Source organism: Lolium rigidum, chromosome 4 (genome assembly GCF_022539505.1).
Source record: "Lolium rigidum isolate FL_2022 chromosome 4, APGP_CSIRO_Lrig_0.1, whole genome shotgun sequence".
Lineage (NCBI taxonomy): Eukaryota > Viridiplantae > Streptophyta > Magnoliopsida > Poales > Poaceae > Lolium > Lolium rigidum.
The window spans coordinates 261,309,645-261,381,733 of record NC_061511.1 but is presented as its reverse complement, the minus strand read 5'-3'; the positions used below and the strand labels follow the sequence as shown (position 1 = coordinate 261,381,733).

The window sequence follows — 72,089 nt, the reverse complement described above, 5'->3', positions numbered from 1 at the left end:
ACCGGTACAGCCCCGAGCCTCGATGGAGAACTACTCCCTCCTCATGGGAGACAGCAGCGTTGATGGAGATGGCGGTGGTGTAGATGGAGGAGCCTTCCGGGGCACTTCCCCGTCCCGGCGGCGTGCCGGAACAGAGACTCCCGTCCCCGGATCTTGGCTTCGCGATGGCGGCGGCTCTGGAAGGTTTCTCGTACTGTGGCTTTTCCGTATCGAAGTTTTAGGTCAGGGACCCTTATATAGGCGAAGAGGCGGCGTCAGAAGGTCAACGAGGCGACGACACAATAGGGGGGCGCGGCCCCCCCTCTGGCCGCGCCGGGCTATCGTCTGGGGGCCCAGTGGCCCCCCTCTGGCGACTCTCGGGTGTTCTGGAAGCTTCGTGGAAAAATAGGATGCTGGGCCTTGATTTCGTCCGATTCCGAGAATATTTCCTTACTAGGATTTCGGAACCAAAAACAGCAGAAAACGAGAACCGGCCCTTCGGCATCTCGTCAATAGGTTAGTTCCGGAAAACGCATAAATATGACATATAATGTGTATAAAACATGTAGATATCATCAATAATGTGGCATGGAACATAAGAAATTATCGATACGTCGGAGACGTATCAGCATCCCCAAGCTTAGTTCCTGCTCGTCCCGAGCAGGTAAACGATAACAAAGATAATTTCTGGAGTGACATGCCATCATAACCTTGATCATACTATTGTAAGCATATGCAATGAATGCAGCGACAAAACAATGGTAATGACATGAGTAAACAAATGAATCATAAAGCAAAGACTTTTCATGAATAGCACTTAAAGACAAGCATCAATAAGTCATGCATAAGAGTTAACTCATAAAGCAATAAATTAAAGTAAAGGTATTGAAGCAACACAAAGGAAGATTAAGTTTCAGCGGTTGCTTTCAACTTGTAACATGTATATCTCATGGATAATTGTCAACATAGAGTAATATAACAAGTGCAATATGCAAGTATGTAGGAATCAATGCACAGTTCACACAAGTGTTTGCTTCTTGAGGTGGAGAGAAATAGGTGAACTGACTCAACATAAAAGTAAAAGAAAGGTCCTTCAAAGAGGAAAGCATCGATTGCTATATTTGTGCTAGAGCTTTGGTTTTGAAAACATAAAGAGAGCATAAAAGTAAAATTTTGAGAGGTGTTTGTTGTTGTCAACGAATGGTAGTGGGCACTCTAACCCCCTTGCCAGACAAACCTTCAAAGAGCGGCTCCCATGAATTATTTTATTTTTGGGTGGCACTCCTTCCAACCTTTCTTTCACAAACCATGGCTAACCGAATCCTCGGGTGCCTGCCAAAAATCTCATACCATGAAGGAGTGCCTTTTTATTTTAGTTTTATTTAGATGACGATGACACTCCTCCCCACCTTTGCTTTCTCAAGCCATGGCTAACCGAATCCTTCGGGTGCCGTCCAACAATCACATACCATGGAGGAGTGTCTATTTAGGTTAATTAATTTGGGACTTGGAATCCCATTGCCGGCTCTTTTTGCAAAATTATTGGATAAGCGGATGAAGCCACTAGTCCATTGGTGAAAGTTGCCCAACAAGAATGAAAGATAAACACCACATACTTCCTCATGAGCTATAAAACATTGACACAAATCAGAGGTGATAAATTTTGAATTATTTAAAGGTAGCACTCAAGCAATTTACTTTGGAATGGCGGAGAAATACCATGTAGTAGGTAGGTATGGTGGACACAAATGACATAGTGGTTGGCTCAAGGATTTTGGATGCATGAGAAGTATTCCCTCTCGATACAAGATTTAGGCTAGCAAGGTTATTTGAAACAAACACAAGGATGAACCGGTGCAGCAAAACTCACATAAAAGACATATTGTAAACATTATAAGACTCTACACCGTCTTCCTTGTTGTTCAAACTCTTTACTAGAAATTATCTAGACCTTAGAGAGACCAATTATGCAAACCAAATTTTAGCAAGCTCTATGTATTTCTTCATTAATAGGTGCAAAGTATATGATGCAAGAGCTTAAACATGAGCACAACAATTGCCAAGTATCAAATTATCCAAGGCATTTTACCAATTACTACATGTAGCATTTTCCGTTTCCAACCATATAACAATGAACGAAGCAGTTTCAACCTTCGCCATGAACATTAAAAGCTAAGAACACATGTGTTCATATGAACCAGACGGAGCGTGTCTCTCTCCCACACAAGCATGTATTTATTCAGAGAATGAAAATAACAAAACAAAAATAAAAGCACACGGACGCTCCAAGTAAAGTACATAAGATGTGGCCGAATAAAAATATAGTTTCAAGAGAAGGAACCCGATAATTTGTCGATGAAGAAGGGGATGCCTTGGGCATCCCCAAGCTTAGATGCTTGAGTCTTCTTGAAATATGCAGGGATGAACCATGGGGGCATCCCCAAGCTTAGACTCTTCACTCTTCTTGATCATAGTATATCATCCTCCTCTCTTGACCCTTGAAAACTTCCTCCACACCAAACTCGAAACAAACTCATTAGAGGGTTAGTGCATAATCAAAAACTCACATGTTCAGAGGTGACACAATCATTCTTAACACTTCTGGACATTGCCCAAAGCTACTGGAAGGTAATGGAACAAACAAATCCATCCAACACAGCGAAAGAGGCAATGCGAAATAAAATGCAGAATCTGTCAAAACAGAACAGTCCGTAAAGACGAATTTTATTGAGGCACCAGACTTGCTCAGATGAAAATGCTCAAATTGAATGAAAGTTGCGTACATATCTGAGGATCACTCACGTAAATTGGCATAATTTTCTGAGTTACCTACAGAGAATTAGGCCCAGATTCGTGACAGACAGAAATCTGTTTCTGCGCAGTAATCGAAATCTAGTATCAACCTTACTATCAAAGACTTTACTTGGCACAACTATGCGATAAAAATAAGATAAGAAGAGGTTGCTACAGTAGTAACAACTTCCAAGACACAAATATAAAATAGAGGTACTGTAGCAAAATAAACACATGGGTTATCTCCCAAGAAGTTCTTTCTTTATAGCCATTAAGATGGGCTCAAGCAGCTTTAATGATGCACTCACAAGAAATAGTATTTGAAGCAAAAGAGAGCATCAAGAGGCAAATTCAAAACACATTTAAGTCTAACATGCTTCCTATGCATAGGAATCTTGTAAATAAACAAGTTCATGAAGAGCAAAGTGACAAGCATAGGAAGATAAAACAAGTGTAGCTTCAAAAATTTCAGCACATAGAGAGGCATTTTGGTAACATGAAAATTTCTACAACCATATTTTCCTCTCTCATAATAACTTTCAGTAGCAACATGAGCAAACTCAACAATATAACTATCACATAAAACATTCTTATCATGAGTCTCATGCATAAAATTATTACTACTCCCAACATAAGCATAGTCATTCTTATTAATTGTAGTGGAGGCAAATTCAACAAAGTAGCTATCATTATTATTCTCATCATCAAATATAGGAGGCATATTGTAATCATAATCAAATTTATCCTCCATAACAGGCGGTACTAAAAGACCAATATTATTATAATCATCATAAATAGGAGGCAAAGTATCATCAAAGTAAATTTTCTCCTCAATGCTTGGGGGACTAAAAATATCATGCTCATCAAAACCAGCTTCCCCAAGCTTAGAATTTTCCATATCATTAGCAACAATGGTATTCAAAGTATTCATGCTAATATGTTCCATGGGTTTTTTAATTTTCGCATCAAACCATCCATGTCTTAAATCAGGAAATAGAATAAGAAGCTCATTGTTGTCCATTATGCCAAACTAGTGTAAACAAGAAACAAAAAGATGCAATTGCAGGATCTAAAGGAAATAGCTTCGAGCACACACACAACGGCAACAGAAAAGTACTTTACCTGAGACCGGAGTATGAGTACCTTTTACCTTTCCTCCCCGGCAACGGCGCCAGAAAATAGCTTGATATCTACTGGAGCTTCTATTCTTGTAGACAGTGTTGGGCCTCCAAGAGCAGAGGTTTGTAGAACAGCAGCAAGTTTCCCTTAAGTGGATCACCCAAGGTTTATCGAACTCAGGGAGGAAGAGGTCAAAGATATCCCTCTCATGCAACCCTGCAACCACAAAGCAAGAAGTCTCTTGTGTCCCCAACACACCTAATAGGTGCACTAGTTCGGCGAAGAGATAGTGAAATACAGGTGGTATAAATAAGTATGAGCAGTGGCAACATCACCAGAAAAGTGCTTTGCCCGAGACGAGTAAACAAGCAGTAGTAACGCAGTAGTAGTAACGCGATAGAAACGAGTAAACAAGCAGCGATAGCAGTATTTAAGAACAAGGCCTAGGGATTAGACTTTCACTAGTGGACACTCTCAACTTTGATCACATAACAGAATAAATAGATAGATGCTAGACTCTACACCCTCTTGTTGGATGATGAACACCACTAATTGCGTAGGATTACACGAACCCTCAATGCCGAAGTTAACAAGCTCCACAATATTCAATGTTCATATTTAAATAACCTTAGAGTGCATGACAGATCAACACAACTAAACCAAGTACTAACATAGCATGCACACTGTCACCTTCACACTATGTAGGAGGAATAGATCACATCAATACCATCATAGCAATAGTTAACTTCATAATCTACAAGAGATCATAATCATAGCCTACACCAAGTACTAACACGGATGCACACACTGTCACCATTACACCGTGCAGGAGGAATAAACTACTTTAATAACATCACTAGAGTAGCACATGGATAAATTGTGATACAAAACATATTGCAATCATAAAGGGATATAAATAAGCACTTCACTATGCCATTCATAACAGCGAATAAGTATTCTGTGAAATATAGCCTAAGAGACCCACACGGTGCACACACTGTCACCTTTACACACGTGGGACAAGGAGTCTCCTGGAGATCACATAAGTAAAACCCACTTGACTAGCATAATGACATCTAGATTACAAGCATCATCATATGAATCTCAATCATGTAAGGCAGCTCATGAGATTATTGTATTGAAGGACATAGGAGAGAGATTAACCACATAGCTACCGGTACATGCCCCGAGCCTCGATGGAGAACTACTCCCTCCTCATGGGAGACAAGTAGCGTTGATGGAGATGGCGGTGGTGTCGATGGAGGAGCCTTCCGGGGCACTTCCCCGTCCGGCGGCGTGCCGGAACAGAGACTCCTGTCCCCCAGATCTTGGCTTCGCGATGGCGGCGGCTCTGGAAGGTTTCTCGTACCGTGGCTTTTCCGTATCGAAGTTTTAGGTCAGGGACCCTTATATAGGCGAAGAGGCGGCGTCAGAAGGTCAACGAGGCGACGACACAATAGGGGGGCGCGGCCCCCCCTCTGGCCGCGCCGGGCTATCGTCTGGGGGCCCAGTGGCCCCCCTCTGGCGACTCTCGGGTGTTCTGGAAGCTTCGCGGATAAATAGGATGCCGGGCCTTGATTTCGTCCGATTCCGAGAATATTTCCTTACTAGGATTTACGGAACCAAAAACGGCGAAACGAAACGGCCCTTCGGCATCTCGTCAATAGGTTAGTTCGGAAAACGCATAAATATGACATATAATGTGTATAAAACATGTAGATATCATCAATAATGTGGCATGGAACATAAGAAATTATCGATACGTCGGAGACGTATCAGACCTCACGAGATGGGCATGATGGCCAAAAGAGGCCTGGTGGCGCGCCCAAGCAGGAGCCAGCCCCTCTATTTCCCTCCTCGATCGTCTGATTCACATGATTCTTCGCACATGGATTTTATTTGACCTAAAAATACCTATGTATATGAATTCCCGATGCTTCCTCGAAGAGAGCGCAGCGGAAACGAAGAAACACCGAAATAGAGCCAGAACCAGCGAAGATTGGAGGTGAAAACTCCGTCGGAGCCGCCGCCGGAGGGACCTCCACCTTCTCCAACATCTCCACCGTCATCACCATGATGAAGATGGAGTAGTCCACCTCTGGACTATGGGTCGTTGGACCACTAGCGATGACTACAGACACTAGCACGAGCCAAAGGCTCTCCGCCGTCCTCGCCCCTCCATCTCCGGAGCCAGGTAAAGCTTGTCGTAGTAGAGCTTGTTGTAGTAGACAGACGGGAATTCGTCGTGCTAAGGCCCCAAAGGACTAGCGCACCAGATCAGCAACCATCGCCAATGATGAAAACCGTAGATCGGAAGAGACTAACCTGAAACCACAAAATCGAACACGAAAGACGATCGGATCACGTGGGATCCGCCGGACACACAACTCCATGCGTCCTCCGCTGGACACACAACTCCACGCGTCCTCCGCCAGTGCTAGATGCACCACCGGAGAGAGGATAGGATGGGAGGAACTTATTCTGACTTCAGGAAGTAGCCGCCGCCTCACCATCCTGAAGAAGACACCGAAAATAAACTAAACGAAAAACTGAAACCTTCCCGCCGGCGAGAGACCGCGGTTCGCCACACCTCCAAAGCCCCAAGGGCACCGGAGGCGGAGCCGACCGGCAGCGTCGCCGGCGAGAGGGACGAAACCCTAGATGGGTTTTAGAGCCGCCTTAAAATGCCTTGCTGTTTTCGTGTGTGTAAGATGTATTGATATATGCATATCATGTACCCCGTTCTTAAGTGTTTTTCTAATTCAACTTGTATGCAAGAAAATGTATGCGGAGAAGTGTGTTACATGGAGTAGCATGGTGGTGGAGATTGAATAGTGGCAACAAATTCATGATGTACTATGATATTTACCTTTCTTTTGCTACCTTGCTAGGGATAAAGTAAATACATGTGTTATGTTTATCATGTGATATAGTGATAATCTTGTTTGTTCAAGGTAGCATATTTGATATTCAAACATTATGTCATATTGCTTACGGCTATACTCTGTTGATTCTTAATTCAAGATTGATTGGAGTTTTCCAGTATAAGAAGGATGTGTTGCATCATCTCTATGTTAGGACATAATGCCCATATGAATCTTTATCAAACACATATTGAAGTTCCACCAACATTATGCCATTGATGAATTGTTAGTGTCCACAATAATTTAAAAATAGAGTAGAAAAGTAAACCCATGAACCCCTGTCCTTTTTAAATCACTAGAAACACCTTTCCAACACTTTTACCTTGCTTTATTTTCTACAATTATTTAGTCCGGAAAATACCAAAAATACTATCTCTACATACACACACACAAAACTCAAATACCCTTAGCCTTTACTTGTTTTTTATTTCGTTTACTCAAGTTGTTTACTTTACTTTATTTTATTTCTTACTTGTATTTCCTATTACTAATACGAAACCTTGTGCTCGGCAACCACATGGTGGAGTTGGAGACACAAGGCAAGAACTTTATTTTGCAGGTTGATAGAAGAGGAGGAGGAAGAATTCAGCTTCTAAGCCAATTCCTAGAGAGTTCGATATAAACCCTCGAGTCACCCTTATGGGAAAAATACGCCTGCTACAACACTCTGCACTTGGAGTCCCAACAATTTGGTACACACATATTGTTGCCATCAGCCGTGCAAGTCGAAGAAATACTCTCAAGATACAAACCTTAAAGGAGACTCTCATAATTTCAGAAGACCCCACCTCATGGATAAGCCCCATCATAAAAGACATTAGAGGAGAAATCGAAGGGGATATATCTTTAGAAGAAAATACTTGTCAATGCAGCTAGAATGCATGACGACTTGGATAACAAGCTTTACAAGAAAGGGGCAACAACATTATTGAAATGCCTTCCCAAGGAGGAGGGGGCAAATCTCCTGGAAGAAATTCATGCCAGAATGTGTGGCCATCACCAGGGGCGGAGCTGCATTGGCTGATCCTGATGCACATGCATCGGGGTAAAATGAAAATTTTGATACTATTTGTGAGCTTAATAAGGCAAGTGCATCAGGTTAGGCTGAAAAAAGTGCATCAGGGAGAAGAAAATTTCAACTGGCAAGGTTGCAAGCCTGTTCATGCATCAGGGAAAGTTTCCCTCCAGCTCCGCCCCTGGCCATCACCTTTCGCCAAGATCAACGGCCTCCAAGCGCTAATATAATTCTTTTACTGGCCCACTATGGTGACGGATGCAATTTAAATCCCCAGGAAGTGTGAAGCCTGCCAAAAAATGACCAATTCCGCCAATACGTCGGTCTCAATGCTCAAGAACATACCCATCACTTTCTAAGATAGACCTCATATCTGGGTACCATCAATATGTATACAAACCAACTTTCATAACCCTACTGAAATAACATGGGATAAAAGAAATCGATGGATCTGTCTTTGTCATGGCAGATGGTCTTTTGCCCGCTAGGGAATGGACCTGCTAGGACCCTTCCACATGGGGGGCATAAGTATGTGGTAGTAACAATGGGTCAAGTCCGAGCCCTTAACAACCATCACTTCATAATACATACAAAAGTTCTTCTTGAAGAACATCATCTGCCATTTCGGGGTACCAAGAGAGATAATTGTGGACAATGGATCCCAATTCAACACGTGGTCATTTAGAGAATTCTATGACTCCATGGGAACAAACATACACTTCGCCTCCATGGCCTACCCCAAGAGGAACATACTCGTCGAAAGGGCCAATGCGTTCATGCTCCAAGGATTGTGCCATAAAAATCATGTGGAAAGTGTCGCACATAAGGGAGTATGAGTGAATGAGTTAGTAAGCGTCCTATGGGGAATGCTCACCACCGGCATTGGAACACCGAATGCACTCACCACCACAAGCCGATCCATGGCGAGAACACCTTTCTCACTCATATACTGGGTTAAAGCAGCTGTGCTGCCAGCCGAAATTGAGCACCGCTCTTTCCGCGTCGAGACACTCAAGGAAGCCTCGCCCCTCGCCTATTGGAAAAAACATCGAACACCTTCAAGGTGATCTAGACCTCATCAAGATTGGTCGAGATCAAGCGCTTTGGTGAAACACACCATCTATGAGCAAGGCGTCGCTCGCTTATATAGCACTCAAGTATGGATGCGTTCTTATGCTCAAGGTGACCTCGTCTTCAAGAAAATCCTCGATCCAAAGCTGCAAGCGAAGCTCCATCCCAAGTGGGAGGGGCCGTATCAAATCTCCGATGTGCTAGGAGAACGGCCATACGTCCTAGCCCACATGAAAGAACAAGCGCTCAGCCACGCTTGGAACGGGGACAAGCTTCGCAAGTTCTACGCTTAGAAGCCCCCGACGAAAAACAAATTAACCCTCCAAAGCATGTAACCCGACACATGGCTATCCATGGAGATCGTCACCTTTTTGTGGTAATTCAGTCAAATGTTTGCCCCACAAAGGGTCTTGCTTTGCTTCAGTAACATCACTAGAACAAGTAAGGCATTACCACTAAACAACCAAAATCCCAAAGACTCATCTGAGTCAGTGGATGCCAGAAATATCGGATGCCCAAGCAAGAACACAATCCGACGAGAAAAGATCAGAACAGCCGCCGCCGCCGCATGAACCTTCTAACCGAGTCGCAAGAGCGACATCCTGTCTCACTAGCCTAATCGATCAACACGAGGACATGAGGGACTTCGCTGAATCATTGGGTTGCTCGTTCGTCGCTCGCTCCGTTCAGAAATAGCTGGGTCGCGAGGGCCTTTCTGCTTGTGACCTGAATTCCTGACGGGCTAAGACCTAGCAGAAAATTTGGGGCCCCAGAATTTTTGGGCCTTGTGCGGCCACACTCCCGTTGGCCCCATCTGAGGATCTACATGGAACTACAGGGTTGCACTGGAAAACATGTAGGAAAATTTCTTTGCGAAATTACAATTTTTCACCACTGGTGCATCCAAAAAAACATGGATTTTCTAATGTTTTGGCACCAGTAGGCAACCTGGTGCAGTATTCTCTAACTCCACCGCTGGTTCGCCGGGGCCTGTTCAAAACATCTTATAATGTTTTTTTGAAACGGAGGTAATATTTTTTTTTTTTGCCTCATCCATTAAACTAAGAAGTGAGTGTTCGATTTCAAACCCACACAAACAATATACCCACACAGACCACAATGCGATACTAACAAACACTCGAACACCACACTCCAATGTACCGAAAAAGACATGCCACAATATTGGGAGGCACCTGTCAACCAACTGCGGATCTAGGGTAGGCAACAACCAAGTGGCGAGAAAATCACAAACCTCTCTGGCGACGACAACTCTGGACACCGTTGGCAACAAAACAGACTTAGCAACCCCATCAACCAATAGGAACCACCTAGCTGCCAGACTGAGGCGAGAGAGAGATTGCAACGTCAACAACACCACATTTCTTAAAGCCAAGTGTCTGACACGGTGGAGAAGCCACATCCGAGAAATCGTGCGAGCTGGGGCCCACTTCCTTGATGGAAGGAGGTGTAAGCACACCACCACACAACTCTAAAAGCTCAAGCATGATTTGCATGGCCGGAGCCGTGATCGCCAAGCTCGTCCTAGCATGAGGAGAGAAACAACCATAAAGGCCCGTTCCGCTCGTGTTCACTTTGCCAATGTCAAGCAGAACCAAAGGATCCGCCGATGTTCGGGAGAGCCTACCCAACGTAACTTCTATGGACTCCAGAAAACCCCCAATTGCTAGCATCCAGTTTTGTAAGAAAACATCTTATCAGGCATCTCCAGCGGCGTGACGCAAACGGACGCTGAGCGACCGTTTTCGTCCGCCGTGACTGGAAATGCGTCTGGGCCCTCCTCCAGCGGGGCGACGCAAAGTGATCGGCCGTTCACGGCGACGCAAACCTGGCCCAAATATGCGTCTCGGATGCGTTTCTGCGGACGCTGCGCGGACGCCGAAAGTGTCCACTCGCGTCTGGCGGACGTTTCGTCGGGCCCGCCTGGCAGCGACCCTGCGTCGATGCGTCTTCTCAGGCGCGCCAGCGACTGGTGCCGCTGTGTCGCTTCGGCAGTCTGCGCCACGTTAATGGCGATGCCTCGGCTGCCAAGCGGCCGCCGCCCACCTCCGCCAACGAAGTTAATGGCGACGCCACGCGTCCCGCGGCCGTCTCCTGCCTCCGGCCTGTATAAAGAGGACGCGCCTTCTGCTTCCTCATCCACTCCACCAAACAAACCCTAGTCGCCACAAGCTCCGCTGTAGCGCCGCCTAGCTCTTCCTGCGACGCAACCAGGCCCGCGAGGAAGTCCATGGCCGGACCTGGTGGCCATCGAGGCGGTCGAGGCCGCGGCCCTGGGTGCCCCCGGGGCCGTGGTGGAGCAGCTACGACACCACGGTCGCCGTCGCCTGCGGCCTCCTCGTCTTCGCAGGAGGACCACTTCTTCGAGTTCCTCCTCCGCATCGACGATGATCCACTCTGCATCAAGCGGCTCCCGGACAAGTTCGCCGAGTTCGTCGATGGTGTCGAGCCAGCGCAGTTGCAGCTTCGGGAGGCCAGCTGCAACTTCTGCCGGTGGCCTGTCGAGGTCTTGTTCGACGGGCAGGGAAGATGTACCTGCACACCGGGTGGGACAAGTTCGCCCGCGACCTCGAGCTCGAGCGCGGCTGCCAGCTCACCTTCCTCTACGAGGGTGATGGCGAGATGATCGTCAAGGTGTTTGACGACATGGCGTGCCGTCGGCACTAACCACACCAGCGAATCCGGCTCGGACACCGATCGTTAGATCTTTAGAGTGTTCTTTCTTTGCAGCGAATATGGCTACGGGCCAGACGAAGCCAGTAGTCGAGGTTTCTGGATGTTCGTCCTCGAAAGAACCAACAGGGCCACCGACACCAGCTGGATTTTCCAGTTTGGGTGACTGGGTGTGCCCTCGAATGTTCTTTCTTGGCAGCGAACATACGGAAATCAACACAATTGGTTTCCTCATTTTGCAATGTTTTATTTGTCAACCATGGTTCAAACTATGTATTAGTTTGTGTAAACCATGTTCCAAACTATATATTAGCTTGTGTAAAATCATGTTCCAATATATAATATTTGGAACTATATTTAAATGGAGAAGAGAAAAAAATAAGAAAAATAAATGTATCGCCCCGCTGTAGCCACTCCAAACGTAAACGGACGCGCGGATAAAAACGGACATTTTAGCGTCCGCGACGCGACACAAACAAACGCTCGCGGACAATAAAATGCATCGCGCCCGGTGAAGATGCTCTAATTTGAAACGAAGAGAGTAATAGGTTAATCACATTATATGCACGCGCATGCCACTAGGCTAGATAGCTACTACGGTGCTACGGGTGGAATCTTGTCGCCGACATACGTCCGGGCAGGGGACGTCACCGCTACACTCGCATGTTGGCGAAGCAATCTAGCTAGCTCTTGGCCGGACACTTGCATGTCCTCAAGTTCCTTTGTCTGCTTGCCGCCGCGCACGCCGATCGATCCACCGGAGGTTGGCGCGGCGCAGCGTCGAGAATCGATCGCCTACTTGTGATCCACAACGGCGCATCAATCCTCCGAGGTGGATAGGATGAGATAGACGATGAGAGTATGAGATCGATCGATCTAACCCGTCAGCACATATCCCTGGTTGTGGTTCGGCAAACCGACGTCGTACGGCCGTGCGCGCATGCATATGCATGCATCTTCTCAATTCAAGTAGGTGAAAAGTCCATTCATTCGTCTCGATCTTACCCAGCAGAGATATTAACCTGCTCTTACCATGATTCCATTAGTACATTTGCCAAAACGACGATAGAGGGAGTAGTCGTGGCTAATCGATCAATTCCTGGTGTGGGCATATATTGGTGGAGATATTATGAGCAAGCTGCTGGAATTTGCCCAACCCATGTTTCAATACAAAATTTGAAATTCTCTTGGCTCATGTGGGTATGGCAAGAGGTGGGACTAAAGTTTAGAGCATCTCCACTCGTTGGCGCTCCCCACGGCGAAATCCGGAAGAAACAACCGCCGGATTGGATGAAATTAAGTCGTGGGGAGTACCGTATTTCCAGTCGTCCACCCGGAGTTCGGCGGACATAGTTTAAATTCAAACAAAGCGTCGTCCCGCGCTACAAGTACGGCCAGTTGATCGGCAAAAGGAGCAAAAGGATCAGCCACAGATCAGCGATCGGAGGGAAATTACACGGAAACAGACTCATCGGTAGTCCCGGCCGGCACGGCGGTGTCCGACGGACCAGTTTCCACACACGCCGTGGCCGAAGCGGCTGCGGCAGTCGATGACGAAGCAGCGGGAGTGGACGTCGAAGCAGCGGCAGTTGACGAGGTAGACGGTGAGGAAGCCGAGGTAGGAGCCGGCGGAGTGGCTCGGAGGATGTCGCTGCGGTGGCCCTGGTACCAATTCCTCGTCTCCTCGTCCATCAGTTCCATGTTGCCGCCGCCCATCAGGAACGCCAAGTCTGTGTTCCTCTTCTTCTTCGCCGCCGTCGTCTTCAGCAGGGCGATCCGGACGCCTTGGTTGGCGAGCATCTCCCGCCACCTGCCGTCGAATTTGTCGGTCCTCCCGTCGGCGTGCGACCTCAAGTCGGCCCAGCACTTGTCGATCGACGCCTGCATCCTGTCGGCGGGATTGCCCGTCTTTTTGAGCTCTTTGAGCTTCTTCTGGCCGAGTTCAGGGCGCCCTTCCGCCGCGCCAGCCGCCGGAGCGTCAGGGTTGTACTGCTCGGCCTTGCTCTTCGAGAGGGTCGTGCGGGTTTCCTTCCACTTCTCGCAGTTCTCGAGGCGGGCGTAGACGTTCAGGAACTTGAACTGCAAGCCGGTGTCATCCGTGTACATGCCCAAAGCACGGCGCAGCTGGGGAAAAAGAGTACGGCGATACGGGTCAGCTCACGACGATGTACCTCGGTGATGCAGGGTCGACGGAGCATACGTTTTGCTCCAAGTCGTGGCCGCTGATCGGCCGTTCTTCGACCTCCTCCTGTATGCCGTGCCATTTGCTGCACACCGTCTGCATGATCCCCCAATGGGTGGCCATTGCCTTGTCTCCCCGGTACACGTTCATGCTCGTCTTGTTGAAGTAGGGATCGACGAGTTTGCGTTCGTCGTACGCCTGCTTCACTCGAAGCCAATATGTGTCGAACGACTGATTGGCCCGGTTATGCCGTTCATGGACATGGTCATCCAAGCTTCGGCGAGGCACTCCTCTTCCTTCGGCGTCCATTTGATACGCGGTTCGGCAGGCGGCGAGTCCTTCTTCCTCTTCTTCTTCCCCTTCGACAGGTTGGCGGCGGCTTGAGTTGGCTCTTCTTCTTCTTCGTCTTCTTCTTCGACGGCTTGGCTTCCGTCGGCAACATCCTCCCCATGCTCGTTGCGCGCCGCCACAGCTGCCGTCGCCCTCGCATCCTCTTGCATGAAGAACCCCGGGCTCGCAGCGGCGGCGGCCATGAAGAACCCCGGGCTCGCAGCGGCGGCCATGGAGCCGGAGGTGATCATCTCGTGGATCTCCTCTTCGTTCGGCGCCGCCATCGCACCGAACGGGAGCGGCCCTCGTCGCATGGCCGGCGAGGTGCCCTCGAACTGGCCGCCGCTGCCGACGTCAAGCTCGGGCGGCGACGGCGTGAACCCGGACGGTTGGACGTAGGCGCCCTCTTGGAACATGGCAAGGCGGCGACGGCGAGTACATCGAAGGGGAGAAGGACGACGGGGAACCGCTAGGCCTTGCGCCGGCCATTGGCCGGGGAACATGGCGCCGCCGCCGCCGCTCATGGCCATGCTGATCTTCCTCGCTTGTTCGTCCTGGGCCGCCGCCGCCGACCTCTTGGCGGCGGCTTTTTTCACCTTCTCCGCCCTGCCGCTTGTTTCCACCTCGCGCCGTTTCTTGTCCGCCGCCCACTCTGCGTTCGTCATGCCCGGCGGCTGATGACCCACAAGTATAGGGGGTGTATCGTAGTATCTTCGATAAGTAAGAATGTCGATCCCAACGAGGAGCAGAAGGTGTTGACAAGCAGTTTCGATGAAGGATTCACTGTAAATGCTCACAGACAAGTATTCGTGGGGTTTTGATGTAACAGTATGAACAAAGTACAAGTAAGTAAAATGCGAGAGAAATAATTGCAGCGAGTGGCCCAATCCTTTTTAGCACAAAGGACAAGCCGGTTTGTTTACTTATAATGACCAAACGTTCTTGAGGACACACAGGATTTTAGTCTAGTGCTTTCGCTACATACAGCTGATTAATCTTCATTGTTTTGATAAGTGTTGTGTGGGTGAACCTATGCTAATGTATTTCCCTTCCTAGGACTAATACATACTTGTGATTATACCCCTTGCAAGCATCCGCAACTACAAGAAAGTAATTAAGATAAATCTAACCACAACCTTTAAACTCCGAGATCCTCGCGATCCCTCCCGCATCGATATACCAACGGGGTTTAGGTTTCGTCACTCCGGCAACCCCGCAATTGGCAAACGAGTACAAGATGCATTCCCCTAGGCCCATAAATGGTGAAGTATCGTGTAGTCGACGTTCACACGACACCACTAGAAGAATGACACCACAACTTAAATATCATAACATTGAATATTACTCAACCATAATTCACTACTAACATTTAGACTTCACCCATGTCCTCAAGAACTAAACGAACTACTCACGAGACATCATATGGAACATGATCAGAGGTGATATGATGATGAATAACAATCTGAACATAAACCTTGGTTCAATGGTTTCACTCAATAGCATCAATAACAAGTAGAAATCAATACCGGGAGAGTTTCCCCTATCAAACAATCAAGATCAAACCCAAATTGCTGCAGCGGTGACGATGTGCAGCGGTGGAGATGGCGGTGATGATGATGAAGATGATGGTGATGGCGATGGAGATGATGTCCAGCTCGATGGCGGTGACGATGGCGTCGATTTCCCCCTCCGGGAGGGAATTTCCCCGGCGGATTCCTGCCCGCCGGAGAGCTCTTTTCTCTCTGGTGTTCTCCGCCCCGCGAGGCGGCCGTGACTCTTCGCGACCTACCCTCTGGAGCTTAGGTTTTCGGGATGAAGGGTTTCACGAAGAAAAGGAGGCGATAGGGGCTGTGGGGCCCCACACCACAAGGTGGCGCGGCCAGGCCATGGGCCGCGCCGCCCTATGGTCTGGGCCCACCTTGGGTCCAGCTGGCTCCCCCTTCTGGCTTCCTTCGTCATCTGGAAAAATAGGATTTTTGGTGAAATTTCCTTCCACAGTTGATCTTCCGAAATATTGTATCCTGACGGTGCTTTTTCCAGCAGAATCCTGGCTCCGGTGCGCAATCTCCAAATAATCATGAAACATGCAAAATAGATGAAATAACATAAGTATTGTGTCCCAATATGAAATATATCAATGAATAACAGCAAATTATGATATAAAATAGTGATGCAAATTGGACGTATCAGCGGCCGCTCCTTCTTCGCCCGCGGCTTCCTCGTCGTCGCCTTCGGCGGCATTGTGGTGGACGAGAAGACGAGGAGGAGAGCGGTGGTGGACGAGAAGACGCCGCCGGAACTCGGAACTGGAAGACGAGGAGGAGAATGGACAAATTCGGCGGGAGAGAATGGGGATATGCAAGCAAATTGGAGGGAATGGGGATATGCAAGCAAATCGGAGGGAAAATCGACAGGATTTGGTTTTCCTGTCGCCGACTACGCGGGTCCACACGACGTTTCGCGCCAAAATCTTTCGTCCGGAGTCCCCGAGCGCGCCCCGGGGGACCGGGGATGGCGTGGGCTCGCCGGATGGATGAAAGGCCAAATCCGGACGAAAACGAGGAACCGGGGGCGCGATTGGGCCGATTTACGCCGTCCGGATGGAAAAAACGTCGCTCGGGGGCCTCGTCGGGGAGACGAGTGGAGATGCTCTTAAGCCCACATTGCTAGTTGAGAGAGAGCTGGAGTGATATATAAGGTGGGTTGTTCTAGTTCTAGTAAGTGAGTCAGAAGAGAGCCCTCGCGCACTCCTCCTCCTCCGCCGGCCACTCGCACATCACGCCGCGCCACGTTGTTCGGTTTGCTGTTCAGGAAATTAATCGTGTGGAGTCGTTTTGTTCCGGTTTTTCTGGATCATGGCTGTGCCGAGACTCGGACGTGGGCTGCGCCCCACGACCTTTCCGGACCGCACTATATAAACGCGCACGTGAACCCTACCATGTACGAGACAACATATGCGACCGCCTCTTTCTAGAATCTTGCGCCACCGCCTTCGTCTTCCTCATCCCGTCCTTCGGCGTGCACCGATCGGCGTCTTTCCAGAACCTCGCGTCACCGCCTTCGTCTTCCTCATCCCGTCCTTCGGCGTGCACCGACCGATCGGACAGTAGCCCTCCAGAACCCTGCCTCTCATAGACCTGTATGGGTGAGGGGCAATCAGGTTTTTAGGGAGCGCTTACGGGCGACTATCGGCAACACGACATCATCCGACGACGAGTTCCCAAACGATGACTTCTTTCTGGACATCGACAACCTCTTCGGCAACCTCAGAATGGCCGCGACATCGTGTTGCTACTGCCGCTGCCAACCCCGGTGCTGCTGCTGCCGCTGCCAACCTCGTTGTTGTTGCAGCCAACGCTGGACCGTATGTATTACTGTCTTTCCTTTTTCAATCTCTACTAGAATTTTTAGCTCTAGTTTCCGTGGCAGATGCAATCGGTTCGTCTTGTCTAGATGTGATTTGTTCATCTACTATGTTGATCTGCATGTTTATTTTACCTGCTGTTTTTGTAGTCATGATTTATTATTTATTTATTCAAATTAAATCATATGATAATTTTCTTATATATTTAACACAAGCCCTACCAAATATAGGTTTTTTCGAAAAGTTCACTGATCTATTTATAATCCTCAACAATAGTACAAGGAATCTCATAAGTGGACAAGGTGGTTACATTTGGTTCAATCAACCCACGAGTATTCAATTATTAACCCAACCGGGTGCTTTTACTTGTAAGCTAACAACATCGGGACAATTCTCGCCGGAATCAATATTCTCTTCCTCCAATAATATACGTGGAAATGAGAGTACCTCCGAAGAACAATATTTTCACATGGTTTATACACCGTTGAGTTGTTCTAACGAAAGATAATTTAGTAAAGAGGAATTGGCAGTAAATCAAGAAGTGTTGTTTCTGTGAAATGGACGAATCAATACACTATCTTTGTATTGCTTGCCCATTTTCTAAAATTATATGGTGTATTGTTCACATGGCATTTAATATATCGCCACGAACTAATATAACCAAAATATATTTGGTGCTTAGTTGAGTGGTGTCGCTAAGAAAAATAAATTACAAATTCTTGTAGGCGTGTGTGCTTTACTTTGGCAAATATGGCATGTTATCTCTTTGGGTACTCACTTGATCCGTACGTGGTCCTATCTTCGACCAGCGACAAGCCATGAATACCGGGTGCAAACCTCCCGGAAATGGTTGCACGAGATTTATTCAACCAATGTGACCAACGACATGCCAACATATTATCATGATGGTACATATGTGATTCATGTTTCTATTTTCAGATGGCTGATACATGTATAGACTGTGTGCGATCCATGAGTTATACTCTTTTTGTAAAAAAATTGAAATAATGCTATAGAAGAGTCGTATACATCAACCGATGAAGGGGTTCTTACCCTTTTTTGGAAAATGTACTCTCTCCATTCCATAATTTTTGTCGTGATTTTACTTCCATTTTAAACTGAAACCACACAAAAAAATGGAACCGGAGGCAGTACATATTAGTGTGATGAAATCTTTGTAGATCCGGCCAATTATAGGCGCCCATTTCCCTAGCATCGACCAGTACGTACGGTACGACTGTAGTACGTGTGCCCATTGTTCTTGTATGTCACAGGCCAATTATTTGTCTGCCCTCTCCGCAATGCAATTTCGGAGGCCAATCAATTTGCGCCATGTCACGCGTGAGCGATCGAGAAGCTACTTCCGGCCCGGATGAAAGTGCGGATTACCCTATCTCTAGGCCCCGTTTCGTGAACGCAGAATCTTCTCCCCCGTCTGGCTCGTTTCGCCTGTACAGCTGAACCCTACTTTGTGCAGTGACAATTTGCTTAAAATTCACAATTTTGCTCTCATATGTGGGTGCATATGGTGCATCCATGGTCTCTGCGCATTTCAACGTGTTCATTTCTCATTTCTGGACGTTATCCACGGACTGTTTCATGGTCAGCCTCAGTGCATTTAAAGCTTTTGTATCTGGTGCAATTAACACGACCCCGACGAGGACATGCATGCATGCCACTCCATGTCCACGTTGTTGCAAACTTGTAGTGCTAGATCGTTCAATAATCATTGATCCATCATGCATGGGACTTGCCTGGGAGCGAGCTTCTTGCTTTCTTTGTAACGATTTTTTTTAAAGTTTTGGCAGAGTACTATTTTTTTTATTTTGTTTCTTGGTTCTTTGGATTCGCTGCCTACGACATTTGGTCCTTTCCTCCATAGATCCCGGATCTGTTCCTGCGCAGCGGTTGGCTACATTTTGGTCAGGTGGGCCACCACGTGATCATATGGGACTTGATCGTTGGTCACTGAGCTGTGGACCATGTTATCAACATGCAGGAGATACTTTGGTACACTCCTGGACATAGCTGCTTCGGTTCTTCTGTGGCTTGGGAATGTGTGGTATTGTTCTGGTGTGCAGGCCCTGCCGGTGTGTGCAACCATGCGCGCAAAGATCCATAATCATGCATTGTTAGGAAAAAATATTGTGCCATCAAGCATCTATAGTGGAGTATAGGCTAGAGCAGGCCTTCAATAATTATGATCTGAGCACCATTTATCTTACTCCCCCGTCCTAGTTTATTAATCCTACCGGTATCCCTAGGTTATCAATTTAACCTACATAATCAAAATTATATAACACAAAAATTATACCATTAGAACAAATAGCCTGTAAAGTTTCTAATGATATTTTTGTTGTAATATATAACTCATATTAAGTTGATCAAATTGATGACCTAATTAAGGATAAGCGCGGAGCTAATAAACCACGACGAAGGTAGTATAACTTACTCCCTCGGATCCATAATAAGTGTTGTGATTTTAATTTTAATCAAAACCACGACGCTTATTATGGACCAGAGGGTGTATCAAATTATAGTTGTTTTCTCTCGCGAATTCAGAGAGGGCATATCATATTACTAAAAAGGTCCACTCTTCTCATAAAGACCTTGTTTCACACTCCCTTTGCACCAGTCTAGATGCATGGTTGTCATGTGGTAATGTGTTTACCATTCGGTGGTACTGGGTTCTAGCCTAATGTGTGTGTGGCATTAAGGTTCGTTTCTTGTGGCTTGCATGTGTGGCTTCTGGGCTTCGGTGCTATCATGTTTCCATTGTATATGTGTATCTGAGTGTGGGTGTGTCAATACTTGATGTTTAGGTGAGGTTATCAAACCATTGGTTCTAGCTGCTAGTGTTGAAATTGAACAATGGATGATTAGGGAGTGTTCGTTGTGCGATAGTTGACACAACAATATTTTTCGAGTAGCTTGGACCGCCTCATGGGATCCCATCTTAATCCTACTCTAAGAGAGCGCCGAGTGTGTTGAGCATGGACCCCGGGCCATGGATGACTTCCCGGGGGCAAAATTGAACTAACACACGTCGTCAGGGACTCCTTGGATCTGAAACTTGAGTCCAAGATGGAATTCTAGCCCTATCCCCTTCTTGTATTATGTATGATGTGCATGAATCCTCCACCACCTTGGGGGGTTTACATAGGAAAGGTATCCTTGACAAAAACCAAGAGGCTACCCTTCATATGGTGGTAGGTAGGGGAGGTACAATGGTAAAGCTTGATCCATACTGCATCAACGATGTGGATGGGAGAGGAGATGAACCATGATCCTTGGTGGAGTAGCCCAATTAGGCCTCCACCTAATGAGCATCTTGCTTTATGGGTTTCATATTTGACCTAGCGATTTCTGTGGCGTGTGTAATGTCGTGCGCTCAGGTCCGCTTGACTGGTTGTGCTTCTCACCCGCCAATGGGCGGCTTGGGAAGACATTCAGTTTTAGATTATGTGAGTTGGTGTATTGTCAGGGTAATGGTCCTGTTCATGATCACCTCCTTCATCGCTCTTGTAGGTATAGCGAGTTGTCGTTGAAAAGGTGGCTTCGAGTTGATATTTGTATCTCCCTTGTAAGACTTTGCGAATAATTTAATAAAGAAAAGGTGTGTGCATCTTTTGGATGCAGAGGCTGAGGCGATGCTCCCATTTCGAAAATAATCTTTAACCTTGTCTTTTGTCTATTGTATTGATCTTTGATGTGTTGACCATGCCATGATCGGGGGTACTGTCGTCCAATCTTGGCTTGACTTGTCCATGTAGGCGCCTAGTTGGCTCGGGGCCCCATTAGGAGGTTGTTACCCATGTCTAAAACAACCCCAATTTATTATACATTTACTTTTGGTATATGATTTTCCACAAATGTTTCCTTAATTGCTGATGAAATTTTATAGCTCCCGCTGGTTGATGAGAAAGAGGTAATCATAGTGATTACATTAAAACCGCCAGGTTCATATATAGATGATTAAGTATTTTCGGGTGATAAAACTTACATGTATGAACCTAATGAGCAATATCCATCTTTATCGAGCGACATGCTTGATAAGCAACCACAACCAAGAAAAACAGAGAGTAGTATCCCTCTCCTAAAATGCATATCGTCCCGAAAGTGTGCAGTCAAATTTTCTTGTCTTTGATAATTTCTTTAATTTAATTGTAAATAAATTATTTAGCATCGCACAATCATATTTGTTAGGAAAAATATTTTAATGGGTTTTTAATGGAGATCAGGAGGGAACCCCTTATCTCAAAAAAATGGAAACTATTTTAATTATATATTATAATTTGGGAATGGAATGAAATGGGTATGAGCAAAACTTGTCAAATTGGCCTCCTTCTCTCTTTGAATTATATTTAAGGCTTGCTAGAGTGCTAGAGACGATAAAATACACATAAACATGCTTCACACGATTTTGAGAAAATAGAAAGAAAGGGATACACTCATACACACACACGACACTGCAGTCTGCATACACACATGGTCATTTCTACATTGTCCTCTCACCACACCATTGCACCAGGTAGGCAGGTAGAGCAGCCCGCACTCGACGTCAGGTAAAAAAAGGATCATGGGCAGCAAGACGCCAGAGAGAAAACGGTGAAACCGCCAGGCAGGTGAGCTATAGCCGCCCGAGGCACTTCGATCGCCATTCGCCCACACTCTGCAGCCACAGAAGAGCAGGCGAGAGCGAGGCGCGGGCCCGGAAAAATCTGCCCGTCCACCTCTCCGCCAATGGGGAGGCGGCGCCCACGTGCCAACCCTTCCACGTCCCCCTCCCCCGCCTCCACTATTTCTATCCGATCGCCTGCCTTCGTTGCGCACACAGCTACCACTACCACTGCTTACACACTATCAGCATCTAGCTAAGCTTGTTCTTACTGAAGCTCATTCAGCATGGGCGACTCCTCGTCCTCGGCGTCCTATATCAGAATGGTATGTATATATGATCTCAATTTTGGTAACCACGCGTAGATCATGATGCTAGCTAGCTAGGTCGTAATTGGCTAGAATGTTTCAGGTGCACCATCTGATAGAGAAGTGCATTTGCTTCAACCTGAACAAGGAGGAGTGCATGGATGCCCTAGAGAAGCATGCCCGCGTCAACCCCGTCGTCACTTCAACGGGTATGCCGAGCTATCTTACCTATTGCATACACTCTACAAGCAAACATATGTATACTGGCTTAAATCTGAATGATGTAGCTTCAACTCATATTGAATCCATCAATTCTGTGCAGATTCTGTTAATTGAGTGTGTCCTGCACGATCCTATGTATGCCAGCTCTAGCTTAGATTTGCTTGTGTATGTCATTTCATGTGAGATGTGGGAGACCTAATTAATTTGATCTCATTGACAGTGTGGAAGGAGCTGGAGAAGGAGAACAAGGAGTTCTTTGAGACTTACAAGAAGGACCGCGAGGAGCGGAAGATTGAGGCGGAGACCATGCAGCGGATCCAGAAGATGCTCTCCGACGCGGCTGCCGCCAAGAGCTCCGACGAAGACGAGGGCTAGCTTAGCTAGCCTGTTATCTCGACCGGATCATGCGCACCGCCTCTAGCTAATTAATTGCTATCACCATGTCTTCGGTTAATTTGGATCCATATGATTAGAGGATCAATTTGCTGCACCTAGCTAGCATAACTACACCAGCTAGTTAGCTTAAAACCATGCATGTGGCACGAGAAGGGCTGGCAAGCAAGCATTTTAGTGTCTTTGTACATATGAATGCATGGAATATTCAAGAGGACCTACCTACGTGCGGCCCGGGTCTACAGCTGCTAGCTCTAATCTTATCACTGCTGATCCTTTCGTGACCACGTGGCAGTGACCAAGAGTATATTGCCAACGATGACGTGTACACTCGGTCATACACTACGGGAACGCGCCGAGGTGCCGACGGCCAGATCCTGTGCCGACGGCAAAATATCGGGGCCGTCGGCACATGACCCGTTCTGGCCAGGCCAGCAGGTTAGCCGTCGGCACAGGAAAACCGTCGGCACATGAAGGTCTGTGCCGACGGCAACCGTCGGCACGAGTTCGACCGTCGGCGACGGCCTCTCCATCGTAACGGTGAAGTAACAGCTGTCGAGACCGTGCCGACGGCTTTGCCGTCGGCACATATTTCAGCTCTCGTGCCGACGGCTTTGCCGTCGGCATAGCTATTTTCCATTTTACCACATTAATCTTTGAAAAATCATAACTAAATCATTATAATTCGAAAAATACAAATAATATATCAAAATTTTCAGAAAAATAAGATCTATCTTGGAAAAATATGAAACACGGAATATTGAAAATATCTCAAAAAATCTTCAAAAATGAGCTATCATGTCTGATGTTTTATGGATTTCACACAGAACAACCAATGTTATGGCTAGAATCGTCGCATAGTTTGTGATAATGTGCCCATATTGTGCACACATGTGCATCTTGGGATGTCTTACGATGTTGCAGGAGGAAGTTTTCCATTTCATCGCACAAAAAAACCATTTTCTATTTTTGAGGTGTCGAAAACGGGGTGTTTTGTGAAGCAACCACCAAATTAATGTTTCACATTGGTACCAACACATTTTTCAAAAATATTAAACCACATAATATGGACAATTTCTAAACCGGTGTATATGTAACCTTTCCGTCCACCCCTCATGAAAATGATAAATTCCTGCCGAATCGGTAGGAGGCCGACCAGATTTGAACTACAGGTACATGATATAATGTTCAAGAGTTGTAAAAATAATTTTTAGGTTCACAACATGCTATTTCATCAAAGATCTAGTGCAAGTTTGGCGAGCCTCAGCCCCGGGCAAAGGATCTTCTTGCCCGCCGTTTTGAATATAGTTTGAAACGGGCATAAAAAATTCGAAAACGATCCAAACAATGTGAAAACTTCGCGTGCTGTCATATTATATGTCATATTTGCAAGGAAAAATATTAAAGTTGGAAAATTGCGAACATCACAAAAAATCCTTCACAAAATGAGCTATCATGTTCGAGGTTTCATGACATTTAGGTCAAACAACCAATGTTATGGATAGAATCGTGGCATAGTTTGTGATAATGTGCCCATATTGTGCACACATGTGCATCTTGGGATGTCTTACGATGTTGCAGGAGGAAGTTTTCCATTTCATCGCACGAAAAAATCATTTTCCATTTTTGAGGTGTCGAAAACGGGGTGTTTTGTGAAGCAACCACCAAATTAAAGTTTCACATTGGTACCAACACATTTTAAAAAAATACTAGACCAACTAAGATGGAAAATTTCTTAACCGGTGTATCTGGAACCTTTCCATCCATCCCTCATGAAAATGACAAATTCCTGCCGAATCGGTAGGAGGCCCGTCAGATTTGAACTACTGGTACATGATCTAATGCTCATGAATTTTTGGAAAAATTATTTTTAGATTCAAAATATGATATAGTGTCATATTTGGATTCCTCTCATTTTTCTAATCGATTTAGACATATTATTTGTCAAATTTTGATTTACAGATTTAAAAATATTAATTATTCCATATTAAATAAAAAAGAAAAAATAAATCATTTTATTGTCCATTTGAATTCAAGATTAATATACTTATTCTTATAGTTTATGTAGGTAATTGTTTGGAATTCAAAAATTAATGATGCACGACATCAAGTAATAAGGGTTAATAGTATTGATATGGTATTATTGTCAACAAGGTGTCATTTCTTTCATGGAATCTAGTCTAAATGGAACCGAGAAGTTAAGCGTGCTAGGGGTGGAGTAGTGTGAGGATGGATGACTGACTGGGAAGTCTGATCATGAGTGTAATTTGACCTAATCTTTCTATTCTTAATAAGTGATCCCATTTTCCTGCACATGCAAGGTATCCACCTCATCAAACATCACTGAGCAATCCTAGGCTGCCACGTTTCTTCAAATCTACCACATCAGCCATCAGTTATTAGTTGTATGCCCACGTCACCAGCCCATTTATTCAATCAGTTTTCGAAGCCATGGCAGTCCACGGGACAAATGAAAGACACTATTGATTTTTCATGCCCCCAATTAAATCACGTCTTTAGAGGTCTAATAGAATTTAGTGAGACCTTCACCTTCATTGCTTCCTCTTCTCATTTCTGTGTGTTAGCCCCGTTTGTTTTATCCCTTGGCCTGGCCGTTGGGCTCATGGAAGAACAATGCCTCTAAAATAAAATAAAAGCAGTCATCAAGCTCTATTACCCAATAAAGGCAAAGAAACTGACGGGAGTCATTGATCCGCCACCGTGCCACCGCACTAGCTTTTGAAGACCCATTTCGACTGCCATCGCCATTCGCCGTGTTTATTCCTGCATCGCCAACCAGGGCGCCAGTTTCCAGGCTTCCCTATCTTTTCCTATGCCTGAGCTCTATGTCTTGATTTTTCTGATTCCATGGAGGCTCCATGATTCTACGGTAAAGATTACCACAAGCTCCCATCTAAACGTCTCAGGTTCTACAACAAAGTATGCCTTTGTTCTGTATTTTGCGTCTCCCATGTTTACTTTTGCAGCTCTGCTCACGAACGGTCAAAAGGGCATGCTAATGTTTACTCATTGAGCTGCTTTTTCAGCTGAGAGAAAAAGATCCTGAATAGAGCTAACCGGCAGATGCTACAGTATTTAACATGAATGCCTATCAACTGTTATGGTAAAAAATGTCTAATCAGATTGCTTTGCATTCTCTCATTGGTTTGGACAGTGGTTTTGTTCAGTATATTGCGAGTTGCGATTACTGCATTCGTCGAATTTACTTCTATCAAGGTGACTGCAGCTTTCCTTTAGTAATTGTAATATGCTTATTTTTTACAAACTGTATTTTCGTTTTCAATATTTGTTGCAACCTGTCTAGCAGATGTATTAGTTTCTGCAGCTTCACCGCTTGAGTTGGTCCATTGGTTCGACTGAATGCTAATAGACGTATAGGTTACTGACATACTGTTTGCGTTTCATACCCTATGAAATATGTGTCTGTCTTTCTGAATTCTTCTACAGGATTAACTTATATATTGTGAGTCTTTCTGAGTACATAAGTTGTGATACCACTCTGTTTGCTTCAGAGTGCTATTTAAATTTTGTTCTCTTACCTTTTTCATCTCCATATTCGAGTTGTTTGACAATAGAGTGTACTGAATATCTGAATTTGAAGATGTAAGTAAACCTTTGCTCAGGCCTCAGGGCATGTTCTTGGTACCAATTAAGTTGCAATTTCAAAGAATACCATATAATCCCTTCATGCACTCAGCTCACTGCAAGCATCATGAATCTGCATAATTTTCATTGCGTTGGAATTTATACGCTCTATTCTTTTTCATAGTAGAAGTGTGAGATTTCAACTATATGTTATCCTTTGACTATTTTCGTGTTCACTTTACACCCCTTCATTATTCTAATGTGATATACATACGTGGATATAGCAATATACATGCCATTGTGTTTACGTGCATATGGCACAAAGATGAATTCATCTAATCTCGGGTTATATATTTCATGTCGAAAGACATATAATGTAGTAGTTTTTCTTCACTTTGGTATTGTTAAAAAAACAAATCTTAGCTCATGGCCAGAGAGCCAATAAAGATATCGGGGAAAAAGAGTTGTACGGATTTGACACAATTATTTATAAATATAATTGATGTTAGGAAGAATAAGAAATAGTTGCAAGTATTTGACCCAATTATTTCTACAAATAAGCATTTCTTAACCAAGTGATTTTCTATCATGTAAATGAGAAGTGCACGTCAAGTCAAATATACCCAGAAACGAACCATAGAATACATACATGCATGCTTTTTTACTGTCAAATCATGTTTCAAACATTTGCATACATTTCCTATTAATTGGTACTCATGTTTCAAATTAAAATACTTCTCCCTCTATTCCAAAATAGACACTATTTTGGAAAGCTAAAACAAAACATCTTCTAATTTGGAACATAGGTGTTATCATATATAGATCTGTTTTGAACTCACTTACATGCCCACTTTTGTTGCAAGATAAGTCCCGCAGCAAAGCGCGGGGTATCATCTAGTATTAAGTGTAGTTAGAGTTAAAATGGTGCATGTGAGAGATTAAAAAAATTGGGATAAAAAAAATTTAAAAAAAATTTGAAAAAAAAAATTCAAAAATTTCAAGCCAAAATTGCCAAACGGCGTTATTTCTATGCCGACGGCTTTGCCGTCGGCACAGGATGCTGTGCCGACGGCCAGCCTGTGCCGACGGTAACTTTGTCTGTGCCGAGGCCATGTTGTGCCGACGGCAAGGTGCCGACGGTTGCCGTCGGCACAGACGTGGGCCGACGGCGAGGCAGGCTGTGCCGACTGCCGCCGGCCGTCGGCAGCTTGGCGGGTTCCCGTAGTGATAACATGTGGCCAGCCCAGAATTCTAAGAATGGGTATTCAAAATTGCAAGAGTTTAATAGGAATATGGGCTCTGATCATATACATATTTTTTTTTGAAAAATAAGAAAAAATGCAACCATGGTGTTTAATTGAACCCTGAAGGCCTGAACCAACATATTTAGCAATTTGTTATATATATATATATATAACAATATTCAAATATAAGCATTTTATAACAAATAATTTTATATTTAGCTAAATACCCATGACTTGAGGTGGGCCCGCCCCTGGCCATGGCCTGCAGAAAGCGCAGAGCTACCCTTTGTGTCATTTATAGTAAGAAATTAGGACAGGTGTTGTGATTGATAGCACGATATTTTTTTTATATATTCCACGTAATCTAGAGAGGCAAAAACAATAGAGCCAATCAGGATCGTCCTTTTAGTTATCTCTAGCAATTATTTTTTGAATGCTCCTAAAATAGTTAGGTTGTCAAAAAATATTAAACCAAAAAACCAAGTAAGTAAGAGGAGTCATCTTGGACAATGGAGAAAATGTCATATCTTACCTTATTAAGTGTTCACATCTTAGCTATCAATAGGCAAACCTCCTTTTCTTCCTATTTTCCAACTCAACAATCATCCCATATGGCACTACTAAGATAGCATCGTTGTGCATGCCCTTCAAAGGATATTGTGCATACATACTAGATTTGTCTCTTAATTGAATTGTCTTTTCTTAGTTGTTATTTGTTAGTCAAGTTGTTTTTAACAGAAGAACCAACACTAAAAATGCATGAGTGTAAACACAAATATTTCCATTGCTAATTAAGTTTGCTTTACTAGAAGAACCAACACTAATAATATGAGAGTCTAAACACAAATATCTTCTCTCTTCTAGAAAAACAATGATCATATAACACAACACGATAAAGAGTAGTTGGTGTTGCTAATCACAACCTTTTCTACATATCACTTTCTAATGTAAAATAGATTAGACATCTACTTGGAGATTTCTATTATATTAAAAAAAATCATAGCCAATAGCTATGAATTATCTACATAATTAATCTAGAAATAAAAATTCTATACAATTTTAATTATGCATGCCTTGGATTTCATACTATTGTGTACATCATGTTCTTTAAGAAAAGTATGTATTCGATCCATCAACTATTACCCTATTCTAAGTTTGACCCTCAACTACAGCACGAGACATTATGCTTCTCTCGGTATCAAAATTGTCCAAATTTAGTTGTTTGGTCCTCGCTAAGATGTTGACATGGTAAAGATTTCGCAAATGTGGTAGTTTTATAAAGTAATGAAAAAAACTGGGGTGGACAACTAGATAGAAAATTCTGAACACTTAACAATAGACAAAATATATTTGCAAAATTATAAAGATTTTAAGAATTACGAAAACTTATAGAATAAGAAATCCTCTACACAATCATGATATGTGATAAAGCTAAAAAGTTTTTATTTATTCCCAAAATTTTCATAAATAATAGCACATTCCTTGCGTTTCTCGCAAATTTTAAGGTTAAAAATGTTTTTACATTTATTTTGTATTTTATTCATCTCCGTGTTTCTTATATTAGTAGAGGGTTTTTGGTTCCCAGCCACAGTTTGCCAAGCGAAAGTTTGGTAAATTGGTATGTATTTGGTTGTTGACACACTTTACATTCGTACGGACTACCTTTCATAGAGTGAAATCTTTTCCAGCTTTTACCACACTTTGTGGCTTCTAATTTCTTAAGACACACTTTTGTGGCTGCCACTTTGCCAAACTTCAACTTGGTAAAGTGTGGCTACGAACCAAAACGTGCCCGAAATTAGATCTTAAAATAACCCCCTTTCCTTGATTTTCCACCCATTTTTCTAGTATTTTGTGTTAATTGAACTATCACATGTGCAAACGATCGCCAACATGTCATCATTAAGATAATTATTGTTTTAGAAAAGACCAAATCTAGCATTTTATGGACCAAAAAGTTGAGGTATTGGAGTTCAGAGGTAAGAATTAACTTTGACAAATAATAGCTGAGAAATATATTTCCTTGTTAAGCTATGTAAACATTTATTCCATGGGCAGAACAATGTGCATGGCTTCAAATTGATTTATTATCTTTAGGTCTCCATCATCAGAATACATGCATTTCCATTCGGATAGAACAATGTGCACATGTATCAATTAGTTTTTCTCTTTATGTCCCCATCATCAAAAGAGGAGAAGAAAAGTCTTTGCATATTCCTAGATATCCACATTTGATTTGTTTACATTATTACATGTCTATTTTTGTTTTGTTTATTTCATATGTTCCTCGAACATAAGAACCTTTGACATCATAAGGTTCAGAGGTGCATCATAAGATCTTTACTTATATCACTTATCCAAGGTACAAAATTGTATTTACAAAATCCTAAAAATATGAAGCAATTGATTTTGTGTCTGAAATTGTTATGTAAAGTGCACAAATATCCAAAATAATATTGATTTTCTAACAGTATTTGGTGACTTTTTTATGTGGCTCGCATCATGGTTTCAAAAATGGTCCGTTGTTTGTTGATTTTTTTTTCCTTGTAGAACATATCTTATTTCTATAGTATTTCTTTAATACGTACCAATATCCAAAATCGGGTATATTTCTTTACCATTATACACTAAGGAGTTCACAACAAAAATCTGATAAAGAAACATCCGGCCTAAAGAACTTTTACTCGCAAGTTATTATTTATTTATGTGCTTCTTAAAATTGTTTGTAAGCCCAAGGAAGCGTGCAGGATTGGCAAAGACAATGTGGATAGATACTTGTGCCTTCTTTCTTGTCTCGTTCCAGCAGTGGTTTACTTTCTCTCACGAGCCGAGCCGTGATCGGTCTTTGTAGGGTTTCGTCGCTCTGTATTGTTGAGCTGGACGTCTACGGCCGTATGTACATTTCCAGGTATCGAGGCGTGCAGCAATTTGGACGGCTGACGTGTACGAAGATTCTCGTGAGAGCGACGCCACTGGTCTCGTTCCAGCTACAGTGGGTACAAGCCGGTGCCTTAGCCCTTAATGGTAACGCAGGCATCAAGACTCCAAGAAGGGGTTTACACAGGCCCCAGTAGCAGTAGCTCTCGGTCTCACGACTGACCAGTCGTGACAGGGAAATTGTAAGCTTTTATGTGAGTGAGATATGATCAAAACAGCAAATAGTGCACTACAAAAGGGCAGAGGAGTGAGACACTTCATGTACTTACACGTTCAGAGATTTATAAAAAGGTTCATGCTGGCATAAGCCCGCCGTAGCCAAGGCAAGAAAAAAAAAGACACTTCATCATATACATGTATTGTAAGTTTGTAACAGGTTAAGAATCGTAATTCATGCAGTGCCTGGGCCCCATTATCCAGTAGCCAACCACAGAAAGACAGAAGCACAGCAGGCAACATCCAGATTTCTGAATCTGGGCTTACTTCGATACCTTCAGCAGTTCCGCACAGGCACTCTCTTAAGCTCCACGAACAGCACCAGGGCCTTCAGGCTATATTATGTGTCGTAGGACCGAGCGTGCTCGGGCTGGTGGGTGAACTCGTAGTCGAGGTGGACAAAGGCGCGCTCGATTTCGGGCAGGCTCTCCAGCTTCTCCTGCAGGGCCTCGCCGATGTCATGCGCCTCCTGCAGGGGCATGTCGCACGGCAGAACAATGTCCACCTCCACGAAGTAGTGGGAGCCGAACGTGTACGCCCGCACCGTGTCGATGTGCCTCACAGCCTTGTGATGGTTCCAGCACAGGTAGGTGAGCTTCTGGAGAAACTCCGGTGAGGCCGACTGGCCGACCAGTGAATGGACGTTCTCTAGCACCGTCATAGACCATGTCCTGATCGTGTAGATCGCTAGCTGCAAAGCAGAAAACAGAGGATATCTTTCAAGACGTGTATTGCAGTATGCAGAACAAGGCATCATCCATGTCTTCTTGAGCTAAACTGATAGCAAGCTCAAATACTATGACATTTTTATATTTCTGCTACACAAGAAAAACAGAAATGGCATTTTTCTACTTACGATGATAGCTCCAACTGGGTCAATCCAGCCTTCAAAATAGTTAGCAAGAAGTGCGGCCACAAGGCCAATAATGTTGGTGATAACATCAAAAAAGTGATCCTGTGCGTATGCCTTCACAATTTCATTGGTGAATGAGCGGCAATATATAACCAGCAGAAGCTTCACCAATGTCACCGCGAGCATGATATCAACAACCCACATAACCTGTTCTTTTGTCAAGCGGAATTCACCTCCCTGGAACAAGCACAATCAAAAATAAGGTAACTATCTTGTTTGTGAGTTGCTTTTAGATAGTTGGGCATTTGGTTAGCCGCCTTTTTGGTAACATCTGCAGATCAATTTATTTTTGTGTTCTTGATCAGATGCAATGACAGGGGACACCATAATTTATCTAATTTTAATCTACCAAAAAGAACTAGCAAATTTAGACCCTTTTTTTATGGCAGCTTATAATAAATCTATGTTGGGTCTTAGGAAATTCAGAACTTATCATAGAAGATTCAAAACAAACCATTTCAATTTCAATATTGATTATTCATGCCCATCAAATATTCAGATGATTAGTGGATTTACTGTGAAAATTGTGTTATTAATTCCAACTTTCGAAGGAAGGGTGTGATTCTACAGTACAAAACTTAACAGAATAAACAACTAATGCAAATGCTGGTAGCCAGTTATGCTCAACAACCAGTTAAATGCAGAGCAAAAGTGCACACCTGCATGGACATGAAACACAAGAAGAGAAGGACTTACATCAGATATCAATGAGCGTGTAGATTCTAGGATAATTTGAAGACCGAGTGTTGCCATAACAGAAGCAAAAACAAGTATTCCCTGCATAACAGATTGTGGCAAACTTGTCAACAAGAGGAACAGAGAAATAGATAACAAAAATAGCCAATCACTCTGTATAGTTACAAACTTACAATACAAATTAGTCATTCTGACATGATATATTTATAATGCTACCAGAGATTGTTCTGTGTGCAGTTATAAGTATTAGGGATAAGGAAAACTTTGCTAGGGGTACCAATTTTTGGCATTGTAATGCAATCGCTGTTTGAAATTGCTTGGTTCACATGACAGGATACATGAGTATGATTGAGCCCCAATTTACAGTCCTTCAGTAACAAAGAGATCACAATCCTTAAGTCTAGTACTTGCTTCTGTTCATTTTGCACTCAGTTGAGTAATTCTCCTCTTTTTTAGGGTACTAATTTACCCTTTTAGTTGAATTAATATCGGCTTATGCACTTCTTTTGTGAAACTACGGAAGAAGGAACATTGAAGAAAAGCAAGAGCGAAAGGAAATTTATCGATCATACAAAAATCAAATCAATCCATAAAAGCATGAACAAACAGGCTGAATGAGAACTCACCAAAGGTTGCATGCGCCTTTTACCAATTGGGTACCTGTATGGGTTTGGTGTTTGCATTGAGAACGCAGTAAACCATAAAATAAACCCGGATAGCAAGTCAAGTAGAGAATCCAGTGTTGAAGCAATAATAGCTAGGGAGCCACTCCTTAGCGAGGCATAAACTTTTGCAGCAAAAAGAACCATATTTGCTATGTTAGATAATCGGATGGCTAATGTTTCACTGCGAGCAATCTTCTCACGTTCTTCCTGCAAGTAGGATGAGATGAAGAATCAGCTTATTCATAAGCATTTTTCTTTATCGTGTTACAAACCTTGGATAGTCCAGGAAGGCAGCCACGGTCTGTGAGTGTATCCATTTCACTGAAACCTTCCAGCATCTCCAATTGTTGGTTGTAGTATTCAGCCAGAACGTCTCCAGGGCGTTGAGCTGTAATTTAATTACAGAAATTACAGATTGCACTATCAAATTACAACAATAAGGTGCAAACAGTTAAGCCATACTCAATTAAGAAGAACTACACAACGGATGTATGATTGTGGAGCAAATAAATAGACAGCAACGAATTCAGAGGACCCAATTTGGTCACGCCACTTGCATATATGTATTGACGCCTATACATATCCTAAGTTCCTAAAAATAATGATTCAGAACAAATTTGACATTTACGTGAAGAATGAAAACTCTGAACTCCATGATGGTGATTCGCACCTCCATATGCATAGAAGATTTGATATGAAGAAAAATCTCGAGACAGAACTCGATTACCCCAGTAGTAATTTACTTTTGAATAACCACTCTTACACCACATACAGAAGCAGACCCCAGAATGATAGATTTAAAATCATTTCAAACAGATAGATGATGCCACATCATATATCCATACAAGTACAGACAATCATACATCGTCCCCCTATTTTAGTGTTAATTCTCTGGCTCGGAGAATGCATTAGTCTAGTGTCCCCACCCAAATACCCAATCTAACTAGTCTCAGGCCAATTTGTTAACAATGATACAATTTTGGGGGATAGGACAAACTCGCTAAGTACAGAACAATTCCGTCAAAAAGTTGAACAAGTCCAGATCAAACCATCCAAAACAGGGAGGCACCTAAGCTAACTTTTAGCCATTAGTAGAAAGAGGAGGGGGCTGTGTTGATAGACAGGCAAAACGAGGCAGACCTAGCATGCCGAGGCAGTCATGGAGGCTGCGCGACGGCCTCTGCTGCTCCGCCTCCTGGCGTCGGAGGCCGTCGAAGTTGAGCCGCCAGGACCGCTCACCCACGCACAGCCCGCCCCCTTCCTCGATGGTGCGGACGAGGAGCTCCTCGCCCTCTCCCGCTCCGGCCGCCGCCGCCGCCATGCCCTCCGCCCTCCAGAACCTTAGCAGCCAAACCACACAGCCCTCCCGGCCTCAAGTATACGCAAAGTGAGAGTGCAATCCAAGCCGCGGGCGCAGCGGAGGTGGGGTCGGAGACGAGAAGAATAGCAGCTCAGACAGTGGTTGCGGCTTGCGAGGAAGAAACGCGGAGCGGCTTCCGTCTCCGCTTGCCTCCCGCCGCCGGCGCCGCCGTGATACGCGAGGAAAGCGTGGCGGAGTGGAGAGAGCACGTGCGACGGCTGTGATGGTGCGTGGTGTTCGATCCTGCGGAGGATGGCACGCCAGCAAGGCCCACGAGTCAAGGTGGCGGAGCCTCGGTGTATGGACAATGCCTTTCCTCCTTTTTTTCTGAAAAGTTATTCGGGCACATGAGAGCATCTCGACTCGGGCCTACTCATTCGGGCGTCCGGCAAAACCCTGTTGCTGGCCGGAGGGGGCGTACGTCGGCGAGGAGGATTGTATGGGGGAGAAGTGTAAGAAATTAAGACTATGAACGCCATATATAGATCATATTTGTGTAGTTTTACTTGTTAGTTGTTATCGTGTCTAAAATCTTTGTAGATAGAATCACTATTATAATCTCTGAAGCACTTTGCATGGAAAGTTCTTATTGCAGCCGTGGCCATGGGCGGATCCAGGCACAAGCCCAGGGGGGCGAATATCCCCACTCGATTTTCTGGCCTCCTTATACCTGCCCCATAGTATAGGGATTTGCCCCCACTCAGCCCAATACATTTGCCCCCACTACTCAGTTTTTCTGGCCTGTTTTCAAACCCCGTGTATGGAAAAGCATAACCCAGCTCATCTTTTTTTTTTTGCCCCTATTCGTTTTTTATCCTGGCTCCGCCCATGGCCGTGGCCCAAAGTGGAGGGCAAAGGAGGGCGAATACATCGCCGAAGGAGGAGAAGACCGACGTGAGGTGGGAGGCTGAAAGATCGAGATGTCGCCTAGAGGGGGGGTGAATAGGCAATTACAAACTCTTGCAGATTTGTCTTGTAATAATGCGGAATTAAACTATCGTTTAGTTTACAAGCACAAACCCTAAATATGCTAAGCTCAACTAAGTGTAACAATAGCAACTAGAGCTAAGCAAGATAGGCACAAGATATATGTAGCACAAGTGATAGCAAGATATATGTACTTCAAGCACGATGGCTATCACAAGGAAAGAGAGCTCGGGTATAGAAATAACCGAGGCACGCGGAGACGAGGATGTATTCCCGTGTTCCCTTGCTTTGCAACAAGGTACATCACGTTTGGAGGAGTGGAGGTCCCACGAAGGATTCCCCGCGCCACGAAGGCTCACCCTATTCTCCTAACCACACCCACGAAGGATAATGGCCCTTTCCTTATGGTTAGCTTTTCCTCCGCTCCGGAGATGGCAAGCTCCACAACCACTTCACAAGCTCCACGAAGGAGAAGCCCGGGCCCCTTCACAATCTTCCACGAAGAGATCACCGGGACACCAACCAATCCAACTAGGAGGTCACCCTCCAAGAGTAACAAGCTCACGGTCTCTCACTCGAACAAATCGTGGTGGAAAGCTCAACACTATGCAATGATGCAAAGCAAGAACACCGGAGGTGTTCAAGTCCCTCACACTCAAATCCCACCAAAACAACGAATGCTAGGATGAGATTGGAGAGGAAGAACAAGGGGTAAAGTCAACCAAAGACTCCAAGATCTAGATCCCAAGAGATTCCCTCACTTAGAGAAGAAATGGTTTGGTGGAAGTATAGATCTAGATCTCCTCTCTCAAATCCTCAAGAATGAGCAAGAATGGTTGGAGGAATCAAAGGGGAGAGCAAGTTCTTCAAGATGCAACAATGGAGGAGAGAGAATAGGAAGAACTACTTGCTCAAGGTGGAAGAAGGGTTATTTATAGCATGGGAGCAAATAAAACCGTTGGGGAAAAAGATAAGTGAAAAAGGCATAAAAAAACGGCCCAAAAACGCTCCCAGCCGGCCGACCGGGGCTGGAGCCGGACAAGCCGGTCAGCAGCCCGGTCGGACCGGACTGGAGGCCAAACACAGCGGATGGGCCGCGTGGGGAGAGAGAAGGCCCAGCTGGGGCGGGCGAGCGGCGAGGCAGGTCGCGTGGGCGACGGAACGCCCAGAGGCGCGCGGGGGCGGCAGGCCAAGGGTGGGCCTGTGGGCGCTGACGGCCCAGCCGGGCGAGGAGGCGGCCCGTAGCGCCTGGGAAAGCAGGCCGGCGAGGCCCCCGGTCGGGCCGGGGCCTGTGCCGGGCAGGCTGGTCACGGACCGGGCCTGCGACCGGACTTGGGCCAAAAGGCCACTGGAGGCGGCCCGGATGGCACCAGCGCCGGACCCGGTCGCGGACCGGGTGGGCCGGTGGCTGGGCCGGTCGGCCGGCCGGCTCCCTCCCCTTTTTCTCTTTTTCTTTTTTTATTCTTTTCTCCTCTTTCCTTTTTCTTTAATAACTATTGCTCCCGAACTCCGATTCGCATGAAACCAATTTTGTTGGAAAGATAACGACGAATAGAACCCCAACAAAAACTGGAAATATGGAGACTCCTCACATAACATTTTTAGATGATTTTAGAGAGGGAGTCTCCCACCGTCAAGAAACGGTAAAGACGTCCAAACTCGAAAACGCAATAGAAGATGCATGCGGATTCCGTTTTCGATGAACTTGGGCTTGTTGTAAAGCTAGCAACAAGCTCAAGAACCTCACGCAGAGAAACATCAAGAAGCAATAAGGATATGCAAAGTATGCAAAGGATTGAGCTCCCTAAGACGATGTGATCAAGTTACCCAACCGAAAGCCCCTCTTGATAGTGCGGCTATCTATCCTATAATCCGGTCTCCCATCAACCACCTCGAGACCGGTAAAAGGAAAACCTATCAAGGTCATACCTTTGCCTTGCGCATCCCATCACTTGATCATTGTCGCTTCGTGAAGACTCACAAATGCTCCCCCATACACCATGATGGGAAAGCTCTATTGATGCACATCTTCACATGCCCATTATCACCAAATGGACGGCAAGCTTCAAGCATGTGATCACTTGAGATGCTCATCTTGAACTTGCCCGACTTAACCTTGTACCTTCTCATACTCTCATAAGATAGAGCATGGCTAATATTGAGTTCCACATAAGAACTCCATCTTCATTTCTTCTTCTTGATCATATCACATATATGTCTTCAAATCGATGATCTTGATGCCAACACACAAGATGTATCTTTATTTACATGGCATCCATACTTGAATCCAACACATGGAATACAAGTAGAACCTATGGTATATTCCTACATATAAACTCAATGAAAACATTAGTCCATAGGGGTTGTCATTAATTACCAAAACCACACATAGGGGCAATGTACCCTTACAGAGGCGCTGAAGGAGAAGCAAGAGGTGAATATCTATCTGCTGAAGACCAATGTCGCGACGAAGAAGCGGGAGAAGGACTTGGCGCTTCTGATGGCCGACACAACCCCCATGGACGACGAAACGCGGGCGTGGTAGGAGGAGCAACGCGCCATGAGCTAAAGATATCCGCAACACCAAATTATGGTCAATGTAAGCTCAAAGTTCGAGAATCAGTTACACACTTTCTTTTAAATGATGCTTCTTTAGCCTTTAGGTGTATTAATTTGAGCAATCTTGAAATAATGGCTCGGGCTAGTTGACATACAACCGGACAAATCAACAATATGTCGGTGATGCACTCCATAAAAGAGTGGTGGGGGGAGGTAATCCAAAGAAGAAGAAAAAAAAGGTGCAAACAAGAAGGCATTGGCCTCTCTTACGATGTTAGTCTGGTCAAAGATTTGAGAAAAGCGGAACATCCACGTTTTTAAGAATCAACTATCAACCACTAATATGCTCATCTTGAAGATCAAACAGGGGGTGGCTATGTGAAGCCTCGCCGGAGCTAAAGTGCCTTTTACTATTATTATATTACGAGAGTAGACTTTTGTTTTGGGATTGTCTTTTTTGCCAAGGCATGACTTGCAAAACCTCTAAAATGCCTTAATCAATGAAAGTGGCCTATTTTTTGCTTTATTGCAAAAAAATAGTTTCATGTACTTCGTAAGTTAAATTAACTCCAAGCACATAATGCATTGCACTTTTCTCTCGAGGAAAGCACTGAGTTTTGCTTCGCCCGAAGAGAACCTGCGCGTGTCGCCGCAGTAGAGCGATAAGGTCGCCTTTTTTTTTTTTGACGTGATAAGGTCGCCTCTGATGATTAACGAAAGCGAGACGGGTCGATTCGTATGGGTTGCAAACCATACCAATGTCGAGTGACACATACCTTAATCCAAAGCCGGGCCGTCAAATCGGGATCGCCGCCGCACGATCCGTCATGTGTACATGTTCCCCATCGAGTTCGATCCAAAGCCAATCATGCAGAGGAGATCAATGCCCGAGAAAAGCACGCAATCATCGTGCACAAATATTGGAAGCGTAGTACCCTGGAGTACAGGGTGGTACAACTACGTACGTACAGATCCTGATCTGTGGGAGCGCATTATTGCGATGTATATACTCTTTTTCAGGATATTATTGCAGTATACATTGCTGTATAAGGAGGGGAGAACATGCTGCTGCTTTGCGTGGCTGGATTGTTCGATACACACAGCCCACTTGGGTTGGAGGAATGGGAGGAAAGTGGGCTGAACATGCTCGTGTTTCGTGTATCAGGGACAGAGCATCAGCTGTTTCACTTTCTGTTTTCGTGTTGTTTGGAGTGTAGTAATTTTGCGAGAGTGAGGTGAGGACATGCTTGGTTGACGGACGGGGTACGTGTCGTCTCTAGCCTTGCAATGCCAAAACTTTTGTCATCAAATGCTGCCCACTCTTACCCTAAATATTTGCTTGGAGAGAAGTAATTTTGCGACAGTGAGGAGGACACATGCTTGGTCGACGCACGATACGTCTCGCCAAGCCTTACAATGACATATCTTTTGTAATCGTGGTTTTAGTATGGATCAGAGGAAGTATTTTTTTAGAACAGTCTCGACACCGTCCATCCCGTTTTATAGGTTCTATACATACCCCTAGAGTATCAATTTAATCAATACACTATAAATTCATATAACATAAATTTATCTTTTACAATATAGCATCTTAAGTTTTTAATGATATATTACTTTGTATTAGGTTGATTAAATTAACGATTTAGAAATACACGCAAGACATATCAAAGATATCAACGGCAACGCAGAAACACCGTCAGATAAGTACACGATTTGAAGTTTGAAGTGGTTTGAACTCGCAAATAACATCACGTCTCCTTACATGCATGTCTTGAGCAAAGGTAAAAGGGGAAAACACGCAAGAGACCTTAGCTAGGCTTGGTCGCTTGACCAGCACAAACAAACCAGAACCAAGCAGCACGCGCCACACACGGCCCTGGGCACAAGCTAGCTGCGGCAAAGCTTGGCCGCTCGCGCGAGGCTCAACCGAGAGCGCCGCCGAGCACGCACGTGGCCGGTGTATGCCGGCCGTGCGCGCCGCGTGGCAGGAGTACTAGCTAATTCAGGCGCCGATCTTGTTGTAGTTGTTGTAGCCGCCTCCGTCCTCCTTGATCATCTCGAGGTCCCTGGAGGAGTTGACGGCCATGGACATGGCCCGCCGGTGGCGCCCCGCCGCGGGCCGGCCCCCCTGCTGCTGCTCGCCCGCGCCGCCGTCCGCCGACGCCTTCCGGTGCTCGTCGGACGCCGGCACGTCGTCCAGGGCGGCGAAGTTCTCCGGGAGCGCGAACACGCTCTGCGACGCCCTCCGCTGGTGACGCCCCATCCGCTGCGACGACATGCTGGATCGAAAGCTTAGGTGCTCGAGGTGGGTCGATTCGGGTGTATGCAATGGTGTGTTGTGGTGTGGGAAGAGAGCAGAGGAGGCCGAGGCTTTATATAAGACGAGGGTATGCTCAGCTTGGACGGTACGTGTACACAGGTTCGTTAAAAAACGGCGAGAAAGAGAAAAGTCAAGAGTTCATTCACGTTTTCGTTTTTTCTTCGTGGCGGAAGATCTTTGGCTAACTAACTATTTTGGCCTCACCTTGAAAAGAGATATTTTCACTGTGCACACCTTCACAATCAATTCCCACGAGACACCAGGAAAATATAGCATAAACATGGGTATTGTACATTGGGAAATAGGTATAAACTCAGAAACAAAATCCACCTTAGCACAGACTTTCATTTTCAGGATCTATTTTTTTCAAGGATGCATCTTTGAATATTGAGGATTTGTAGTGAGAATAACTGGAATATGGCGCGACAGCGAGAATGTCGACAGAACGGCTTGAATAGAATGACCTACTTCAAAGGTGGTGTTTTGGCTTATGGAAATAGATATTACGAAAAACGTATTTGAGAATGCTAATTTTTTTAATAATAAATGTATGTTTTCCCTTGAGAATGTATATACATATATTTCTTATATTTATCCTTAATTTCTTTTGAAGAATAAGCCTTCTTAATATTAAAGTTAAATCTCGTGAGAAGTTCTTTTGTAAACATTGAAAATTTTCTTTTTTATACAGGTCGTAAAATGTCATTTTTCATTGAACTTTATATGAGCGTCTAAAATATATAGATGTACACCTGAAAAACAAACGCTTTTTACCGAAACTTCACATAGATATACAAACACACGTACATATTCATGATTTTTTTTAAACTCCAAACTACCTATTTCATTTTCTTTCAAAAACCGAGATCCAGTGAGCTCGAGCGCCACATATCCTAACTCTGTGCAGCCGAGTTTTTTTTCTTCAGATTTTTAATATTTTGAAATGCGAGTATATGGCAGCACGGACTGGATTGGGTCGGAGAGCGCCTGCAGCCGCGCATGCATGCACTGACAGCGCTGTACAGTGGAGACGAGGCATGTCGCCAAGCGACAAGGGTTCAATAAAGATTTTGGATCTCTGCGAATCGTTCATGCATCTACGCAGATGCAAGCGAGATCAGTCCTTATCCTCTCCGTCGAATAAAACATCGGAAATTCCCTGAAAAAAGAACAGCTGAAAATGCTGATGGGAAGCCTTGTCCTCCATGCCAACTTCTTTACAGCATTTCGCCATACCGCAAAACGGCATGCAAAAGTGGTTTGCCGCGGTTTGAGTTTTTCTCAGAAGCTGCAAATGTGAACTGCATATTTTAAAATAAAACCATTGGTGCTAGATTTCACATATAGCTAGTTCATGCATAGTTCCACAAAAGAACATAATCAAACATGCTAATGGGCCAAACTAGCATTATATAGCTAGATCTAGATCCATAACCCTAACCCTGACGCTCACGGGATAGCTCATCGGGGCTTCTACCTACGGCGGCGATGTTGCCATCACTTAGAGTCGGCGATGTCATCGACAAATGCAGCCCTGATGCCACTGCTGAGCGGCGCCACGCCTTGGCGATCTTCGCCTCTCCTTCCCCGCCACGTCTGCGCTTGGCATGGTCGCAGTCGTAGACCACCATGGTGGTGAGTGAGTGATGTCGAGCGAGCTACAGGTCGCGGTGCTCCTTGCTCTTTGGTGAGGGCCTCGTCGGGTTCCTCGGAGGCGGAGGCAGATTCACCGAAGGAGGGCCGGACGCCAGCTGCATGCGATGGTGCGGAAGATGCAACGCGCGTGGTGGCCCTCGAGCTTCCCGCCTCGCAGTCGCGAGCGCCTGGAAACCCTACCCACGCGGGCGACAGAACATGGCACCAGTAGAGGGCGTCGCGGCGACGCCCAACTTCAGACGTGTGAGCTCGAAGCTGAGGGGTAGGAGTGCGCGGAGCGGCCCACTGTCAAGGAACCGTCGCGGGAGGACGAATTGAACAGCCACATTTCGGTGGACAGTAGATCGGGGCTCAGATGTCTCGAACTAGGCAGAACTTTACCGGTGTCAGCCATAGTTGGATGGAATTGAGAGCGGTGGTGGCGGAAACGAAGGCGGAGGGGGTGAAATGTGGATGGGCTTACCACATTTCACCCCTCAGAATCCATAGATATAGTAGTCACCGTGCGGTGTGTGCTCTGGTCACCTTTTTTAGCCCGCTTCTTTTTTTCACATATCACGCCAGTTTGCAGTGTCGGCAGGGGCGGATCTGCTTGGCCCAACCCTGATGCACATGCATCAGGGTAAAAGAAAAAATTTCTGCTACATATGAGCTCAATGAGGGGCAGTGCATCAGGTTAGGTGGACAGATGTGCATCAGGGAGGCAAAAATTTAACTAGCAAAAGCTCCAAGCTTGGCCATGCATCAGGGAAGTATTCTCTCCAGCTCCGCCCCTGAGTGTCGGTTAGAGGTGCTTTTATTATGTACTACCTCTCTATTTCGCAATATAAGGATTTTAGAAAGCTAATTTAGATTTTTGAAAGACTTATATTTTGAGACGGATGTAGTATAATTTCCTCGGCGATGGATAAATGTGAGATGGGAAGCTCTATGGAGGCTTTTCTTGACTTTGATGGATCCCATTCTTTTTCCCGGCACAAAAAGGAGTCTTGCGTGTGGTGTAGGTTATTTTCCTGCGGTGTTTGTGTACTCCAGATTCGCGAAGTTTCCTGAATCCACGAACAGAGAAGATATTATGGCATGGCCTCATGCGAACCGGCCGAGCTAACCCGATGAATCAGGGCATCACGCACCGCGTGTCAATCGTTCGATCGCAGGCAAAGTAGACAGCTCGTCGATCTCAAGCGTGCAGCCACTGGACGCCGTGGCATCGACGGCGTCGCGAGGACAGGCGGTGCGCACGCACACAGGCGATGGAGTTGATGCGGCAGGAGGAGGAGGAGGGAACATCTACACGTTGATCGGGTTCCCGCCCTCACATGCGCACACATGGGTCGGCCGTTACGACGACCCCGCCAGCGCCATTCATTCTGCTTCTTCTTCGGTTGGTGGTGTGGTGGCGGCCGCGCGTCGCGGATTCATTTGCTCGCTGCCGGTCACCTACTGAGCGCCCGGGCGTACGTGTGCGGCTCGGCGTGGCCGGGCGGCGTGGAGCTCGGATCGCGCGGGGGCGCCGGCGCGCCCACCGTACGTACATGCCGTGCTTCATTGCTTCTTCTTATTCTAGGTCCCCACGTGTTTGTGCGATATGGAGATATTTTCTCCCAACGGACTGATCGCTCACACGGCCACAGTACGCGTGCTAACAAACGAGTCTAAGAGCAAGAACAATAGCGTAGCCCGCAGACTGCTATAACAATTTGTCATATCATCTATAGTCAATTTATAGCTAGTATGTATAATAGTGAGCTATAAAGTGTAGTACTTTATAATACATGGTCCACCTTTTAGTCTTACAAGTCTTTAGGAAGCACGTCATAGAAATTCATTATTAGATAAGAAAGACACTTCCCTTCTCTCTCCTAATCTCTCTCCTCCAACTAAGCAATCTTATAATGTTTTATTTTTATAGCCAGCTGATTGTACCTCATTGTACTTGTTCTAACAAAATACTGGAGCAGGCTGAATAATATGTGGCGTGACACTTTTATAAGTTACAACTAAACGCCTGCCAGACAATTAACACTACCTCCGTGCCAAAAAATGCAGTGTGTATTGGTTTTAGTTAAATAAACTTTGTAATATACCAAGGGCCTCATTGATTCGCATGAACCAAAAAAACTGTAGGAGTAGGAAGATATACGGATATGATAGGAATATATGTGCAAACTTAGGATTGTGAAAACACGGGAATTTATCAAACTGGGTGTTAATCATGGTTAAAATAAATGTAAAGGGAAGTGTCGAGGGTACTCCTCGCCAATGCCCTCCGATAGGGGTTTAGGGTTGACGGAATCCTGTAAGCTGACACGAGACATCGGTTCACAGACAAGCGGGGAGAGCGATTTACCCAGGTTCGGGGCCCTCGATGAGGTAAAACCCTTACGTACTGCCTGTCTGTTCTTGATTATGATGATAATGAGTTACAATGGGGTGCCGAATAGTTCGCTGAGATCTCGTCGAGATGGCTGTTGTTAAGATGCCCTAGCTCTAAGCTTTCTCTGGCTAAGATGGCTAAGATTGATCGTGTCCCTCGGCAGCCCCTCTCCTGGTCTTTATATAGGAGGCTAGGTCTCAAGAGGTCTCACCGAGTACGACTAGGTTTACAGTAGTTTTAGATCCGATCTTTCCTTGTTCGATCGGTTCCTTGTCTTGCCCGTCAAGGAACCTTCTGGTGCGTCGTCCCGGTGGCCCATCTCGCCTTCGAGTGTCTTCATGGGCCTCCAATTAGTCAATACAGGATAGGGTAATGTGGGTTACCCGAAGGGTAGTGCCCACGTCAGTAGCCCCCGAGTGTCTAGCTGAAGATAGTTCGGGTAGAGACTAAAGCATGTCTTCTCCTGATGTTCTTCTCCTTCATTGTCTTTGTTCATCTTGAATCTGCTCTGTCTCCATTTTATCGGGTGCGCGTCAGCGCTCCCGATGAGAGTAGCCCCCGAGTCTAGGTACGGATGCTCGCAGTCCGTGCGTAGACTCAAGTTGTACCACTCGAATATTCTCCTCTCGCCGATGTTTTCCACAGGTCTTCATAGGTCATCCGATATATTTTTGTTTATGCAAAGGATAATGAGTAACGTGCCCAACTCGTTGTTTGGTTAACTCGCCGATGGCAAAACAACGTTACCCTACACGTAATCAAGTCCCCGCGCATGATCCTGGAGTGCAAAAAACTTCTATCGGGTGCACGCCGCGCTCCCGATGGGAGTAGCCCCCGAGTCTGGGTGCAAGTGCTTGTAACTGAATGCAGACTCAAACCTTCTTCCTTCGACTGTTCATTCTGTCGAGTCTTCATTTTATCGGGTGCGCGTCAGCGCTCCCGATGGGAGTAGCCCCCGAGTCTAGGTGCGGATGTCTGCAGCCGGGCGTAGACTCAAGTCCTTCATCCGACAACTTTTCATTTTTCCTTCGAATGCTTCCAAATTATGACGTCATAGTTGTGGGCCAATTGACGGGATTTGACTTGACGTGTAACTGCTGTGGGCCAATTGATGGGACTTGGCTCGACGGGCCCACCCTAGTTCTGCGCGGCGCTTTTAGGTCTTAACTAGTGCACGCGCGGCGATCGAGGCATCTCCTCATTTTTCGCGCGTCGTGGGAATAATGGGCCGCCGGTTCCACTCTTGCCACGTGTACGCCGGATCCGCTCCTCTCCCCACGATGCTTTGTGGAGTTATGGCCACGTCTGTGCTCAAATTCTTTTGAGATAAATAGGGAGCCTCCTTTCTTTTTACCTTTTACCCCGTTCACTGCTCATCTTCTCCTTCAAGCCTCCTGCTCTTCTGCCTTCTCATCAAAAGCTTCGTTCATCATGGGCAAAAAGAAGAGTGGAAGCACATCGGAGGCGGCCAAAGTTAGCCGCAACTGGAGCGCTTCTGCCATTACCAACCGTGACATCAACAAACTTCGCGCCCTCGGCTTCATCTCCGCATCTGAGGATGACGTTCGTCTCCCGTGTCGGTTTCTCGCCCGAGTCCCCCAAAGGGCTTCACCGTCATGTTCGTCGCTTTCTCGTTCCGTGGCCTCTCTCTTCCGGCGCACGAGTTCCTTCGCTCCCTTCTTTTCTTCTATGGGATTCAGCTCCGGCAGCTAACCCCAAATTCCATCCTCCACCTTTCCATTTTTGTCACCGTTTGTGAAGCTTTCCTCGGCATTGAGCCTCACTGGGGCCTTTGGAGGAAGATTTTCTATGTGAAGCGTCACAATGATAGCAATGGCCCCCCGTTGTTGGTGGCGTCGGCTTTGTTGTCGTGAAGGAGGTCGATTACTTCGACTATTCGATGAAGGAATCCGTCCAGTGGCCGGCGCAACAAATGGTTCTACCTTCGGGACCCTGTCGTTTCTGGGCGGCGTTCAAATCTCCCTCCTTTTGACGATGTCTTGGTGGCTCACAAGAAGAAGTTTTGGAACAACGCCCTTTCTCCCGAAGAAAAGGCGATAGCCGACGAACTTTTCAAGCAAATTGTCACTTTGAAGAATTCAGGAGGCATGACGATGTGTGGTACTGAAGTAGTTTCAGTTTTTCCTACAACGTCGAGTGCAGCCGCCGATGTCTCGCCCTCACCGGCTTGTGGCTTTTCACCGGCAAAAACGACAAGTCAAGGGTCAACTCCGCCGACTCGTCGGCAAATGAGCTCCGAACGAAGTTCGTCGCCCGACATGCCTCGACACCAAGGACACCATTGTCCCGACATCGGCGCGCCCTCCTTATGATTTCAAGCATCTTCCGTCCGAGGTAACCTTATCGTTCTTCATTTACTCGTCATTACCTCCTTTTTTTATGCCTTTCATGTTTTCTATTCTTCCGCGAGTCCCCGCCGTCGCCCAATGCTATCCTCCCTCACCCGAGAGTGGAGTGGTATTAGAAGACGATGATGACGATTCCGAGGGAACCGAGGATGCTCGAGCATGCTCTTGAGGACAGCGGTGTCCGAGAGGAGGAAACCGCCGAAGATGACGCCTTCTTCGAGAGCAAACGTCGCAAGCAGGTACATGATGATCTTATCGCTTCGGCTGAATCAAGTTCTTCGGAAGGAGATAATGATGCCGACGAAGCCGCTTCGCCTCCTCCCCGCTAAGAAGGGTTCAACAAGTTTCTTCGTGGACGAAGATGATCCGGACCTCGTGAGCATTTATACTCTTTGTTACTTTTATTTCTTGTCACCTTGTATACTAACTGCTCGCCATACTTGAACAGCTCTGCCGATGACGATGACGATGTTCCTCTTGCAAAGAGGGCTAAACTAGCCTCTAAAAGAGTAGCATCGGCTAAGGAATCGAACCCTTCTCCTGCCAAGTCGACACCTCCATCCCGAACGGGTGTAGAGAAGGTCCCAGTGTCGAGAGTTATTCCTTCCGATGATGCTCCCACCCCGCCGGCTGGCCGTGATCACGTAAGTATTTTAATCGTCAAGCTTTGCTGAATTTCCATCACCGACTCCTCTTGACTTTTTCCCGGCTGCAGCCAATTTATGCTACGATCGATGCCGTAGCGGACTTTGCGGAACAATTTACTCGCCTTGAAGCCGAAAACTCCCAACTTCGGAAGGCCGTCAAATCTTCGGCCGATCGGGTGGTCGAAGCCAACCGGCTTGCCGCCGATGCCAAAAGTGAGAATGCCTTGTTGAAGGAAGAAGTGAATCGGCCGAAGCGTCAAATGAAGGATGACCAAGATGCCAGGCGTGCAGCGGCGGCTGCGATTGATGAGAAGGAGGGTGTCCTCCGTGAATCCATCAAGGATTTATTGGGTAGAAATCCTTGCGGTGCTCCGTCCCTTTCTTGATGCTTTCTCCATTGATTACTGATGGCGTGTATTTCACACGTTCGTTGGGCAACCCCAAGAGGAAGGTATGATGCGCACAGCAGCAAGTTTTCCCTCAGAAAGAAACCAAGGTTTATCGAACCAGGAGGAGCCAAGAAGCACGTTGAAGGTTGATGGCGGCGGGATGTAGTGCGGCGCAACACCGGAGATTCCGGCGCCAACGTGGAACCCGCACAACACAACCAAAGTACTTTGCCCCAACGAAACAAGTGAGGTTGTCAATCTCACCGGCTTGTCTGTAACAAAGGATTAACCGTATTGTGTGGAAGATGATTGTTTGCGAGAGAAAATAGTAAAAACAAGTATTGCAGCAGATTTGTATTTTAGTATTAAAGAATGGACCGGGGTCCACAGTTCACTAGAGGTGTCTCTCCCATAAGATAAAAGCATGTTGGGTGAACAAATTACAGTCGGGCAATTGACAAATAGAGAGGGCATAACAATGCACATACATGACATGATAAGTATAGTGAGATTTAATTGGGCATTACGACAAAGTACATAGACCGCCATCCAACTACATCTATGCCTAAAAAGTCCACCTTCAGGTTATCATCCGAACCCCTCCAGTATTAAGTTGCAAACAACAGTACAATTGCATTAAGTATGGTGCGTAATGTAATCAACAACTACATCCTCGGACATAGCGCCAATGTTTTATCCCTAGTGGCAACAAGCACAACACAACCTTAGGGGTTTCGTCACTCCCCTGAGTGTCAATGCGAGCATGAACCCACTATCGAGCATAAATACTCCCTCTTGGAGTTAAAAGTAAAAACTTGGCCGCAGCCTCTACTAGAAACGGAGAGCATGCAAGATCATAAACAACACATATGTAATAACTTGATAATTAACATGACATGGTATTCTCTATCCATCGGATCCCGACAAACACAACATATAGAATTACGGATAGATGATCTTGATCATGTTAGGCAGCTCACAAGATCCAACAATGAAGCACAATGAGGAGAAGACAACCATCTAGCTACCGCTATGGACCCATAGTCCAGGGGTGAACTACTCACTCATCACTCCGGAGGCGACCATGGCGGTGTAGAGTCCTCCGGGAGATGAATCCCCTCTCCGGCAGGGTGCCGGAGGAGATCTCCGGAATCCCCGAGATGGGATCGGCGGCGGCGGCGTCTCGCAAGGTTTTCCGTATCGTGGTTTTTCGCATCAGGGGTTTCGCGACGGAGGCTTTAAGTAGGCGGAAGGGCAGAGTCGGGGGCCGGATGATGTCTACGGGAGCTTCTATTCTTGTAGACAGTGTTGGGCCTCCAAGAGCAGAGGTTTGTAGAACAGCAGCATGTTTCCCTTAAGTGGATACCCAAGGTTTATCGAACTCAGGGAGGAAGAGGTCAAAGATATCCCTCTCATGCAACCCTCGCAACCACAAAGCAAGAAGTCTCTTGTGTCCCCAACACACCTAATAGGTGCACTAGTTCGGCGAAGAGATAGTGAAATACAGGTGGTATGAATAAGTAGTAGCAACGGCACCGGAACGGTGCTTTGCCCAGGACGAGAAACAAGCGGTAGTAACGCAGCAGTAGGTAACGCAATGAAACAAGTAAACAAGCAGCGATAGCGATATTTAGGAACAAGGCCTAGGGATTACACTTTCACTAGTGGACACTCTCAACATTGATCACATAACGAGAATAGATAAATGCATACTCTACACTTTTGTTGGATGATGAACACATTGCGTAGGATTACACGAACCCTCAATGCCGGAGTTAACAAGCTCCACAATAATGCTCATGTTTTAGTAACCTTTAGTGTAAGATAGATCAACGTGACTAAACCAAGTACTAGCATAGCATGCACACCGTAACCTTCATGCATATGTAGGAGGAATAGATCACATCAATATTATCATAGCAATAGTTAACTTCGCAATCTACAAGAGATCATGATCGTAGCATAAACCAAGTACTAACACGGTGCACACACTGTCGCCTTTACACACGTGCAGGAGGAATAGAACTACTTTAATAACATCACTAGAGTAGCACATAGATGAATTGTGATACAAAACTCATATGAATCTCAATCATGTAAAGCAGCTCATGAGATCATTGTATTGAAGTACATGGAAGAGAGATGAACCACATAGCTACCGGTACAGCCCCGAGCCTCGATGGAGAACTACTCCTCCTCATGGGAGCAGCAGCGGTGATGAAGATGGCGGTGGAGATGGCAGCGGTGTCGATGGAGAAGCCTTCCGGGGGCACTTCCCCACTCCGGCAGGGTGCCGGAACAGAGTTCTGTCCCCCGAATTGGAGTTTCGCGACGGTGGCGGCGCCCCTGGAGTCTTTCTGGAGTTTCGTCAATTGGTGTAGGCTTTTCTGATCCAGGGGCTTCTTATAGGCGAAGAGGCGGCGCAGGAAGGTCGAAGGGGGGCCCACACCCTAGGGGGGCGCCCCCCCTTGGCCGCGCCGGGGTATGGTCTGGTGGCCCTGCCCCTCTTCTCTGGCGGTTCTCGTGTGTTCTGGATGCTTCCGGGTAAAATAGGAACCTCGGCGTTGATTTCGTCCGATTCCGAGAATATTTCGTTACTAGGATTTCTGAAACCAAAAACAGCAGAAAACAGGAACTGGCACTTCGGCATCTTGTTAATAGGTTAGTTCCGGAAAATGCACGAATATGACATAAAGTGTGCATAAAACATGTAGATAACATCAATAATGTGGCATGGAACACAAGAAATTATCGATACGTTGGAGACGTATCAGCATCCCCAAGCTTAGTTCTCGCTCGTCCCGAGCAGGTAAAACGATAACACAGATAATTTCGGAGTGACATGCCATCATAAACTTGATCATACTATTTGTAAAGCATATGTAGTGAATGCAGCGATCAAAACAATGTATATGACATGAGTAAACAAGTGAATCATAAAGCAAAGACTTTTCATGAATAGCACTTCAAGACAAGCATCAATAAGTCTTGCATAAGAGTTAACTCATAAAGCAATAATTCAAAGTAAAAGCATTGAAGCAACACAAAAGAAGATTAAGTTTCAGCGGTTGCTTTCAACTTGTAACATGTATATCTCATGGATAATTGTCAATGCAAAGCAATATAACAAATGCAATATGCAAATATGTAAGAATCAATGCACAGTTCACACAAGTGTTTGCTTCTTGAGGTGGAGAGAAATAGGTGAACCGACTCAACAATAAAAGTAAAAGAATGGTCCTTCAAAGAGGAAAGCATCGATTGCTATATTTGTGCTAGAGCTTTGATTTTGAAAACATAAAGAGAGCATAAAAATAAAGTTTTGAGAGGTGTATGTTGTTGTCAACGAATGGTAGCGGGTACTCTAACCCCCTTGCCGGACAAACCTTCAAAGAGCGGCTCCCATTTTATTTTATTTTTGGATGGCACTCCTTCCAACCTTTCTTTCACAAACCATGGCTAACCGAATCCTCGGGTGCCTGCCAACAATCTCATACCATGAAGGAGTGCCCTTTTATTTTAGTTTTATTATGATGACACTCCTCCCAACCTTTGCTTACACGAGCCATGGCTAACCGAATCCTTCGGGTGCCGTCCAACAATCACATACCATGGAGGAGTGTCTATTTTTGTTAATTAATTTGGGACTGGGAATCCCATTGCCAGCTCTTTTTGCAAAATTATTGGATAAGCGGATGAAGCCACTAGTCCATTGGTGAAAGTTGCCCAATAAGATTGAAAGATAAACACCACATACTTCCTCATGAGCTATAAAACATTGACACAAATAAGAGGTAATAAATTTTGAATTGTTTAAAGGTAGCACTCAAGCAATTTACTTTGGAATGGCGGGAAATACCATGTAGTAGGTAGGTATGGTGGACACAAATGGCATAGTGTTGGCTCAAGTATTTGGATGCATGAGAAGTATTCCCTCTCGATACAAGGTTTAGGCTAGCAAGGCTTATTTGAAACAAACACAAGGATGAACTAGTGCAGCAAAACTCACATAAAAGACATATTGAAAACATTATAAGACTCTACACCGTCTTCCTTGTTGTTCAAAACTCAATACTAGAAATTATCTAGACCTTAGAGAAACCAAATATGCAAACCAAATTTTAGCATGCTCTATGTATTCTTCACTAATAGGTGCAAAGTATATGATGCAAGAGCTTAAACATGAGCACAACAATTGCCAAGTATCACATTACCCAAGACATTATAGCAATTACTACATGTATCATTTTCCAATTCCAACCATATAACAATTTAACGAAGAGGAAACTTCGCCATGAATATTATGAGCTAAGAACACATGTGTTCATATGAACCAGCGGAGCATGTCTCTCTCCCACACAAGCATGATGTAATCCAATTTATTCAAACAAAAACAAAAACAAAAGCAAACAAATAGACGCTCCAAGAAAAAGCACATAAGATGTGATGGAATAAAAATATAGTTTCAGGGGAGGAACCTGATAATGTTGTTGATGAAGAAGGGGATGCCTTGGGAATCCCCAAGCTTAGACGCTTGAGTCTTCTTGATATATGCAGGGATGAACCACCGGGGCATCCCCAAGCTTAGAGCTTTCACTCTCCTTGATCATAGTATATCATCCTCCTCTCTTGACCCTTGAAAACTTCCTCCACACCAAACTCGAAACAACTCATTAGAGGGTTAGTGGACAATAAAAATTAACATGTTCAGAGGTGACACAATCATTCTTAACACTTCTGGACATTGCATAAAGCTACTGGACATTAATGGATCAAAGAAATTCATCCAACATAGCAAAAGAGGCAATGCGAAATAAAAGGCAGAATCTGTCAAAACAGAACAGTCCGTAAAGATGGATTTTATTAGGCCACCAGACCTGCTCAAATGAAAATTCTCAAATTTAATGAAAGTTGCGTACATATCTGAGGATCATGCACGTAAATTGGCATAATTTTCTGAGCTTCCTGCAGGGCAGTGGGCTCAGATTCGTGACAGCAAAGAAATCTGGAACTGTGCAGTAATCCAAATCTAGTACTTACTTTTCTATCAAAGACTTTACTTGGCACAACAAAACATAAAACTAAGATAAGGAGAGGTTGCTACAGTAGTAAACAACTTCCAAGACACAAATATAAAACAAAGTACTGTAGCAAAATAACACATGGGTTATCTCCCAAGAAGTTCTTTCTTTATAGCCATTAAGATGGGCTCAAGCAGTTTTAATGATGCACTCGCAAGAAATAGTATGTGAAGCAAAAGAGAGCATCAAGAGGCAAATTCAAAACACATTTAAGTCTAACATGCTTCCTATGCATATGAATCTTGTAAATAAACAAGTTCATGAAGAGCAAAGTAACAAGCATAGGAAGATAAAACAAGTGTAGCTTCAAAAATTTCAGCACATAGAGAGGCATTTTAGTAACATGAAAATTTCTACAACCATATTTTCCTCTCTCATAATAACTTTCAGTAGCATCATGAGCAAACTCAACAATATAACTATCACATAAAGCATTCTTATCATGAGTCTCATGCATAAAATTATCACTCTCCACATAAGCATAATCAATTTTATTAGTTGTAATGGGAGCAAATTCAACAAAGTAGCTATCATTATTATTCTCATCAAGTGTAGGAGGCATAGTATAATCACAACAAAATTTACTCTCCATAGTAGGTGGCGCCAAAAGACCACTATTATAATCATCACAAATAGGAGGCAAAGTATCATCAAAGAAAATTTTCTCCTCAATGCTTGGGGGACTAAAAATATCATGAAAACCAGCTTCCCCAAGCTTAGAACTTTCTATATCATTATCAACAATGGTGTTCGAAACGTTCATACTAATATTACTACCAAGCATGCAAAGAAGATTTCATAGGTTTTTTAATTTTCGCATCAAACAATCCATGTTTTAAATCAGAAATAGAATAAGAAGCTCACTCTTGTACATTATGCCAAACTAGTGTAAACAAGAAACAACAAGATGCAATTGCAGGATCTAAAGGAAATAGCTTTGAGCACACACACAACGGCGCCGGAAAAATACTTTACCCGGGACCGTAGTATGAGAGCCTTTTACCTTTCCTCCCCGGCAACGGCGCCGTAAAAGTGCTTGATGTCTACGGGAGCTTCTATTCTTGTAGACAGTGTTGGGCCTCCAAGAGCGAGAGGTTTGTAGAACGAGCAGCAAGTTTCCCTTAAGTGGATACCCAAGGTTTATCGAACTCGGGGAGGAAGAGGTCAAAGATATCCCTCTCATGCAACCTCCGCAACCACAAAGCAAGAAGTCTCTTGTGTCCCCAACACACCTAATAGGTGCACTAGTTCGGCGCAGAGATAGTGAAATACAGGTGGTATGAATAAGTAGTAGCAACGGCACCGAACGAGTGCTTTGCCCGGGACAAGTAAACAAGCAGTAGTAACGCAGCAGTAGTAACGCAGAGAAACAAGAAACAAGCAGCTGATAGCGATATTTAGGAACAAGGCCTAGGGATTACACTTTCACTAGTGGACACTCTCAACATTGATCACATAACAGAATAGATAAATGCATACTCTACACTTTTGTTGGATGATGAACACATTGCGTAGGATTACACGAACCCTCAATGCCGGAGTTAACAAGCTCCACAATAATGCTCATGTTTTAGTAACCTTTAGTGTAAGATAGATCAACAGACTAAACCAAGTACTAGCATAGCATGCACACCGTAACCTTCATGCATATGTAGGAGGAATAGATCACATCAATATTATCATAGCAATAGTTAACTTCGCAATCTACAAGAGATCATGATCATAGCATAAACCAAGTACTAACACGGTGCACACACTCGTCGCCTTTACACACGTGCGGGAGGAATAGAACTACTTTAATAACATCACTAGAGTAGCACATAGATGAATTGTGATACAAAACTCATATGAATCTCAATCATGTAAAGCAGCTCATGAGATCATTGTATTGAAGTACATGGAAGAGAGATGAACCACATAGCTACCGGTACAGCCCCGAGCCTCGATGGAGAACTACTCCTCCTCATGGGAGCAGCAGCGGTGATGAAGATGGCGGTGGAGATGGCAGCGGTGTCGATGGAGAAGCCTTCCGGGGGCACTTCCCCACTCCGGCAGGGTGCCGGAACAGAGTTCTGTCCCCCGAATTGGAGTTTCGCGACGGTGGCGGCGCCCCTGGAGTCTTTACGGAGTTTCGTCAATTGGTGTAGGGTTTTCCGATCCAGGGGCTTCTTATAGGTGAAGAGGCGGCGCGAGGAAGGTCGAAGGGGGCCCACACCCTAGGGGCGCGCCCCCTTGGCCGCGCCGGGGTATGGTCCGGTGGCCCCTGCCCTCTTCTCCGGCGGTTCTCGTGTGTTCCGGATGCTTCCGGTAAAATAGGAACCCGGGCGTTGATTTCGTCCGATTCCGAGAATATTTCGTTACTAGGATTTCCGAAACCAAAAACAGCAGTAAAACGAGAACGGCACTTCGGCATCTTGTTAATAGGTTAGTTCCGTAAAATGCACGAATATGACATAAAGTGTGCATAAAACATGTAGATAACATCAATAATGTGGCATGGAACACAAGAAATTATCGATACGTTGGAGACGTATCACCGGACGAGGGGGCCACACCATAGGGCGGCGCGGGCCCCCCGGGCCGCGCCGCCTTGTGGTGTCGCCACCTCGTGGCCCCACTTCGTGTGTTCTTCGGTCTTCCGGAAGCTCCGTGGAAAAATAGGCCCCCGGGTCTTTGTTTCGTCCAATTCCGAGAATATTTCGTTACTAGGATTTCGAAACCAAAAACAGCAGTAAAACGAGGAACCGGCACTTCGGCATCTTGTTAATAGGTTAGTTCCATAAAATGCACGAATATGACATAAAGTGTGCATAAAACATGTAGGTATCATCAATAATATGGCATAGAACATAAGAAATTATCGATACGTCGGAGACGTATCAAGCATCCCCAAGCATAGTTCTGCTCGTCCCGAGCAGGTAAAACGATAACAAAGATAATTTCTGAAGTGATATGACATCATAACCTTGATCATACTATTTGTAAACATATGTAGTGGATGCAGCGATCAAAACAATGGTAATGACATGAGTAAACAGGTGAATCATAAAGCAAAGACTTTTCATGAATAGTACTTCAAGACAAGTATTAATGAGTCTTGCATAAGAGTTAACTCATAAAGCAATAAATCAAAGTAAATGTATTGAAGCAACACAAAGGAAGATTAAGTTTCAGCGGTTGCTTTCAACTTGTAACATGTATATCTCATGGATAATAGTCAACATAGAGTAATATAACAAGTACAATATGCAAATATGTAGGAATCAATGCACAGTTCACACAAGTGTTTGCTTCTTGAGGTGGAGAGAAATAGGTGAACTGACTCAACATAAAAGTAAAGAGAATGGTCCTTCAAAGAGGAAAGCATCGATTGCTATATTTGTGCTATGAAACAATTTTGTCAACGGTAGTAATAAAGCATATGAGTTATGAAAGTTATATCTTACAAGTTGCAAGTCTCATGCATAGTATACTAATAGTGCCCGCACCTTGTCCTAATTAACTTGGACTACCGGATCTTTGCAATGCACATGTTTTGACCAAGTGTCACAATGGGGTACCTCCATGCCGCCTGTACAAAGGTCTAAGGAGAAAGCTCGCATTTTGGATTTCTCGCTTTTGATTATTCTCAACTTAGACATCCATACCGGGACAACATGGACAACGGATAATGGACTCCTCTTTAATGCATAAGCATGTGGCAACAATTATTATTCTCATATGAGATTGAGGATATATGTCCAAACCGAAACTTCCACCATGAATCATGGCTTTAGTTAGCGGCCCAAAGTTCTTCTCTAACAATATGCATGCTCCAACCATGAAGGTGGTAGATCTCTCTTACTTCAGTACAAGACGGACATGCATAGCAACTCACATGATATTCAACAAAGAATAGTTGATGGCGTCCCCGTAAGCATGGTTATCGCACAACAAGCAACTTAATAAGAGATAAAGTGCATAAGTACATATTCAATACCACAATAGTTTTTAAGCTATTTGTCCCATGAGCTATATATTGCAAAGGTGAATGATGGAATTTTAAAGGTAGCACTCAAGCAATTTACTTTGGAATGGCGGATAAATACCATGTAGTAGGTAGGTATGGTGGACACAAATGGCATAGTGGTTGGCTCAAGAATTTTGGATGCATGAGAAGTATTCCCTCTCGATACAAGGTTTAGGCTAGCAAGGTTATTTGAAACAAACACAAGGATGAACGGTACAGACAAAACTCACATAAAAGACATATGGTAAACATTATAAGACTTCATACCGTCTTCCTTGTTGTTCAAAACTCAATACTAGATGTTATCAAGACTCTAGAGAAACCAAATATGCAAACCAAATTAACAAGCTCTAAGTATTTCCTCATTAATGGGTGCAAAGTATATGATGCAAGAGCTTAAACATGAGCACAACAATTGCCAAGTATCAAATTATCCAAGACATTTTAGAGTTACTACATGTAGCATTTTCCAATTCCAACCATATAACAATTTAACGAAGAAGAAACTTCGCCATGAATACTATGAGTAGATCCTAAGGACATATTTGTCCATATGCTACAGCGGAGCGTGTCTCTCTCCCATAAAGTGAATGCTAGGATCCATTTTATTCAAACAAAACAAAAACAAAAACAAACCGACGCTCCAAGCAAAGTGCATAAGATGTGACGGAATAAAAATATAGTTTCAGGGGAGGAACCCGATAATGTTGTCGATGAAGAAGGGGATGCCTTGGGCATCCCCAAGCTTAGACGCTTGAGTCTTCTTAATATATGCAGGGGTGAACCACCGGGGCATCCCCAAGCTTAGAGCTTTCACTCTCCTTGATCATATTGCATCATACTCCTCTCTTGATCCTTGAAAACTTCCTCCACACCAAACTCGAAACAACTCATTAGAGGGTTAGTGCATAATAAAAATTCACATGTTCAGAGGTGACACAATCATTCTTAACACTTCTGGACATTGCATAAAGCTACTTGGACATTAATGGATCAAAGAAATTCATCCAACATAGCAAAAGAGGCAATGCGAAATAAAAGACAGAATCTTTCAAAACAGAACAGTCCGTAAAGATGGATTTTATTAGGCCACCAGACTTGCTCAAATGAAAATGCTCAAATTGAATGAAAGTTGCGTACATATCTGAGGATCATGCACGTAAATTGGCTTAATTTTCTGATCTACCTACAGGGAGATAGACCCAGATTCGTGACAGCAAAGAAATGCGGAACTCGCGCAGTAATCCAAATCTAGTACTTACTTTTCTATCAAAGACTTTACTTGGCACAACAAAACTCAAAACTAAGATAAGGAGAGGTTGCTACAGTAGTAAACAACTTCCAAGACACAAATATAAAACAAAAATACTGGAGTAAAAACATGGGTTGTCTCCCATAAGCGCTTTTCTTTAACGCCTTTCGGCTAGGCGCGAAAAGTGTAACTCAAGTAACATCGAGAGATGAAGCATCAACATCATAATTTGTTCTAATAATAGAATCATAAGGTACCTTCATTCTCTTTCTAGGGAAGTGTTCCATACCTTTCTTGAGAGGAAATTGATATTTAATATTACCTTCCTTCATATCAATAGTAGCACCAACGGTTCGGAGAAAAGGTCTTCCCAATATAATGGGGCAAGATGCATTGCATTCAATATCCAAGACAACAAAATCAACGGGGACAAGGTTATTGTTAACCATAATATGAACATTATCAACTTTCCCCAAAGGTTTCTTTTTAGCATTATCGACGAGATTAACATCCAAATAACAATTCTTCAATGGTGGCAAGTCAAGCATATCATAGACTTTTTTAGGCATAACGGAAATACTTGCACCAAGATCACATAAAGCATTACAATCAAAATCTTTGACTCTCATTTTAATGATGGGCTCCCAACCATCTTCTAGCTTTCTAGGAATAGAAGTTTCAAGTTTTAGTTTCTCTTCTCTAGCTTTTATGAGAGCATTTGTAATATGTTTTGTGAAAGCCAAATTTATAGCACTAGCATTGGGACTTTTAGCAAGTTTTTGTAAGAACTTTATAACTTCAGAGATATGGCAATCATCAAAATCTAAATCATTACAATCTAAAGCAATGGGATTATCATCCCCAAGGTTGAAAAAAAATTCAGCAGTTTTATCACAAGCAGTTTCAGCAGTTTTAGCAGTTTCAGGTAATTTCGCGCGCTTTGCACTAGGAGTAGAAGCATTGCCAACACCAATTATTTTACCATTGATAGTAGGAGGTGCAGCAACATATGAATCATTAACATTGCTAGTGGTGGTAATAGTCCAAACTTTAGCTACATTTTCCTTTTTAGCTAGTTTTTCATTTTGTTCTCTATCCCACCTAGCACGCAGTTCAGCCATTAATCTTATATTCTCATTAATTCTAACTTGGATGGCATTTGCTGTAGTAACAATTTTATTTTCAATATCCCTATTAGGCATAACTTTCGATTTCAAAAGATCAACATCGGAGGCAAGACTATCAACTCTAGAAACAAGAATATCAATTTTATTGAGCTTTTCCTCAACAGATTTGTTAAAGGCAGTTTGTGTACTAATAAATTCTTTAAGCATGGCTTCAAGTCCAGGGGTGTATTCCTATTATTGTTGTAAGAATTCCCATAAGAATTAGCATAACCGTTACCATTATTATAAGGATATGGCCTATAGTTATTACTAGAATTGTTCCGATAAGCATTGTTGTTGAAATTATTATTTTTAATGAAGTTTACATCAACATGTTCTTCTTGGGCAACCAATGAAGCTAATGGAACATTATTAGGATCAACATTAGTCCTATCATTCACAAGCATAGACATAATAGCATCGACCTTATCATTCAAGGAAGAGGATTCTTCAACTGAATTTACCTTCTTACCTTGTGGAGCTCTTTCCGTGTGCCATTCAGAGTAATTAACCATCATATTATCAAGAAGCTTTGTTGCTTCACCAAGAGTGATGGACATAAAGGTACCTCCAGCAGCTGAATCCAATAAATTCCGCGAAGAAAAATTTAGTCCTGCATAGAAGGTTTGGATGATCATCCAAGTAGTCGATCCATGGGTTGGGCAATTTTTAACCAGAGATTTCATTCTTTCCCAAGCTTGAGCAACATGTTCATTATCCAATTGTTTAAAATTCATTATGCTACTCCTCAAAGATATAATTTTAGCAGGGGGATAATATCTACCAATAAAAGCATCCTTGCATTTAGTCCAGGAATCAATACTATTCTTAGGCGAGAGATAGCAACCAATCTTTAGCTCTTCCTCTTAATGAGAAAGGGAACAATTTTAATTTTATAATGTCACCATCTACATCTTTATATTTTTGCATTTCACATAGTTCAACAAAATTATTGAGATGGGCAGCGAGCATCATCAGAACTAACACCAGAAAATTGCTCTCTCATGACAAGATTAAGTAAAGCAGGTTTAATTTCAAAAAATTCTGCTGTAGTAGCAGGTGGAGCAATAGGCGTGCATAGGAAATCATTGTTATTTGTGCTAGTGAAGTCACACAACTTAGTATTTTCAGGGTTGGCCATTTTAGCAATAGTAAATAAAGCAAACTAGATAAAGTAAATGCAAGTAAACTAATTTTTTTTGTGTTTTTGATATAGCAAACAAGATAGTAAATAAAGTAAAGCTAGCAACTAATTTTTTTGTGTTTTGATATAATGCAGCAAACAAAGTAGTAAATAAAATAAAGCAAGACAAAAACAAAGTAAAGAGATTGGGAAGTGGAGACTCCCCTTGCAGCGTGTCTCGATCTCCCCGGCAACGTCGCCAGAAAAAGAGCTTGATGGCGTGTATTTCACACGTTCGTTGGGCAACCCCAAGAGGAAGGTATGATGCGCACAGCAGCAAGTTTTCCCTCAGAAAGAAACCAAGGTTTATCGAACCAGGAGGAGCCAAGAAGCACGTTGAAGGTTGATGGCGGCGGGATGTAGTGCGGCGCAACACCGGAGATTCCGGCGCCAACGTGGAACTCGCACAACACAACCAAAGTACTTTGCCCCAACGAAACGAGTGAGGTTGTCAATCTCACCGGCTTGTCTGTAACAAAGGATTAACCGTATTGTGTGGAAGATGATTGTTTGCAGAGAAAATAGTAAAAACAAGTATTGCAACGAGATTTGTATTTCGAGTATTAAAGAATGGACCGGGATCCACAGTTCACTAGAGGTGTCTCTCCCATAAGATAAAAGCATGTTGGGTGAACAAATTACGAGTCGGGCAATTGACAAATAGAGAGGGCATAACAATGCACATACATGACATGATAAGTATAGTGAGATTTAATTGGGCATTACGACAAAGTACATAGACCGCCATCCAACTGCATCTATGCCTAAAAAGTCCACCTTCGAGGTTATCATCCGAACCCCCTCCAGTATTAAGTTGCAAACAACAGACAATTGCATTAAGTATGGTGCGTAATGTAATCAACAACTACATCCTCGGACATAGCGCCAATGTTTTATCCCTAGTGGCAACAGCACAACACAACCTTAGGGGTTTACGTCACTTCCCTGGTGTCAATGCGAGCATGAACCCACTATCGAGCATAAATACTCCCTCTTGGAGTTAAAAGTAAAAACTTGGCCGGAGCCTCTACTAGAAACGGAGAGCATGCAAGATCATAAACAACACATATGTAATAACTTGATAATTAACATGACATGGTATTCTCTATCCATCGGATCCCGACAAACACAACATATAGAATTACGGATAGATGATCTTGATCATGTTAGGCAGCTCACAAGATCCAACAATGAAGCACAATGAGGAGAAGACAACCATCTAGCTACTGCTATGGACCCATAGTCCAGGGGTGAACTACTCACTCATCACTCCGGAGGCGACCATGGCGGTGTAGAGTCCTCCGGGAGATGAATCCCCTCTCCGGCAGGGTGCCGGAGGAGATCTCCGAATCCCCCGAGATGGGATCGGCGGCGGCGGCGTCTCGGTAAGGTTTTCCGTATCGTGGTTTTTCGCATCGGGGGTTTCGCGACGGAGGCTTTAAGTAGGCGGAAGGGCGAGTCGGGGGCCGGACGAGGGGGCCACACCATAGGGCGGCGCGGGCCCCCCGGGCGCGCGCCGCCTTGTGGTGTCGCCACCTCGTGGCCCCACTTCGTGTGTTCTTCGGTCTTCCGGAAGCTCCGTGGAAAAATAGGCCCCCGGGTCTTTGTTTCGTCCAATTCCGAGAATATTTCGTTACTAGGATTTCGAAACCAAAAACAGCAGAAAACAGGGACCGGCACTTCGGCATCTTGTTAATAGGTTAGTTCCAGAAAATGCACGAATATGACATAAAGTGTGCATAAAACATGTAGGTATCATCAATAATATAGCATAGAACATAAGAAATTATCGATACGTCGGAGACGTATCAATTACTAATACTCTCTTTTTCAGAGGCCGCCAACTTAACTGTCAGCCGATGCCACCAGCTTCGGGAAGATTCTACGGCTGACGTCTTGTCACTTGCTGCTGAGTCAAATGTCCAGATCCTCGGATTATTGCAGAAGTCCAAGGGAGCGCTGTCGAAGTTATATTCGATGATCTTCCCTAAGGCGAAGTTGGACAAGACTCTTGATGAGATGGCTGAAGCCTTCCTTGTTGATCCCTCTGAACCTATAGAGGTACTGAAACGTCGCAGCCGCTCAATTGGTGCAGTTCTTACTTTCCAGTTGCTTATGGGCCACGGGATGGGGTCGGAATTGGAAGAGTTCTCTAAAGCGCTGCCTGTTGATGATGAAAATCATCTAGTCGACCTTGAGCCTTTCAAGAGATCGGCAATAACTTGCGCTAACCGGCTTCGAAGTTGGTGGCTGAAGCACAAGCCGAGCCTCGCTCCTCGAGTCAGCCCCCGGTTCAACGTCGGCTAATCCTTGAACTGTTGTTGTACATGATACTTTCGTAATTCTTTTTAAATTCGGCTTTGTTGCCAAACATCCTTTTGCTCGTATGATGTGCACTCAATGCTCCCGATGGGAGTTTCTTTTTTATATTAATGCTTGGTCCGAAGTGAGGACGTGTTGCGGATTCCCTCATCTTCCTCCCGTGCCGAGCTCTTTCCGAATCCTTCGGGTAATGATGAATCGAGGCCTTGTTCGTCAATTACGTGACCAGGTGTCTAGTTTAAATAAAGATATTACTTCCCTTCGTGCGATGGCTGCCTTGGTGAAGAAGAAGGGAGAAATAGCGACTGCCATTGAACAATACGCTCTTGATGGTCTTCATGTTGCTACCGAAAGTTTGAGCTCGTGAGTGTTAGCCTCGCCTTCGATTCTAGGTATAGCTTGAATGTTCTCACGTTCGTTCCTTTTTCAGTCGTGGCTTCGGATGCAGCTGAAGAGGACAGAAAAATTCATGACGAGGTTGAGGCAATGACCGACGTTGCACACCCAACACATGGTTTATGGCTGCATCGTCCGAAGGCCGTCATCATGGCGAAGTTCAAGTATCGGGTGATGAAGGCACACTATTACTTTGACAAATACTATGCCCTTCTTACGATGGTTTGGCACACCTTGTTTCCTCTGGATCAGGCACCCGATACTTTGTCTGGCTTGTGCACCCGATTCAAGTCTCCAGAAAGGATTCGGCTGCTGGTGCGGAAAGAGCTTCTAGCTGGTGCTGAGCTTGCTTTTGCTTCAATATTGGCATGCCATCCTTCTTTAGACTTAAGAGCCGTGGCAAACACTGAAAGGGATTTAGGCCAGTACTATGATGCTGCCAGAGGTCCTGCTCACACCATTGTTTCTCGGATGGAGTCATGTCTGGAAAAGGAACTGAAGGCCCACTGGGACCGGGGATCCCGATTATGAACGTAATAGTCTTGTATTTCGCATAAGACTGTTTGCTACGTACGCTGTACGCTTATGTTTATTTGATTGATACTTTATTGTCGAGTGCGGCTGAGTGATCAGTTCAACCTGCTTACTCGACGACTTCGTTATATTTTATGCAATGTTATTGCGAAGTCGATATGTAATTTATGCGAAAGTTCGGCTTCGTCACACGGTGCACCTGTTTGAGCCTTATTTTAATGTAACCATCGACTGCAGCACTCGCGTACTTTCGAGGCTTGGATTGGTTGTTTTTGTATGCCATTAATCTTAGCTCTCGCTGAGAGTATTTAATTAATGTCATCGTGTAAACACGTTTTTCCGGGCCAACGCTCCCGATGGGAGTTAGGCCGATGCTCCCGATGGGAATTAGGCCAACGCTCCCGATGGGAGTAAGAGCCGATGGAAGCGGTTCCGAACGTTTCGTTCGGGTGCCAAAGCTCTGAAGCAAGAAAAAAGGGTAATAGAAATCTGATTAGATCTTTATTCATAATGCAAAACAACCTTATGGGCCGTTGAAAAAAAAGAACAATCGTATCCTATGTATAAAACCGTCGCAATTGCACGATGTTCCATGGATTCTCGACGTCTTTTCCGATTCCGGATTCTTGAGCCGATAGGCTCCTCCCGGTATCACTTCGGTGACGATGTATGGTCCTTCCCATGGGGATTCTAGCTTCAAGGGTCTTTTTTGTTTCAACCGAAGTACCATATCTCCAACACCGAAACTTCGATCGCGTATTCGTCGGTTGTGATAATTTCTCGGTGCTTGCTGGTAGACCGTTGTTCTTGCCAAGGCAATATCTCGTGCTTCGTCAAGGAGATCGACGGCATCTTGTAACGCGATATTGGAGGAGGACTCGTGTACGCCGTTACTCGAGGTGCTTCAAATCGAACGTCGGCTGGCGGAGATCGTTCGGCTCCGTACACCAGGAAGAACGGAGTGTATTGAGTTGACCTGTTGGGGGTGGTACGCAAACTCCATAGCACAGATGGTAATTCTTCAACCCAGGCTCCGGCTGCACCTTTAAGGCGTTTCTTTAAACCATCCCCTATTAAACCATTGATCCTTTCCACTTGGCCATTGGTCTGTGGGTGAGAGATCGATGCGAGCTTCAATTTGATTCCCCCATCGTCACAAAATTTCCTGAATTCCTCGGAATCGAAATTGGAACCGTTGTGCCGTGACGATGCTATGGGGCATACCAAATCGACATGTTATTCCTTTGAAGAATTGAACCGCCGTTTCAGCCTTTTGATTTCGCACTGCAGTACTGCCTCGATCCACTTAGTGAATTTGTCGATCGCAACCGGTAAGTACGTGTGTCCTCCGGGTGATGATCTTGGCGGTGGTCCAACTTGATCAAGTCCCCACCGAGCGAACGGCCATGCCAAAGGTATCGTCATTAAATCCGTTGCAGGAGCGTGTGGTTTCGACGAGAAACGTTGGCATGCATCGCACTTCATGACTAGATCCCTGGCATCCGATGCTGCCGTTGGCCAGTAAAATCCTGCCCTAAAGGCTTTCGCCACGAGGGCTCTGCTTCCTGCATGATGCCCGCAGGTTCCTTCATGTATTTCGCGCAACAGTCCTGCCTGTCTGTTCTTGATTATGATGATAATAGGTTACAATGGGGTGCCGAATAGTTCGGCTGAGATCTCGTCGAGATGGCTGTTGTTAAGATGCCCTAGCTCTAAGCTTTCTCTGGCTAAGATGGCTAAGATTGATCGTGTCCCTCGGCAGCCCCTCTCCTGGCCTTTATATAGGAGGCTAGGTCTCAAGAGGTCTCACCGAGTACGACTAGGTTTACAGTAGTTTTAGATCCGATCTTTCCTTGTTCGATCGGTTCCTTGTCTTGTCCGTCAAGGAACCTTCTGGTGCGCCGTCCTGGTGGCCCATCTCGCCTTCAGGTGTCTTCATGGGCCTCCAATTAGTCAATACAGGATAGGGTAATGTGGGTTACCCGAAGGGTAGTGCCCACGTCAGGAAGGTTAGTTCATGATCATGCGCTTTATGATCTTTGTTTCGTTCTTTCTGCATAGGATTGTAAAAAAAAAAGGTTTGGGCGGGTTGTATAATGTCTTTGTTTTCCATTTGAAACCTAAACCAAAGAAAAATTCCTACAGTGTTTCAATGCTCCATTCCCTTTGAATCAATGGTTGAATAGTGCCACAAAGAAAAAGTCATATTTCTATGTTCTCCCTCCGACATTACTATGACTCAAAGAGGCCCTAACTAAGTATAAAGAGAAAAATATCAACATCTAATTTGATATTGTTGATGTTGACAATTAATAATGGGTTACAAATTGGTCAAGCTTTAGGGATTTTGACTTAAACTAAAACTATTATGCATTGTATTTTAGTATGCACATTTAACTTTTCTTATCTCTAAGTCGAAGGTATGAAATGTCCGGTCTAATCTTTATTCCCACCTTCACACCATTGGCTTCAACATGGAGTTGGACATAGCAAGAGCAAAGTCGACTTAGATTTAGAGTAAAACATTCGAATAATAAGTTAAGCATACATTTTTTCTGGAGGATAAGACAAGTAACCCTCATGAAATTGTCGGTTCATCACCCAATAAAGCGTACATAACCAATAGCACCTAGACGGATTAAAGCCCCAAGGGTGGACCTACAAATGGAGGGCATGTATAATGGTAGAGTAAACACGTCTCCTCTTATCACTCTGCCTCATCTATAGAAGATAATAAGTATGTATGGTACAATACATTGCCCCTTACTATCATCGGTACCAACTAATGACAATTAATTAAATTTTAATAGAAACTTTTGTTTCTAAGTGAAGTCACATGGTACAATGCTAGAATTAACTTTCTCTTATTTTCTAACAGACCATCCTTTAGCTACTGAATAACATTCTCTCTATTTAGTCTCTCTCCACCAACTAAGTGAAAATCCAACATGGCAACTATAAGGGATAGCTGATATCAGTGGCGGAGCATGGGCCCAACTCGAGACTAGGCCATTTCAATATTGTACTACAGAGGCTGGGCCAAAAGTGGAATATCTGCCCCTGGTGGGCCGAATTCAAGCAAAATCCTGAAACAATGTTCGAAAAAAGGGTGGGCCACGGCCCAGTATGGCCCACCAATAGCACCGCCCCTGGCTGATATCACCCCATCGTACATGTTCGTAATAGGTTAGATTTATAATAAGCCATTTAAGGTAAGTGAAAAATCTTGTCTTCGAAGTATGGAGTTGGACATAACATGATCTAAATTGACTTAGATTTAGAATAAAACATTTAAGGTAAGTGACCCTCGAGGAAAAGAGAAGTAACCCTCCAAAAATTAGAGTGCCATTACCAATAAATGTACATAACCAATAGCACCTAATGGGATTAAAGTCCCAAATAGATTATCTAGCTAGGAGGGAGGGGGAAGATGCGTAAATGTGCTTATTTTATAACATATCACACAAAACTAGGTTCAAAATTAGGCAAAAACAAATCAGATAAACAATAAAATCAAAGTTTTGAATAGCGTGCCATCTCTTCGCCATAACATCGCTATAGTGGATTCACAAAGCTCCCGTTAAAGATAAGCACTTTAACGCTAAATAGAAACTCTCGCTGATAGCTTGCTAAATCGCGCTAAAACATCAAATGGGGCTAAAAGTAGCGCTATTTATCTGCTAAGCCCAAATATTTTCATATTTAAATTTCAAACTTAAATCAACTTATTTAATATGCATTTATGCAGTACTTTTATTATTGCAATCATCATGATTTTAAAGTACAAGTTTGTATTATTGAATTCCATGTCATGTTTATTGATCATGTGAATGTGAGATGCCTACTTTTTCTATGAGTTTTTTTTTTTGTAAAAAAAGATAAATAACTTAGCTTCGCTATAGCTTCCTTAGAATTTAGAAATTATTGCCACTAAAAAGCATAAAATAGACAAAAGCTAGTTAGGAAACATGATGACCATAGTACACTTTGACACAACAACCTCTATTTAGATTGCCTACTTTTAGCATGTTCAATCCAAACCAATCCAAAGTTCCAAACTCAGGATCAACACAAAAAAACTCAATCATCATATGCAAACAGAGGGGCATAACTGCCACTTCAAGTTTATCTTGTTGGTTGAAACATGATATAAAATATAGTTGTTGTTTGCACCTATTGCCAACCAAAGTGTGGATTAGCAACGAAGAGTTTGAAAGTATGAATTTTAACAATGCTAATCCTATATTGCTAATGTGGCAATGTCTGAAAGTTAGTGGTCTATGAAATTCGGTTCGTGTATGTTTTTTTTTTTGTATTTGTTAAAGCTACATTGCTCCATCCTATAATACCCCTCGGGCGGTGACAAGGTAGAAAATTTATTACTGAATATTAGGTATTTTCCTTAAAATTTAGAATGTAATGACAAAGTTATGGCAATTTATTGAAAGGGAAATTGAAAAGTAAAGTGAATTTTTGTTTTTGTTGTTAGTCATTTTTTCTAAGCTTATAGGTAAATCTTGTAGTGCGGGGAGAATATAACAAGTAGCGATCATGCATTGTTCACATGGAAATTCAGAAAAGCTAGCGTACGTGCCATGAGAAATTTACGCCTTTCATGGTTATTGTAATATGTTTTTATATTTTTTGAATTTATATTACTACCATAGGTAGAGGCCATGTAAGGAAAATTTTAACAGAACCATCTATGTCAAATCTGATCAATAGTTGAAAAAAAAACATAACGATTTCTCACAACTAATATCTATATTTAATAGTCCATGTTGTAGTGTGCTAATTACAACATGTAATGAGCACCACAAAATTTCTGAATTAAAATCTCTCGAACGTAAAACCTCCACACATACCAGATAACTTCTTCGACAGGGTTCTTGTGCATCTCCTCTCCGGAGCTCGTCATTAGGGTTGGAGCTTTCCGGCTTTTGCGTGAGGAGCCACCTGTTTTGCATAGGTGGGCTTGAGCTTCATGGTGCCACTACGACGATGTCTTGTTTGATAGTTGTTTCTTCGGGGAAGTCGGAGTCGCTGGTGGGTAACCTCAATGATGACCCGATGGCTGTGAAATGCGCCATATTTTCTCGCGTTTAAACCCTTAGCTAAGTCAGGAAATTGACTAATTTTACCTCTCAACTTGCCATTGATGCCTAATCAATGCAAATATGTGCAATCTTTTCTATTTTTAGGATGATGTGCAGGAAATCGCGTCACATTGGAAAATGGATCTGCAATTACTGAAGAAGATCACGTCAGGAGCATGGCAAAGTTGACTACACTCGAAAAAGCGGTTCCGGAGTCTGCCGAGGTCAAACCCTATAAAAATCGTGAAGGGACCGACGCTAAAAAAGAGCCATTCGTTGAAACAAAAGAGACAGGTTTTGCTGCCAAGACTTCCTAGCGGGAGTGGGCTTTCCATTCACGAAAGCATCGAGGTGTGTGAGGATTGTCTGTGAGTATACACTAACTACTATGGAGGGGGAGGGGGCAGCTCCCCCCACCTCCATTTTGCAAGTTCATGTACTAATTTGGACGTACCATGTAAGTTGTTGTATGCCCCATGTTATTACCTCTAACACAATGCAATAATTATCAGCAAAATTTTTGTGGTACACAACAAATCCAAGTCCCGCATTTCTATATTTTACTCCACTATGGAGCATGCTTCGCCCGTAGTAGTATACTTTGGTGTCAATCTGGAATGCGAAGAACACATAGGCCAACTGAAGTTGCATCACCCTATTAAAAAAAGCTGCATCATAACAAACTCTCGTAATGTTGCGTGAAATATTCTCTCTAAGCCAACTTCCATGATCAAATGGACGACAAGTAGAAAACGAAGTTGGAAAACAGAATGTAAAGCCATTGCATTTTTAATAATTAGGATATTCTTCTGAGTACTTATATCCAGACCGTTCATGAGGAGCGTACCCGTTCTAGAGTGTTGAAACAAAAGCTGCTCGGACTTCCTAGCGGGGGCGGGCTTTCCATTCACGAAAGCATCGAGGTGTGTGAGGATTGTCTGTCAGTATACACCAAGTACTATGGCGGGGGAGGGGGCAACTCCCCCCCCCCGCCCCCATTTTGCAAGTTCATGTGCTAATTTAGACGTACCATGTAAGTTGTTGTATGCCCCATGTTATTACCTCTAACAAAATGAAATAATTATCAACAATTTTTTTTGTGGTACACAACAAATCCAAGTCATGTATTTCTGTATTTTACTCCACTATGGAGCATTTTTTGCCCGTAGTACTGTACTTTGGTGCAAATAATCTGGAATGCGAAGCACACATAGGCCAGCTGAAGTTGCATCGCCATGTTAAAAAAAGTTGCATCATAACAAACTCTCGTAATGCTGCGTGAAATGCCCTCTCTAAGCCAACTTCCATGATCAAATGGACGACAAGTAGAAAACGAAGCTGAAAACAGAATGTAAAGCCATTGCATATTTAATAATTAGGATATTGTTCTGAATACTTCTACCCAGACCGCTCATGAGGAGCGTACCCGTTCCAGAGTGTTGAAACAAAAGAGACAGGTTTTGCTGCTCGGACTTCCTAGCAGCAAAACAAGTGGATGATAATTATATTCTTCGAAGGATGTTACATTTTATGAAGTTTAGTTAATGAATGTCGAACATTTTGGTTTAAAGTGGCATTGTAATTCAATAGAAAACTAGAATTAAATGCCAAGCTATTTTTATAATATACAAAAATTTAGACATATTGTTCGAGTTATATATAGCATGTGGGACATTATCTTCCCTAAAAGTAGAATGGTACATAAGCATACCGTAAAATCCACGGTTATCGTCGTTCCGACATGTATCTTAGTATTTTACGTCAACCCAAACCTACTAGACAATTTTTAAATCAATGCATTCATATAATAAGATCATACAATTCAGATACTACTTCGAGAAATAGTGTATGCTAATCTGATGATTGAAACATTGCTTGAAATGATGAAGACCAAAAACACAGTCCACTAGTACTTCCAAAATCTGTCCTCCTATTGGATGTTCTCCCTCTCACACGGATCAGCCAGACCCATCCAACGGCTGACACTGATCCTCCGATAGAGGCTAACGGTCCAGATCAAAGCACCGCCATCGCTGGATTGTGTGTTTCTTCGGGTCCTTCACAGATGGAAACAGAGAGAAAGCACAAACACACACCTCCACCGCACAAAACAAGGCACCAAAAAAAAGAAGCAGAAGAAATCATTGACCGGGAGAAAAGGGTGCGAAAGAAAAAGAGTGGAGGAAAAGCTTCGGAGCTCGGGATCGGCGATGGAGTCTGGAGCAAAGGCGACGAAGAAGACCGGCGCGGCCGGGCGCCGGGGCGGCGGCGGGCCGAAGAAGAAGTCCGTCTCCCGCTCCGTCAAGGCCGGCCTGCAGTTCCCCGTAGGCCGCATCGGGCGCTACCTCAAGCTGGGACGCTACGCCAAGCGCATCGGCAGCGGCGCCCCCGTCTACCTCGCCGCCGTCCTCGAGTACCTCGCCGCCGAGGTGGGCCACGCGCGCGCCAGGGTCGGCCATACGTACGTACGGTAGCGGCATCTGACTGATTCGCCTCTGTTTTCCCCCCTTTCTATTTCTGTCTGCTAGGTCCTCGAGCTGGCGGGGAACGCGGCCAAGGACAACAAGAAGAACCGGATCACCCCGCGGCACGTGCTGCTCGCGGTCCGCAACGACCAGGAGCTCGGGAAGCTGCTCGCCGGCGTCACCATCGCGCACGGAGGGGTGTTGCCCAACATCAACCCGGTGCTGCTCCCCAAGAAGACCGCCGCCGCGGCAGCCAAGGCAGCCAAGCCAGCCAAGGAGACGACCAAGTCGCCCAGGAAGGCCCCCGCCAAGAAGGCGGCCGACTCTTAGGCCCGGCGCTGCACAACGACGGTGCCCCGTCCCTCTCGTCTCCCCTTCCGTGTTTGTCTGTCTGTCTGATCCACCTAATCGTTGCTGTGGTTGTTGCAAGTCATCGAGATCGGTTGCTCCTTGTTTGAATCTGATTTCCGCCGCATCCTTATGCGCGGATCAGTCTGTACACTTTTAGCTTAACACTGTTGTATGTATGTTTGGTGAATGTAGGGCAAGGGAGGGATTGGAAGAGGAAAAAATGTGAATCGCTAGATTCTGTTTGTAATAATATCATGAAGATCTGAAATATTATGTACTACTATTTGGAATGTTCATTTGTGCTTTTGATGTGTGCTACTAGAGCTTTTTTTGTGTTTATTTGG

The 72,089-nt window shown here is 44.5% G+C and overlaps 4 protein-coding genes across 4 annotated transcripts; 2 read left to right on the top strand and 2 right to left on the bottom strand.

The window, feature by feature from the left end:
• Positions 1-22,311: 22,311 nt before the first annotated feature.
• LOC124650403 lies at positions 22,312-23,234 on the top strand. Its single transcript, XM_047189933.1, has 3 exons — positions 22,312-22,412; positions 22,498-22,603; positions 22,837-23,234. The coding sequence occupies exons 1-3, from the start codon at positions 22,374-22,376 to the stop codon at positions 22,989-22,991; spliced, it is 300 nt and encodes a 99-aa protein (XP_047045889.1). The 5' UTR covers positions 22,312-22,373; the 3' UTR covers positions 22,992-23,234.
• Positions 23,235-31,038: 7,804 nt separating this feature from the next.
• LOC124650402 (metal tolerance protein 5-like) lies at positions 31,039-34,924 on the bottom strand. Its single transcript, XM_047189932.1, has 6 exons — positions 34,427-34,924; positions 33,559-33,674; positions 33,248-33,493; positions 32,622-32,702; positions 31,869-32,102; positions 31,039-31,703 (listed from the first exon to the last, which is right to left on the bottom strand). The coding sequence occupies exons 1-6, from the start codon at positions 34,605-34,607 to the stop codon at positions 31,353-31,355; spliced, it is 1,209 nt and encodes a 402-aa protein (XP_047045888.1). The 5' UTR covers positions 34,608-34,924; the 3' UTR covers positions 31,039-31,352.
• Positions 34,925-39,844: 4,920 nt separating this feature from the next.
• Positions 39,845-40,491, bottom strand: LOC124650632. Its single transcript, XM_047190147.1, has one exon. It carries the CDS (start codon positions 40,408-40,410, stop codon positions 40,135-40,137), a length of 276 nt encoding a protein of 91 aa, XP_047046103.1. The 5' UTR covers positions 40,411-40,491; the 3' UTR covers positions 39,845-40,134.
• Positions 40,492-71,020: 30,529 nt separating this feature from the next.
• On the top strand, positions 71,021-72,041 carry LOC124707624 (probable histone H2A.4). The gene is made up of 2 exons (XM_047239292.1): positions 71,021-71,358; positions 71,458-72,041. Exons 1-2 carry the CDS (start codon positions 71,140-71,142, stop codon positions 71,722-71,724), a joined length of 486 nt encoding a protein of 161 aa, XP_047095248.1. The 5' UTR covers positions 71,021-71,139; the 3' UTR covers positions 71,725-72,041.
• Positions 72,042-72,089: the final 48 nt, after the last annotated feature.

What these genes read in the sequence shown, in the direction of transcription:
- LOC124650403 (XM_047189933.1), top strand. Translation starts at nt 22,374, where the DNA reads ATGGGCGACTCCTCGTCCTCGGCGTCCTATATCAGAATG. An exon ending in CGGCGTCCTATATCAGAATG is followed by an intron (nt 22,413 to 22,497) that starts GTATGTATATAT and finishes AGAATGTTTCAG; the next exon opens with GTGCACCATCTGATAGAGAA. An exon ending in CCCCGTCGTCACTTCAACGG is followed by an intron (nt 22,604 to 22,836) that starts GTATGCCGAGCT and finishes TCTCATTGACAG; the next exon opens with TGTGGAAGGAGCTGGAGAAG.
- LOC124650402 (XM_047189932.1), bottom strand. Translation starts at nt 34,607, where the DNA reads ATGGCGGCGGCGGCGGCCGGAGCGGGAGAGGGCGAGGAGCTCCTCGTC. An exon ending in CACGCTCATTGATATCTGAT is followed by an intron (nt 32,103 to 32,621) that starts GTAAGTCCTTCT and finishes TGCTTGTTCCAG; the next exon opens with GGAGGTGAATTCCGCTTGAC. An exon ending in ACCCAGTTGGAGCTATCATC is followed by an intron (nt 31,704 to 31,868) that starts GTAAGTAGAAAA and finishes TCTGCTTTGCAG; the next exon opens with CTAGCGATCTACACGATCAG.
- LOC124650632 (XM_047190147.1), bottom strand. Translation starts at nt 40,410, where the DNA reads ATGTCGTCGCAGCGGATGGGGCGTCACCAGCGGAGGGCGTCGCAGAGC.
- LOC124707624 (XM_047239292.1), top strand. Translation starts at nt 71,140, where the DNA reads ATGGAGTCTGGAGCAAAGGCGACGAAGAAGACCGGCGCGGCCGGGCGC. An exon ending in TCGAGTACCTCGCCGCCGAG is followed by an intron (nt 71,359 to 71,457) that starts GTGGGCCACGCG and finishes TCTGTCTGCTAG; the next exon opens with GTCCTCGAGCTGGCGGGGAA.